Genomic DNA, 72089 nt, shown 5'->3' with positions numbered 1-72089 from the left:
GTTTCCAAGGGTTGAGAGGTCTGAGGTGTGAATGGTCATGAACATATCTTTTGTTTCCAAGGGTGGGAGAGGTCTGAGGATTGAATGGTCATTAACATATCTTTTGTTTCCAAGAGTGAGAGAGGTCTGAGGATTGAATGGTCATTAACATATCTTTTGTTTCCAAGGGTCGAGAGGTCTGAGGTGTAAATGGTCATTAACATATCTTTTGTTTCCAAGGGTGGGAGAGGTCTGAGGTGTGAATGGTCATGAACATATCTTTTGTTTCCAAGGGTGGCAGAGGTCTGAGGTGTGAATGGTCATGAACATATCTTTTGTTTCCAAGGTCGGAGAGGTCTGAGGTGTGAATGGTCATTTACATATCTTTTGTTTCCAAGGGTGAGAGAGGTATGAGGTGTGAATTGGTCATTAACATATCTTTTGTTTCCAAGGGTGGGAGAGGTCTGAGGTGTGAATGGTCATTTACATATCTTTTGTTTCCAAGGGTGGGAGAGGTCTGAGGTGTGAATGGTCATTTACATATCTTTTGTTTCCAAGGGTGAGAGAGGTCTGAGGTGTGAATGGTCATTAACATATATTTTGTTTCCAAGGGTCGGAGAGGTCTGAGGTGTGAATGGTCATGAACATATCTTTTGTTTCCAAGGGTGGAATCCTTAGAACAGAAACCAGCAACCTCTGGAGGAACCCTAGTTGAGAATTCCTGATCTAGTCAGAGATCAGCTTATAAACCCTCACAGATTTGTTTTTTGAGTCAATACAAAACTGTTGACCGGTCATTTATGTGTATGCCTAATATATATCTGAAATTCATCATTCATCATCTTGTTGAGCAACCAGAAGTGAAACTCTAAGGCTCCATGCACACTGGCTTAACCACTTGCCGACAGCAGAAAGTCGAATGACGGCTTTGCTGCGGCCAGCCAGTTCTGGGACGGCGTCCCCAGCGGCGCGCACCCGGCGATCTCCGCTAGGGGTCCATTATAATTTATTTATTATTACATATTTATTGTGTATATTTATGATTATTTTTATTTATTTGTGTATTTTTTTACATTTATTTTTTCATTCAGTATCATTATTTATGTATTTTTTTAAACTTTTTTTTTTTTTTGAGCAGAACAACACGCAAAAACGCACAACAGAACGTGCAAATCACGCCTTTCCATTCATTTCTATGGAATTAAAAATGTTCTAAACTGTGCAAATTTGCTCGGGTTGAACGTAAAAAAAAAAGCTCCAGAACGTAAAGATGCATCCAAGCACATAAAAACTCCCAACCCCCCAAAAAAAATTTTCAGGCCCCCCATCCCCCACATATAGGTACGTACGAACGTAATCTCATGCGTCGGGAGCACCTATATTTTTTATTTTAATTTGTTATGTCTATTTTTATTTATGGTTTCATGCATGGCAACATGTGACATGTGTATCGCAATCGACGGATTGCGATACACATGTCACATATCGCCGCGCACGCGTGAGTGAGAGCAATAATTCTAACACAAGGCCTCCTCCGTAACACCAAACTGATGACCTAGAGGGCTTTTGAAGCATCGCTGATAGAAAATATAGGGCGCTAAATTTGCCGCCATTTTACGGGCGCACACAAATTTAAATTTTACCATGTTGGGTATCTATTTGCTAGTGCAACCTCGTCTTTTATATTTTACCAACAATTTGAGTAATTTATTGCATTTGATCGCCCTAAAATTCACTTTAGTCTGTTTTTTAACTGATTTTTTTTGCATTTCCTAGACCTTTGCGGTGATATTGTGCGACCTAAAAAAAAAATTGAAGCTACCGCAGGGTGTCTGCTTTTCAGGCCTAAAGTGATTTTTTTTTTTTTTTAAATGCAAAAATGGCTCTGGCAGTGAATGGGTTAAAGGATTTATTTCTTTATTTTTAATTTGGCTCCTGAAGTTACAACGTAATGAAACTTCGCTGTATGTTTTTTGTTTTTTTTTGCTTTGTGAAATATCCCCCAAGGCTGTGCCCAGTTTCTCATATTTTTTTTATTTTTTTTTTATTCAATAGAAAAAAAAAAAAAGAGTATGAGAAACTGGGCACAGCCTTGGGGGATATTTCACAAAGCAAAAAACTAAAAACAAACGGCAAAGTTTTGTTACGTTGTAACATTAGGAGCCAAATTAAAAATAAAGAAATAAATCATTATTATGAAATAATATTATGTATTATTATTATACAATAGACTCTATTGTATAATAATAATAATAATAATACATAATAATATTTCATAATAATAATAATAATAATAATAATACATAATAATATTTCATAATAATAATAATAATAATAATAATACATAATAATATTTCATAATAATAATAATAATAAAAATAATAATAATACATAATAATATTTCATAATAATAATAATAATAATAATAATAATAAATAATAATATTTCATATAATAATAATAATAATATTGTAAATGGACATCGAAGTCACAATTGACGAGGTCCGTACTGTAAACCCCTATAAACTGAACCAAAGCAGATTTACTCATTCCTACTCATGGAATCAGGCAATTATTTAAAACTAGAAAAAAAAATTACATTTTATTGCAATTTAATTTATTAAAATATTTACTACTAATTTACTAATTAAAATATAAGTTACTATAATATTTTTTTTTTTTTTGTGACAGTACAAGTTTATGCTGTAGTGTCTGCGAATGGTCCAGCAGTATAATTGTGATTTTTAAAAACATACATGTATTTGTAACTTTCCTACAGAAACTATTTCTCTTCAACGACTTCTAAATTTGTCACATTTTTGTCTATGACTATCCTGTTACCTAGTTAGAGTGAAAGCAAGTTCAACCCGAAAAAAGGAACCTCTGGATGAGATGAAAAAAAAAACCTTTAAAATAGTCAAGTGAGCCTGCTATAACCGGTTTCTGTGAGGAAGTATTCAATCAATTGACAAAACGCGACTTATATAATAATTACGCATTATATATTAAATATTTACACACCGTGCAAAAGTTTTAGGCAGTTGTGAAAAAATGCTTTCAGAAATAGAAGTGTTAATAATTTATTTTTATTTATTAATAAAATGGAAAGTAAATGAACAGAAGAGAAATCCAAATCCAATCAATATTTGGGTTGACCCCCTCCCCCCTTTTCTTCTAGGTAGACTTGCACACAGTTTTTGAAGGAACTTGGCAGGTAGGTTCTTCCAAACATCTTGGAGAACCAAGCATGGATCTTCTGTGGATGTCGGCTGCCTCCAATCCTTTTGTCTCTTCATGTCATCCTGGGCAGACTCCATTGTGCTGAGATCAGGGATCTGTGGGGGCCAAACCATCACTTCTAGGACTCCTTGTTCTTCTTTACACCGGAGATGACAATGGATGTATGTTTTGGGGTTGTTGTCCTGCTGCAGAATATATCTGGGGCCGATATCACGCCTCCCTGATGGTATGGCATGATGGATAAGTGCCTGTATTTCTCAGCATTGAGGACACTATTGGTACTGACAAAATCTAAAAATCCATTTGCAGAAATGCAGCCTCAAACTTGCAAGGAACCTCCACCATGCTTCACAGTTGCCTGCAGACACTCATTATTGTACCGCTCTCGCCAGCCATTCATACATAGTTGAGTCCCTTAGCCTTGTTTCCACGTAGGAGGTTTGGCTTTTTGGCTGCAGTTCTTCCATGAAGACCACTTCTGGTCAGACTTCATCAGACAATAGATGGACGTACCTGGGTCTTACTGGTTTCCACCAGTTCTGTGCCAACAAACTGCCTCCTGCTACAACCAAATATTTTTGATTTCTCAGTCTGGAGCACCTGCTGCCATTTTTCTGCTCCCCAGTTCCTACGTTTTCATACATAGTTGAGTCCCTTAGCCTTGTTTCTACGTAGGAGGTTTAGATTTTTGGCTGCAGTTCTTCCATGAAGACCACTTCTGGCCAGACTTCTCTGGGCAATAGATGGATGTACCTGGGTCCTACTAGTTTCTACCAGTTCTGTGCCAACAAACTGCCTCCTGCTACAACCAAATATTTTTGATTTCTCAGTCTGGAGCACCTGCTGCCATTTTTTCTGCTCCCCAGTTCCTACGTTTTCATACATAGTTGAGTCCCTTAGCCTTGTTTCTACATAGGAGGTTTGGCTTTTTGGCTGCAGTTCTTCCATGAAGACCACTTCTGGCCAGACTTCTCTGGGCAATAGATGGATGTACCTGGGTCCTACTAGTTTCTACCAGTCCTGTGCAAACAAACTGCTTCCTGCTACAACCAAATATTTTTGATTTCTCAGTCTGGAGAACCTGCTGCCATTTTTTCTGCTCCCCAGTTCCTACGTTTTCATACATAGTTGAGTCCCTTAGCCTTGTTTCTACATAGGAGGTTTGGCTTTTTGGCTGCAGTTCTTCCATGAAGACCACTTCTGGCCAGACTTCTCTGAGCAATAGATGGATGTACCTGGGTCCTACTAGTTTCTACCAGTTCTGTGCAAACAAACTGCTTCCTGCTACAACCAAATATTTTTGACTCATCAGTCCGGAGCACCTGCTGTCATTTTTTCATTTTTCTGCTCCCCAGGTCCTACGTTTTCATACATAGTTGAGTCCCTTAGCCTTGTTTCTACATAGGAGGTTTGGCTTTTTGGCTGCAGTTCTTCCATGAAGACCACTTCTGGTCAGACTTCTCTGGACAATAGATGGACTTACCTGGGTCCTACTGGTTTCCACCAGTTCTGTGCTGCTGGCACTGCTGGACATCTTCCAATGTAGAAGGAAAGTAAGCATGATGTGTTTCCTTGGCCGACTACTGCGTCTACGCTCCCCAACGTTGCTTTCTTTGTGCTTCTTTAAAAAAAGCTTGATGAATTGAGTTGATGCTGGTTTGAAGCCAAAGGATGGTCATAACCAAACATTGATTTGATTTCGATTTTTCTTCTACTCGCTCACTTTGCTTTTTATAAACTGATAATGAAAAAAACCCCATACAAATATATATTCGTGAAAGCATTTTTTGCTTTACTGCCATTTCTGCACACCTGCCTATAACTTTTGCACAGTGCTGTATATATTTATAAATTGGCAAAACGTACCTTTCTGAGGGAAGAAAAAGAGCGGCACAATGAGTAAAAATGTCCCCTTCATTCTGTTCTTTGCTTGGCATGAAGTTATTTCATCTTGCATACCTTTAGACTGAATTCTTGCTTCTAAAATTGAAAAATTTTACTGCCCATTTCCTGAGAAAAAAAAAAAACAGACCACAAGCACCTACTAGCATTTAGCGTTCGAAAAGTATAACACCCTTGTGGTCTTCAGCGAATAACTCCATCCCCCATCTTGCTGCTGCAATTACAAGGTGGGCAACGCTCTGTTGTCAGATCTTCTCAGAATACACAGATGCCCTCTGAAGAAAAGAAATTTGAGCCCATGATGCATTTCCGTACCTACTACCTGTTTCAGTTGTGTTGGTTGCACTTTTTTAACATACGGTTAGAAATAACAGTACAGAAAGGACAACTAAAATAAAATAATTCCATAGGGCAAGATTTAACTCTAAATGGTTATAAAACACAACCCCAGTGTAATAGAAAAAAAAAATAATAATTGAAACATCCACTTTAGGAGGCTTTATGCAATTTTATTTATAATGTATTCCTAAGGGTTTACAACCACTTTAATGGGCCCACCTAGACCTTCTAGAGGTAAACTGTCCTACAGTTGCACCAAAGCATTCACCTGCGGCAACCATATGACTGCTCTGTCAATCTTTGCTTGAATGATTTTATTTGCACAAACTCCAGGGGAGAGAGGGTTGGGGCAAAAGATACACAAAAAAACCCTAACAAAATGTCTTTAGACCTCTAGTGTCAGTCAGTACGAAGGTAATGGGTAGAGATGACCTTGGATTCAGTCCAAACCCTGAAGGAGGCTGCCAGTGCTGCGCCAATCAGCTGCTGGTGGGGGATATCAATATACACTGTATAAAAGTATTGGGAAGCCGGCCTTTCCACACACATGAACTGTAATGGCTTCCCAGTCTTAGTCCGTAGGGTTCAATATTGAGTTGGCCCCGCCCTTTGCAGCTATGACAGCTTCAACTCTTGGATTCAGTCCAAACCCTGAAGGAGGCTGCCCATGCCGAGCCAATCAGCTGCTGGTGGGGGATATCAATATACACTGTATAAAAGTATTGGGACGCCGGCCTTTCCACACACATGAACTGTAATGGCTTCCCAGTCTTAGTCCGTAGGGTTCAATATTGAGTTGGCCCCGCTCTTTGCAGCTATGACAGCTTCAACTCTTGGATTCAGTCCAAACCCTGAAGGAGGCTGCCATGCCGAGCCAATCAGCTGCTGGTGGGGGATATCATTATACAATGTATAAAAGTATTGGGCCGCCGGCCTTTCCACGCACATGAACTGTAATGGCCTCCCAGTCTTAGTCTGTAGGGTTCAATATTGAGTTGGCCCCGCCCTTTGCAGCTATAACAGCTTCACGGGAAGGCCGTCTACAAGGTTTAGGAGGGTGTCTATGGGAAGGTTTGACCATTCTTCCTGAAGCACATTTGTCAGGTCAGGCACTGATGTCTGGGGAGGAGGCCTGGCTCGCAGTCTCCGCTCTAATTCATCCCAAAGGTGTTCTATGGGGTTGAGGTCAGGACTCTGTGCAGGACAGTCAAGTTCCTCCACCCCAAACTTGCTCCTCTGTGTCTTTATGGACCTTGCTTTGTGCACTGGTGGGTAGTCATGTTGGAACAGGAAGGGGCCATCCCCAAACTCTTCACACAAAGTTGGAGCATGAAATTGTCCAAAATGTTGCCTTAAGAGTTCCCTTCACTGGAACTAGGGGGCCAAGCCCAACCCCTGAAAAACAACCCCAAACCACAATCCCCCCTTCACCAAACCTTACACTTGGCCTAATGCAGGTAGGTAAGTATCGTTCTCCTGGCAACCACCAAACCCAGACACGTCCATCGGATTGCCAGACAGAGAAGCGTGATTGGTCACTCCAGAGAACACGTCTCCACTGCTCCACTGAAACTAGTGAAACTGTGAGTTGCAGCTTGCGCTGACCCCACTCTGTCATTTTACGTGGCCTACCATTTCGTGGCACCGAGCTCCGGAGAGCGACCCATTCATTCACAAATGTTTGTAGAAGCCGTCTGCATCTCCCTGCTGCCATTTACCTCTAAACTCCTAGAACGCTTAGTCTAAAATCGTCTGAGCTCCCAACTCACTGACAACAACCTTCTCGATCCCTTACAGTCTGGCTTTCGCCCCCCTACACTCCACCGAAACTGCCCTACTAAAAGTCTCTAACGACCTACTAACTGCAAAAACCAACGGCCACTATTCAATACTCCTACTACTCGACCTCTCCGTGGCTTTTGACACGGTTGACCATTCCCTTCTCAAAAAACTACACTATTTTGGCCTCAACGACTCCACTCTCTCCTGGTTCTCCTCCTATCTATTGCAGCGCTCCTTCAGTGTTACCTATAATGCCACCACCTCCTCCTCACTCCCTCTCTCTGTAGGGGTCCGTCAAGGTTCTGTCCTCGGGCCCCTTCTCTCCTCCATCTACACCTCCTCCCTTGGTCACTTGATGAACTCGCACGGCTTCAATTACCATCTCTATGCTGATGACACACAAATCTATCTGTCTACCCCTCACCTCACCCCTTCAGTCTCCACTCGCATCGCTAGCCTACTAAGCAACATATCGGCTTGGATGTCATCCCACTTCCTCAAACTCAACCTTTCCAAAACTGAGCTCCTAGTATTCCCTCCAGCCCGCGACACCCCCACTGACTTCACCATAACATCCTCAGTCCCACCCCTCACGCCAGGGTACTAGGTGCAATCCTGACTCCCATCTGTCCTTCCAGCCCCAGATCCAATCGCTGACAAAATCATGCAGACTTCACCTCCGCAACATCTCCAAGCTACGACCGTTCCTAACCCCGGAAACCACTAAGCAACTTATTCACTCCCTTATTATATCTCACCTCGACTACTGTAACTCCCTCCTCATTGGCAACCTCATCGCAGGCTATCCCCCCTCCAGTCTATCATAAACACTGCTACCAGACTCATCCACCTCTCTAACCGTTCCATATCTGCCACCCCTCTCTGCCAATCCCTCCACTGGCTCCCAGTTGCCCAACGGATAAAATTGAAAACACTAACAATGACATATAAAGCCATCCACAACACTGCCCCAATTTACATATCCGATCTTATCTCTAAATGTCACTCAAACCGCACACTCCGCTCCTCGCAAGACCTCTTACTCTCTAGCTCCCTTATCTCCTCCTCCCATGCTCATCTCCAAGACTTCTCCAGGGCGTCACCCATCCTCTGGAACTCCCTACCCCAATCTATCAGATTATCACCTACTCTACTTGCCTTTCTGCGATCACTGAAAACCTTTCTCTTCAGGGAAGCCTATCCCTCCCTCTGCTAATTCTGGAATCCTCTACTCTACCAACCACTCCATCCCCCACAGTGACTACCTACTGTACCATTCACCCCTCCCTCCTAGATTGTAAGCTCCAAGGAGCAGGACCCTCAAATCCCTCATGTATCGAACTGTATTGTTGCTGTATTGTCTCCCACTATAATGTAAAGGGCTGAGCAAACCGTTGGTGCTATATAAATCCTGTATAATAATAATAATATTGACATGGTCAGTTAAGTAGCAAAGGGGGTTGGTAATCAGTTTCAGCTGCTTTGGTGTTAATGAAATGGTTTTACAGGTGGAGACCACTGACATTTTTTCCCTACTCATCTTTTCGGACTGTTTTTCACTTGTTTTGCATTTGGCCAGGGTCAGTGTCACTACTGGTAGCATGAGGCCATACCTGGACCCTACAGAGGTTGCACAGGCAGTCCGACTCCTCCAGGATAGCCCATCAATACGTACCATTGCCAGAAGGTTTGCTGTGTCTCCCAGCACAGTCTCAAGAGCATGGAGGAGATTCCAGGAGACAGGCAGTTCCTCTAGGAGGGCTGGACAGGGCCGTAGAAGATCCTTAACCCATCAGCAGGACCAGTATCTGCTCCTTTGTGCAAGGAGGAACAGGATGAGCCCTGCCAGAGCCCTACAAAATGACCTCCAGCAGGCCACTGGTGTGAATGTCTCTGACCAAACAATCAGAAGCAGACTTCATGAGGGTGGCCTGAGGGCCCGACGTCCTCTGATGGGCCCTGTGTTCACTGCCCGGCAACATAGAGCTGGATTGGCATTTGCCATTGAACACCAGAATTGGCAGGTCCACCACCGTCGTCCTGTGCTTTTCACAAATGAGAGCAGGTTCCCCCTGAGCACATGTGACAGACGTGAAAGGGTCTGGAGAAGCCGTGGAGAACGTTCTGCTGCCTGTAACATGGTTCAGCACGACCATTTTGGTGGTGGGTCAGTGATGGTCTGGGGGGGCATATCCATGGAGGGACATACAGACCTCTACAGGCTAGACAATGGCACCCTGACTGCCATTAGGTATGAAATCCTTGGACCCATTGCCAAAGCCTACGCTGGTGCAGTGGGTCCTGGGTTCCTCCTGGTGCAGTGGGTCCTGGGTTTCTCCTGGTGCAGTGGGTCCTGGGTTTCTCCTGGTGCAGTGGGTCCTGGGTTCTTCCTGGTGCATGACAAGTATATGACAGAGTATGCAGGCAGTTCCTGGAGGATGAAGGAATTGATACCATTGAATGGCCCCCACACTTGCCTGACCTAAATCCAATAGAACACCTCTGGGATGTCATGTTTCAGTCCATCCAATGCCACCAGGTTGCACCTCAGACTGCCCAGGAGCTCAGTGATGCCCTGGTCCAGATCTGGGAGGAAATCCCCCAGGACACCATCCGTGGTCTCATTAGGAGCCTCCCCCGACGTTGTCAGGCATGCGTACAAGCATGTGGGGGCCACACAAACTACTGAGGACCATTCTGAGTTGCTGCAATGACATTTCACCAAAATGGACTCGCCTGCTGTATCATTTCTTCACTTAGATTTTCGGGGTGTCTTTGAATTCAGTCCTCTGTAGGTCGATCATTTTCATCAAACGATGGGGCATCCTTACGTTCTCAACACATTACCCCGTCCATGTCAGTATAGAGATCCAGCAGGAAATTACTCCCCATTGAGATCTGATGTGTTTTCAAAGTGTCCCTTTAATTTTTTTGAGCAGTATATATATATATTTATTTATTTATTTATTTTTGCTAATTTTTATTATTAATTTATTTCATTTCTTTTTTTTTTTTACATTTTTATTTTTTTACACTTAGCTTTCTTGCAATCACAAGATGGGATAGCAATGGACAGGTGACAGGTCCTTTTTATGAATGTAATGAATGGCATGTTCTTCTCCCTGTGATTGCAATAAAGTTAAATGTTAAGAAAAATTGATAAAAATTTATTTTATAAATAATTGATAAAAATAGCAAAAAAATAAATAAATACATATACATATATATATACAGTGGGGCAAAAAAGTATTTAGTCACCACCAATTGTACAAGTTCTCCCACTTTAAAAGATGAGAGAGGCCTGTAATTGGCATCATAGGTAGACCTCAACTATGAGAGACAAAATAAGAAAACAAATCCAGACAATCACATTGGCTGATCTGGAAGTAATTTATTTGCAAATTATGGTGGAAAATAAATATTTGGTCAATATCAAAAGTTCATCTCAATACTTTGTTATATATCCTTTGTTGGCAATGACAGAGGTCAAATGTTTCCTGGAAGTCTTCACAAGGTTGGCACACACTGTTGCTGGTATGTTGGCCCATTCCTCCATGCAGATCTCCTCTAGAGCAGTGATGTTTTGGGGCTTTCGCTGGGCAACACGGACTTTCAACTCCCTCCAAAGGTTTTCTATGGGGTTGAGATCTGGAGACTGGCTAGGCCACTCCAGGACCTTGAAATGCTTCTTACGAAGCCACTCCTTCGTTGCCCGGGCGGTATGTTTGGGATCATTGTCATGTTGGAAGACCCAGCCACATTTCATCTTCAATGCCCTCGCTGATGGAAGGAGGTTTGCACTCAAAATCTCACGATACATGGCCCCATTCATTCTGTCCTGTACATGGATTGGTCGTCCTGGTCCCTTTGTGGAGAAACAGCCCCAAAGCATGATGTTGCCACCCCCATGCTTCACAGTAGGTATGGTGTTCTTTGGATGCAACTCAGCATTCTCTCTCCTCCAAACATGACGAGTTGTGTTTCTACCAAACAGTTCTATTTTGGTTTCATCTGACCATATGACATTCTCCCAATCCTCTTCTGGATCATCCAAATGCTCTCTAGCAAACTTCAGCAAACGGGCCCGGACATGTACTGGCTTAAGCAGGGGGCCACGTCTGGCACTGCAGGATCTGAGTCCCTGGCGGCGTAGTGTGTTACTGATGGTAGCCTTTGTTACGTTGGTCCCAGCTCTCTGCAGGTCATTCACTAGGTCCCCCCATGTGGTCCTGGGATTTTTGCTCACTGTTCTTGTGATCATTTTGACCCCACGGGGTGAGATCTTGCGTGGAGCCCCAGATCGAGGGAGATTATCAGTGGTCTTGTATGTCTTTCATTTTCTAATTATTGCTCCCACAGTTGATTTGTTCACACCAAGCTGCTTGCCTATTGCAGATTCAGTCTTCCCAGCCTGGTGCACGTCTACAATTTTGTTTCTGGTGTCCTTCGACAGCTCTTTGGTCTTCACCATAGTGGAGTTTGGAGTGTGACTGTTTGAGGTTGTGGACAGGTGTCTTTTATACTGATAACAAGTTCAAACAGGTGCCATTGATACAGGTAATGAGTGCAGGACAGAGGAGCCTCTTAAAGAAGAAGGTCCAGGTCTGTGAGAGCCAGAAATCTTGCTTGTTTGTAGGCGACCAAATACTTATTTTCCACCATAATTTGCAAATAAATTCTTTCCAAATCAGCCAATGTGATTGTCTGGATTTGTTTTCTCATTTTGTCTCTCATAGTTGAGGTCTCCCTATGATGCCAATTACAGGCCTCTCTCATCTTTTTAAGTGGGAGAACTTGCACAATTGGTGGCTGACTAAATACTTTTTTGCCCCACTGTATATATATATATATATATATATATATATAGCTAGCAACACCGTTACCCGGTGAATAGTTTGCACACATGTATTTACACAGCTATATATCCAGTTATATTTCCATGCTAATGTTGGAGTGAGATCAATAATTCTAGTTCCTGTATTTACCGTTTAGTCCAAAATGATGAGCTATAAAGGCATTTAAAGCACTACCTATTTAGTAACTTTGGTTACTGTATTTTTTTTTTTTGCCATTTTGCAGGCACACACAGCTTTGAGGCTTTGCTAATTTGGTTTTTAAATACTGCTACCTTATCTTTTTTTTTGTACAAAAAAAATCTGGGGATTAAATTTTGTTTGTGTGCAATAAAATTCATTTGAGTTGTTTTTTTTATTTTTTTTTTAATTTTTACTGACAATATCGGTCTGATTTTTCATTAAAATGTTGATACTATTAACACCTTCCTGCGCTCTGCGTTTGCTCTTATCTTTCTGTCAGCTTTCTATTGCAATAAAATTTGTGTTATTGTTTTGTTTTTTTTTTTAATTGAAAATATTGCTCTGATAATTGACAAATTTCGAGGGCAACATAAAAAAATTGAACTGCCATCTGGTTTTGTTTCTTTGGGCGCCTCTGGCTTCAGAAAATATGTAATGTTCTAGAGGTTTAAAGTAATTTTAAAGTAAAAAATGCATGTGCAAAAATTTTTTTAAAAAGTGCTCTGGAGGGGAACCGTCACCCAAAAATTCTATGGACTGGAAAACCATATGAGTTTACAGTGCACAGTTTAAAATGAAGCAATATATGGTGCCCGTTTAACCCCTTGCCTATCGGGCACTTCTACCCCCTTCCTGCCTATCGGGCACTTCTACCCCCTTCCTGCCTATCGGGCACTTCTACCCCCTTCCTGCCTACAGGACACTTCTACCCCCTTCCTGCCTACCGGGCACTTCTACCCCCTTCCTGCCTACAGGGCACTTCTACCCCCTTCCTGCCTACAGGGCACTTCTACCCCCTTCCTGCCTACCGGGCACTTCTACCCCCTTCCTGCCCACCGGGAACTTCTACCCCCTTCCTGCCTACAGGGCACTTCTACCCCCTTCCTGCCTACCAGGCACTTCTACCCCCTTCCTGCCTACAGGGCACTTCTACCCCCTTCCTGCCTACCGGGCACTTCTACCCCCTTCCTGCCTACCGGACACTTCTACCCCCTTCCTGCCTACCGGGCACTTCTACCCCCTTCCTGCCTACAGGACACTTCTACCCCCTTCCTGCCTACCGGGCACTTCTACCCCCTTCCTGCCCACCGGGAACTTCTACCCCCTTCCTGCCTACAGGGCACTTCTACCCCCTTCCTGCCTACCGGGCACTTCTACCCCCTTCCTGCCTACAGGGCACTTCTACCCCCTTCCTGCCCACCGGGAACTTCTACCCCCTTCCTGCCTACAGGGCACTTCTACCCCCTTCCTGCCTACAGGACACTTCTACCCCCTTCCTGCCTACAGGGCACTTCTACCCCCTTCCTGCCTACCGGGCACTTCTACCCCCTTCCTGCCTACAGGGCACTTCTACCCCCTTCCTGCCCACCGGGAACTTCTACCCCCTTCCTGCCTACAGGGCACTTCTACCCCCTTCCTGCCTACAGGACACTTCTACCCCCTTCCTGCCTACAGGGCACTTCTACCCCCTTACTGCCTACAGGGCACTTCTACCCCCTTCCTGCCTACAGGGCACTTCTACCCCCTTCCTGCCTACCGGACACTTCTACCCCCTTCCTGCCTACAGGGCACTTCTACCCCCTTCCTGCCCACCGGGCACATCTACCCCCTTCCTGCCCACCGGGCACTTCTACCCCCTTCCTGTCTATCAGGCACTTCTACCCCCTTCCTGTTCAGGTTAATTTTCAGCTTTCAGCACTGTTGCACTTTGAATGACAATTGCGCGGTCATGCAACACTGTACTCAATTGAAATTTTTATAATTTTTTTGAGACAGATAGAGCTTTCTTATGGTGGTATTTAATCACCTCTGGGTTTTTTATTTTTTTGCTAAACAAACCAAAAACAACTGAAATTTGTGAAAAAAAAAATTTTTTTCTTAGTTTTTGTTATAAAATTTTGTAAATAAGTGATTTTTCTCCTTCACTGATGTGCGCTAATGAGGCTGCAGTGATGGGCACTGATAGGTGGCACTGATGGACACTGATAGGTGGCAGTGATGGGCACTGATGAGGAGGCACTGATAGGTGGTACTGATGGGCACTGATAGGTGGCACTGATGCCCATCAGTGCCAGCTACCAGTGCCTCCTCATCAGTGCCCATCAGTGCCACCTATCAGTGTCCATCAGTGCCACCTATCAGTGCCCATCAGTGCCACCTATCAGTGCCCATCACTGCAGCCTCATTAGCGCACATCAGTGAAGGAGAAAAATCACTTATTTACAAAATTTTATAACAAAAACTAAGAAAATACGTTTTTTTTAAAAAAATTCAGTGGTTTTTGGTTTGTTTAAGAAAAACTAAAAAACCCCGAGGTGATTAAATACCACCAAAATAAAGCTCTATCACAAAAAAATGATAAAAATTTCATATGGGTACAGTGTTGCATGACCGCGCAATTGTCATTGAAAGTGTGACAGCGCTGGAAGCTGAAAATTAGCCTGAGCAGGAAGGGGGTAGAAGTGCCTGATAGACAGGAAGGGGGTAGAAGTGCCCGGTGGGCAGGAAGGGGGTAGAAGTGCCCGGTGGGCAGGAAGGGGGTAGAAGTGCCCGGTAGGCGAGGGGTTAAACTCACAATGATCTCAGGAGATCACAGGCAGCCCCTCCCCACAGATCTCAGCTGTTCTCAGAGGAAAAAACTTCTTTCTTCTCCTTCTGAGAACAAATGTTCTCCGTTTATAAACGGGGACAGAGGAGAAGATTCTTCCCTGAGAACTGCAGAGAACTGAAATGAGATAAATTATCTCTGCTTAATAAATGTACGCCAGTGTGGTAATGGACAGGAGGAGAGAGGGGTTTGACTCAAAATTGAAAGTAAAAAATTGAGCAAAGACAGAGAACGCGAAGGGAAGGAGAGAAACAGAAAAAAAAACCGCATGAAGTTTGAAGTTTTTCTTTAAAATAGTAAGTGGATGGTTTTATGTTTAGTTTACATGTGAGTGTTCATGTTATCTCTCATGCTAGTGACATATAATTTATTTAATCTTCCATAGGAAGGTCCTCCTGTGAATAGTGTCGCAGCTAACACCCTGCTATAACACATACATCCTGTAGAGGGCGCAGAGCAACTAAAATATGCAACTCATGAAGTTGGTTATTTCTTTAGAGGTTCATTCATACTATCATGTTAAAAAAAACAATGCACGTGTTTTTCTCAAATTACACACATTATTTACGGAGTCTATTGAGAAAAGAAACAGGACTTTAAATACATCACTGGAGAGACTGAGAACAACAAAGATAAAATGTGAGGTAATCTTATTCTGTGTATACCAGGATCTAAAATCTCACTCTCTTCTCTCTCCCCCTCCTCCTCTTCTCTCTCTCCCCCTCCTCCTCTTCTCTCTCTCCCCCTCCTCCTCTTCTCTCTCTCTTTCCTCTCTGCCCCCTCTCTCCCTCTCCTCTTCTCTCCCTCCCTCTCCTCTCTGTGCCCCCCTCTCTGTCTCTCTCTCTCCCCCCTCCCTCTCTCTCCTCTCTCTCTTTCCCTCCTCTTCTCGCTCTCTTCTCTCTCTCTCTCCCCCTCCTCCTCTTCTCTCTCTCTTTCCTCTCTGCCCCCTCTCTCCCTCTCCTCTTCTCTCCCTCCCTCCCTCTCCTCTCTGTGCCCCCCTCTCTGTCTCTCTCTCTCCCCCTCCCTCTCTCTCCTCTCTCTCTTTCCCTCCTCTTCTCGCTCTCTTCTCTCTCTCCCCCCCTCCTCCTCTTCTTTCTCTCTCTTTCCTCTCTGTCCCCTCTCTCTCTCTCCTCTTCTCTCTCTCCCTCCCTCTCCTCTCTGTGCCCCCCTCTCTGTCTCTCTCTCCCCCTCCTCTTCTCGCCCTCTTCTCTCTCTCCCTCCTCTTCTCGCTCTCTTCTCTCTCTCTCTCCCTCCTCTTCTCGCTCTCTTCTCTCTCTCCCTCTCTCCCCCTCTCTCCCCCCTCTTCTCTCTCTCTTCTCCCTCTCCCCCTCCTCTCTCCCTCCCTCCTCCTCTTCTCTCTCTCCCTCTCTCTCTCCGGCCTCTTCTCACTCTCTTCTCCCCCCTCCTCTCTATCTCTCTCTCTCCTCTCTTTCCTCTCTCTACCCCCTATCTCTCCTCTCTCAGTCCTCTTCTCTCTCTCTCCCTCCTCTCTCTCTCCTTCCTCCTATCTCTCCTCTCTCTCTCCCATCGTCTCTCTCTCTCTTCTCCCTCTCTCCCTCCCTCCTCCTCTTCTCTCTCTCCCTCTCTCTCTCCGTCCTCTTCTCACTCTCTTCTCCCCCCCTTCATCTCTCTCTTCTCTTTCCTTTCCTCTCTCTCCCCTCATCTCTCCTCTCTCTCTCCCTCCTCGCCCCCACCATCTCTCTCTCTCTCTCCCACTCTCTCCCCCCTCTCGCTCTCTCTCTCATATCTCTCTCTCCTCTCTCCCTCCCCTCTCTCTGCCCCCCCTCTGCCCCCTCTCCCCTCTCTCTCTTTCCTTCTCCCCCCCCCTCTCTCTCTTTCTCCCTCTTTCTTCCCACCCTCTCTCTCCCTCCCTCCCTCTCTACCCTCTCTCTCCCTCTGTCTTCTCTCCCTTTCCTCTCTCTCTCTCTCTTCCTTTCTCAGATAGTATTGGGACACACACACACACACACACACACACACCTCCTCCTCCTCCTTGGGCTGCTGATCTCCAGCCAGCAGGAAGGAGGTTGGGAGGTGTGTGCATTCCCATACGATCTGTCAGTGTAGGGAGGGAGGCAGGGAGATCCCACAGAACACAACACAGCTCACCTCCTCTGGACTCTTTCATCTCCGCCACTTCTCTCCCTGCTCCAGGCTGTCCCCTGGTCCTGGCTCGTCAGCTGTTGGAGGGAGAGGTACACGAGCATCGCTCTGCAACTGCCGTCCCCCACATCGATCATCGATCCTCCTCCTGTCCAGGCCACTGCAAGAGTACCGAAGGTACCCCTCTGATGGCGGCCCTGCTTGGCTCTGTCCGCCGCCCCCCTAAAAATTGCCGCCCTAAGTAAACCCCTTGTTTGCCCCACGGTAGATATGCCCCTGGTCTCCACCAAACCACACACTCTGATGCATTTCACCCCACCCACTGGGGGCTTAGTCATAAGTAAAGAAGGTAAAGTGAATATTTATTTATTACAGGTACTTATATAGCGCCATTAATTTACGCAGCTCTTTACATGTACACTCATCTACTACTTTATTATGTACACCTGTTCAATTGCTTGGTAACACAAATTGCTAATCAGCCAATCACATGACAGCAACTCAATACATTTAGGCATCTAGATGTGCTGAAGACAAATTGCTGAAATTCAAACTGAGCATCAGAATGGGGAAGAAAGGGGATTTAAGTGACTATGAATGTGACATATGCGAGCCCTATGCAATACAAACTCCTAAGCCCTGCAAAATACAGACTCCTGAGCCCTGCACAATACAGACTCCTGAGCCCTGCACAATACAGACTCCTGAACTCTGCACAATACATACTCCTGAGCCCTGCACGATACAGACTCCTGAGCCCTGCACAATACAGACTCCTGAGCCCTGCACAATACAGACTCCTGAGCCCTGCACGATACAGACTCCTGAGCTCTGCGCAATACAGACTCCTGAGCCCTGCACAATACAGACCCCTGAGCCCTGCGCAATACAGACTCCTGAGCCCTGCACAATACAGACCCCTGAGCTCTGCGCAATACAGACTCCTGAGCCCAGCACGATACAGACCCCTGAGCCCTGCACGATACAGACTCCTGAGCTCTGCACAATACAGACCCCTGAGCTCCTCACAAAACAGATTCCTGAGCCCTGCACAATGCAGACTCCTTAGCCCTGTACAATACATACTCCTGAGCCCTGTACAATAAAGACTCCTGAGCTCTTCAGGATGCAGACTCCAGAGCCCTGTGCGATACAGACTCTTCAGCTCTGCATGATACAGACTCCTGAGTCTTGCTCAATACAGACTCCTGAGCCCTGCACAATACAGACTCCTGAGCCCTGCACAATACACACTCCTGAGCCCTGCACAATACAGACTCCTGAGCCCTGCACAATACAGACCCCTGAGCTCCTCACAAAACAGACTCCTGAGTCCTGCACAATACAGACCCCTGAGCCCTGCACAATACAGACTCCTGAACTCTGCACAATACAGACTCCTGAGCCCTGCACAATACAGACTCCTGAGTCCTGCACAATACAGACCCCTGAACTCTGCACAATACAGACTCCTGAGCCCTGCACAATACAGACTCCTGAGCCCTGCACAATACAGACCCCTGAGCCCTGCACAATACAGACCCCTGAGCTCCTCACAATACAGACTCCTGAGTCCTGCACAATACAGACTCCTGAACTCTGCACAATACAGACTCCTGAGCCCTGCACAATACAGACTCCTGAACTCTGCACAATACAGACTCCTGAGCCCTGCACAATACAGACTCCTGAACTCTGCACAATACAGACTCCTGAGTCCTGCACAATACAGACTCCTGAGTCCTGCACAATACAGACTCCTGAACTCTGCACAATACAGACTCCTGAGCCCTGTACAATACAGACTCCTGAGCCCTGCACAATACAGACTCCTGAGCCCTGGGGGAGATGTGGGTACCTGCACCTATTCTCTCAGAATGAATGCCCTAGATATGCCATCACATAGCAGTCATAGGTTTGTCCATTGGAGCCAATAATATTAGGCAAATCCCATGTGTAAGTGAATACCCATTCATACATACAGTAGGCACGTTTGTGTGCATCACCATGAGCATAATCTGCACACATCCTATATTGTAACAATAAGCTTCAGTTGTTTGCTCATTGAAATTACTGCAAAAGCCAATCAGGCCCTGTATCTCAGCAATAGATGATCAGCAACTCAGCGGCACAAGCTGTGAAGGAGGGCAAGGTCTGAACTGTTATTTATGGATGTATAGCTAATAAATGAATAGCAGAGCTGAAAACAGCATAAATATGTATTCATTTTTACTTTTTATGTCTCAGCGTTCACCAAGTTTAAAAATGAAGTGACCACAGACCGAGATTAAAAATGAAGACACACATTTTCATTTGTATGTTGTTGGCGAACCTTATGACTGGTAAGTGTATACGTTATAATTCCTATCTACTTATCTCTGCCAGAATTTGGTCACTTGAAGTAGGTCAGGTCACAGGTTAATCAAGAACTAGCAGAAGACCACTCAGCAATCTGCCCAAGTCACACTACAGCTTGAACAGGCCATTTGGTGCCAGGACCTGTGCGAAACGCGCGCTTGCTGCTTCTTGTGCAAGTATAGTGCTACCCTCTTGAGGGCCACTGAGTTTTGGGTCCCCCCCAAGCATTGTATGGCCAGGCAACATGCTGGACAGAAGGTTGCAAGACTCAACTAGTTCTCATTCAGGACTACTTAATTGTCAGATCTTGAGATTCTCTTGCCTAGGGATACCCTGAGTACAGCCGCGTGAAGGAGGAAGGATTCATCTGGGGTTTGAGGAGGTACACTGAGGGGACTTCAGTGCTCCTTAAAGAGACAGAGCTAATTTTGGAATTTACATTTTTGTACAGGTTGCCAAGAAGTTTGTCCTCAAGTTTAACTGTTCCTTGGGCATCCTATATACCCCAAGATCCCCAAACAACTAAAATAAAATATCAGCTCAAGGACTGTCTTACTGTGCGTGGGAAGATGTGGTTGTTTGGGGGTCTTGGGGTATATGGGATGCCCAAGGAACAGTTAAGTTTGAGGACAAACGTCTTGGCAACCTGTACAAAACTGTAAATTCCAAAATTAGCTCTATTTTTGTACAGGTTGCCAAGAAGTTTGTCCGCAAACTTAACTGTTCCTTGGGCATCCCATATACCCCAAGACCCCCAAACAACTACATCTTCACAAGCACAGTAAGACAGTCCTTGAGCTGATATTTTATTTTAGTTGTTTGGTGATCTTGGGGTATATAGAAAGGGCAATCAGGTGCAAGTCTCAACTAGTTTTCATCCAGGACTACTTAATTGTCAGATCTTGAGATTCCCTTGCCTAGGGATACCCTCAGTACAGCCGCGTGAAGGAGGAAGGATTCATCTGGGGTTTGAGGAGGTACACTGAGGGGACTTCAGTGCTCCTTAAAGAGACAGAACTAATTTTGGAATTTACATTTTTGTACAGGTTGCCAAGAAGTTTGTCCTCAAGTTTAACTGTTCCTTGGGCATCCTATATACCCCAAGATCCCCAAACAACTAAAATAAAATATCAGCTCAAGGACTGTCTTACTGTGCGTGGGAAGATGTGGTTGTTTGGGGGTCTTGGGGTATATGGGATGCCCAAGGAACAGTTAAACTTGAGGACAAACTTCTTGGCAACCTGTACAAAAATAGAGCAAATTTTGGAATTTACAGTTTTGTACAGGTTGCCAAGACGTTTGTCCTCAAACATAACTGTTCCTTGGGCATCCCATATGTGTTTAGAACCTGTATATGACCATCTGCAATGTTTGTGCTAGTAAATACATTGTCGTATGAAAGTTATATGCTTTAATGTCGAGGTAGCATACTCTTTTCATTAACCAATTCTTATATTTCATACAAGGTGGGCACTGTAAAACATCTTGCAATAAAAATGGAGAAGAAGGGCAAATTCTAATGGAGAATGGAGGGAGGGTGACTTTGCAAGTCACAGTAAAGGAAGAGATAGAAGAAGTCTACTGGATTAGGAAGCAAACGCAAAATGTGTTCTTCAGGATTTCGGAATGTTGCACATTTAGGAAACATTGTTGCCAGTCTGAAGACCCTAAAAATTGCTGCAGAATTGAGAACCAAAATTATACATCCAAACTCTGCTCCTGCAATGTCTCTTCTCTAAGCTCCTCAATCACCATCTGCAACGTAACCAGTGAAGATGAAGGAGCGTTCCTTGCAGAAATCCTGGGCAAAAGTAATCAGCCCAGCACGTGTGAATTTTATCTTCAAATTCATGGTAAGCAATACAGTTCAGAGTACAAAAAGAACAAAATATCTGCAGCTAGAGACAATTTATATGCTTTGGTTTCATTTACATTTAGTCCTCATGCACGCTGACCATTATGAAAACGCCAGTAGCGTTGCAGTGTTTTGCTGCTCTTTTTCAATAGAATTTGTTTTGCGTTTTGCCACGTTAGAGTTTTTTAGTAAGAAAACACCTCTCTGCTATTTTGAACTCCTACTTTCCCACAATGCATCTCTGAATAGTCATCGCGTAGTTGTTTAGTCGCCATTTTCAGAGCACAGAGTGCACTGTGTTGTGCAGGAGCTGTCTTTCTTTTTCTTGCTGCCGTCATTGTGAATCTTGTAATGCAGGAAATTAATGAGGCTATCCTACTGATTCTGTTAAGGATGGTGAGAAGACAGAGACAGCTGAAGGAGAGGAGCAGCCATCGACCATGATTCTGGACTCATCCAAAATGAGGCAGCAAAGGACATCAGGAAATTTCCATAAAAGGAATTTCCTGTTTGCACACAGTTCAGTCAGTTGAGACAATGAGGCAGCAAAGGACGTCGGGAAATGTCCATAAAAGGAATTTCCTGTTTGCACACAGTTCAGTCATCTGAGACAATGAGGCAGCAAGTGGATGGGGCAGTGGTGTTGGTCACTGTCAGGCTCTCTCTACAGGTGGGAGATACTGGTTGGTGTCAGGCTCTCTCCATCAAGGAGGGGGGCTTCCAATTTTTGTGTTGCCTAGGGCAGCACAAAACCTAAATACACCATGGAGCATAGTGGAGAAGAGGCTGCGGGCACCGGTCTTACAGGCTGGAAAGGAGCCTGCGGGAGTGCAGGATAAGGAAAGTAAATCTACTTTTCTATGCCCCCCTTAGACCTAAATGAGCAATTAACCCTTGCAGTGCAGGTGTAGCCCCACTGCAAGAGATTGATTTTTCCCGGAGTCAGGCTTCAAAGCTAATTTTGCTACATAGTGGGATTAGAGACCACACTGGATACAAGTTTTATTGAGGGTGAAATTCCTGTTTTTTTTTGCTTTGAAAGCAATTTTGACTTTCTCCCCTGCTGTTGATTTTCACCTCAAGAGTTTAGTTTGAAGATATAAAAACATTTCAAATATATATATATATTTTTTTCTTTTAGGAAAGGACCAACAAATCCAATCTCAAAACCTTAGTCCACGTATGAGAATTATACCTATAATAGAGATCCCTTCCATTATAACAATTTTAGCAGTATTGTGCTATTTCATGGTAAGATTTTAATGTCTCGTACGTTAAATGTTTTCCTGAATCATATACCAGAGAACCATTATTAAAGTGTTTCTAAACCCACAGCAGTACAATCAGTCTGTAGATGCAGTAAAGCATGCTTGTTATACTCACTGTGGAACCTAAGGGGTTAATCCTACACATTGCGTAAAAAGGCAGTTTGATCCTGTCCTCTCTGATCCTCCCCTTCTTCTACTGTCCCCAGTCCATCTGCTGATAGTACAGAGCTCTAGGAGTCACTCTGAACATGCTCAGTTTGGTGTGTTTTGCTAGAAAGTTATTTTTCCTTTGGGAGGGTGCATGTGATCAGCACAGGGCCAATCAGCATTGTCCAGACAGAGGGTCAGGGGTCATGCAGCCTCATAGGGCAGTCAGAGCAGAATGAAAACTCCTCCTACAAGATTAACCAGTGCTCAGCTGGACGCTGATAGAAGTCACAAGACTGCTCTATACTGCTGATGAGATAAGGAATTTAGCAGTTTATATTTTCTAAAATAATTGCATTTCCATGTTCTGTGTATTGAGGGAGACCAGATATAGTAAATGGATGGAACTCCGCTTTAAAGTAGAACTAAAGGCAAAACTTTTTTTTTAGTTTTGGATATAGCGGAGAGGGATTAGAACCCCTGTCAGTTTTTATTACTGTCTGTGTCCTAATTAGGGAGATTCACCCTCTATTTCTCTTGTTTACCATTATTATTACCATTATTACCATTATCATTGATAGTGAAAGTAAAAGAAAATCACAAATTTATGGGTTGCCTGGGGGTCCCCAAGGAATTCCCTTAATTTGCAGGGATTTCCTTTCACTTCCTGTTTTGGCTACGAGACAGGAAATGAAGGAAAATCTCCTCGAAGGAACAAAGATGTCGAGAAAAATCAGACGGGTTATAACCCCCTCCCTTTGCTCTATCCACAATGAAAAAGGTGGTTCTAAAGGCAAAGGGGGTGCAGCTCCCTCCCAGCACCCCCCTCTTATACCTACCTGAGCCCAATCTTGGTTCTTCAATGTACATGAGAGCAGCAGCTCTCATAGATCTCTCTCTCTCCTCATAGACTCACACAGCAGTGGGAGCCATTGGCTCCTGCTGCAGTCAATCCCAGTAAGTACGCCAATGAGGAGAGAGGGTGGCAGGGACAAGCTGCGCTCTGTGCGTGAATAGACAATGCCCATTCACAGCAGTGGGGCTCTGGAGTGAACCTGCTCGAGTGCACTTGATAGGGGGGAGGAGATAGGACTGCAGATGGGGACCCAAAAAGAAGAGGATCAGGGCTGCTCTGTGCAAAACCATTACACAGAGAAGGTAAGTATGACGTTTGTTATTTTTTTTTTTAATTACAACCTATACAATCACTTTAAGTATGTGATATTTCAGATTTCTTTTTTTTATAAATTCACAGACATTTCTCAAATTCTGTTTTCAGTTTGAGTGTAGATTAATAAGAAAGGAAATTATTATAAATATACACTATTTATAAAATTTGACAAGTAAGTGTAGCACCCTCCTAGGTACCTAGGGGGAGCTAAGTTCATTCTTTTTTAGTAGGAGGCTGAATAGCAGCATGGAGAAATAGTCAGAAAGGTCAAAATTTGGTCATGGCTGAGATGCTCTGCAGATCAGCTCTATGGAACTTGCCCCTGATCTAGAGACTTGGAGAAGTCTCTAGAATTCAGTGGGCGGGGGTGAGGAGGATCCTGGCCAATCCCCAAGCAGGAAGCTTGGCATGGGGTCAGGATAGCCCTTAAGAGTGACCAGTCCTGCTCAGCAGCAGGAGAGTTCGGGTGGAAGATGGAGTGAGCAGGATGAAGTGTGAAGCTTGGGAAGGGGTCCAGGAGAGGGGCCTACCTGTAGGCAGAGAAGCTGGAAGGGAGGATCTCTCAGCCTCATCATCCCCTGAGATAGGACAGCCTGGGAAGCAGGGAAGGAGCAAGCCCAGATTACGGCCTGAAGGCAGCCTCCAATCCACGAGCTTGCAGGAGAGATAGAGTGAGTAAACCCACACCCCTTGGGCTGGATAAGAGGAAGGGGCATTCGGGTGGGAAACCTAACTAGCTCTCATATGGGACTGCTTTTATTTAATGTGGCGGCTTCTGGGTCCCCTTGCCCAGGGATTTCCTCAGGCAGCTGGGTGAAGAGGAGATTTCATCTGGAGTCTGAGGTGGTACACAATGAGAGGCTGGATAGCGCTCCAAGAAGAAAAAACCCTTCTGAGTACTGTTACATAGTTTCAGGAAGTTTTCCTCAGTTTTACGGTTCCTTGGGCATCCCATGTATCCCTCATCCATATCCAAGTTCAAATTCCCTAATAATTAAAAAAAAAAAAAAGTTCAAGGACTGTTTACGGTCTCTGGTTTGTGAAGCTTGAAGGAAATGTGTGTTGCCTAGCTGTGCAGGACTATAGGGGGACCCAAATCTCTAGCGACTCCTAAGGGGGTAGTGCTACATAAGTAAGTGAGAGCGAAGTGTCCATCTTCTTGTCACCATGCACCTCTTCAGTTTCAACCACTTATAGACCCGTTACAGTCAAATGCAACATATTCTATATTTTTCAGCACACACCAACGCAGGCCATAGATGGAAACTGACTCCACTGAAAACATGTGCCTTGTCCTTGCATTAAGAGTCATTTCAGCAATGCAACCCAACACTGGTAGTATGAATGACCCCTTTGGTTTAATACCATATTATGAGCCCTTAAATATCAACACACAAACCTTGGTGCCCTGGTCTTCTTCCTAAACTTGCTTCCTCCTCTATGAAGGAGGCCATCTGATATGCACCTTGTACTGGGAGAACTCAAAGCCTGCATTGGTGTCCTGATAAGTACTTCCTAAATTACAGGGAAGACAATAAAATGGCCAGATACAATGATAGGGACATAACAGACAGCTGGTCACTATATTGTATTGATATTTTCATTCTTATTTGTCTCCTTTTTTTTCTTTTAATATTGAAAAAAAAGAGGAAAAGAACATGCGAAAGGGGTAAGTGAAACTTCATATATATTAATTTAGCCTTAAACCTGATGGATGAATGCAAAAACTGCTCATCATTAATAAATTGTGTTGTGCATTTCTAAACCCAACTGAAGATTTTATTTTATGAATAGTACTGTTTTCTGTGGCAAGGGATAAAATGCAGCACAACAGACTGCTGCTCAACACAAAGCACAGCAGTCCAGCTCTCTCTGTGCATGGTGCTCTGTCCCAGAGGCTCACAATCATAGTGAGGCCAGAGCCTGGTAAATTTTTCCAAATTTTCCATGCCTCAACACCACCAGGGAAGGATAGCCCCCCAGTTATTAGTGTCACTGGAAGAGTGGACACCAGGGAAGAAGGGTGTCACAAATCATTAGTGTCAGTAAGATAGTGGTGTGGCCACCAGGGAGGAATAGTCCCCCAGCCATTAGTGTCGGTAAGCTAGTGGCCACCAGGCAAGAATAGTCCCCCATCATTAATGTCAGTAGGAGAGTGGCCAACAGGGAAGAGTAGTCCCCCATCATTAATGTCAGTAGGAGAGTGGCCACCAGGCAAGAATAGTCCCCCATCATTAGTGTCAGTAGGAGAGTGGCCACCAGGGAAGAGTAGTCCCCCATCATTAGTGTCAGTAGGAGAGTGGCCACCAAGCAAGAATAGTCCCCCATCATTAGTGTCAGTAGGAGAGTGGCCACCAAGCAAGAATAGTCCCCCATCATTAATGTCAGTAGGAGAGTGGCCACCAAGGAAGAATAGTCCCCCATCATTAGTGTCAGTAGGAGAGTGGCCACCAGGGAAGAATAGTCCCCCATCATTAGTGTCAGTAGGAGAGTGGCCACCAGGGAAGAATAGTCCCCCACCATTAATGTCAATAGGAGAGTGGCCACCAAGCAAGAATAGTCCCCCATCATTAATGTGAGTAGGAGAGTGGCCACCAGGCAAGAATAGTCCCCCATCATTAGTGTCAGTAGGAGAGTGGCAACCAGGCAAGAATAGTCCCCCATCATTAGTGTCAGTAGGAGAGTGGCCACCAGGGAAGAATAGTCCCCCATCATTAGTGTCAGTAGGAGAGTGGCCAACAGGGAAGAGTAGTCCCCCATCATTAATGTCAGTAGGAGAGTGGCCACCAGGCAAGAATAGTCCCCCATCATTAGTGTCAGTAGGAGAGTGGCCACCAGAGAAGAATAGTCCCCCATCATTAATGTCAGTAGGAGAGTGGCCACCAAGCAAGAATAGTCCCCCATCATTAGTGTCAGTGAGATAGTGGCCTCCTGGGAAGAAGAATCTCCCAAAGTATTGGTGTCAGTGGGATGGTGGACTACGAGTCAGTGATTCTCAACCACTGACCAAGACTACTCCATGTAATGCTGACCTGCATCTTAAATGCACATTAAATACATAGCAAATGAGCTCTTACACAGAGTAAGCTCTGATCAGATAAACGGAGAGCTTGCAGGGGCTTTTTCTCCAGGCGCCAACATTGGAATAGCACATGCCAACACCAAACAGGCCAACAACAAAATATAATGACAAGCGATGCAAAGAGTTCTAAAAAAGGGGGTCATGCATACATTTTTGAGAAATATTGGTCAGGTGATGACAAATATAGGATATCCAGTTCCTGGCATGCCTAGTTGAAGAGGTTCAGTGGGTCACTAGGGATATGGGTTTGGTTTCGAAGGAGGGTTCGACCTGAGCTCTAGCTGTTTGAAGTCTATTGAAGAGGTGAACTAGATAGACAGATTTGTCTTGTTTGCCTATGAGAACCATTGGCTGCTGCTACAGCTGGGAGTGAGTCAGTTAACGATGGTATTACTACCTTCAATAAATGAATGACTTCCTGGCCAGTGGGTATCCTAGTATGTAACAAGCCAGTGGGTATCCCAAGTGAAACCACTGACCAAATCTGTCCTTTACCATATTGGGTCAATGATGTCAGCCATCATCACCAGCCAGCTTGTTGACATTCAGCTACCAGCCAGGAAGCTGTTTTGTACGATCAGAGTTTGGACATACGGGATGGTTTTGGTGTGTGTGCCAGCAGGTCATCATTCATTGTGATTGCTGGTGGATCTGCTTAATTGGAGGATGTGATTGACACTGTGGGACTTTTTTTTAGATAAAGAACTGTCATGGTGTGGGTGTATTTATTTGCATTTTCCTCTTTTTTTGGGGAATTTAAAAGACACTTACTCATTCACATGGGGGAAGGATATCTGGGGGCTCCTGTATTCTACAGGGGGTTTCCAGATCCTTTGAAGCACCCTCTTCAAACTCTGAAACCACGGGGCCAGGGATGTGGAGATGAAGCCCACAAATACGTCTCCTCAGCTGGCTGTTCAATGTCAAAAAAACATATGGTGATTTTGGCTGATGTCATTGGGCATGGTCATTGATCACATATGGTCATGACCATACAGTACATGGTCAACGATGTCACTCAGGACAAGCTGTCGGGGACAGATCTGTTATTTAACAGTAATAGCTTTTTTTTCAGGTAGGTCACTTCACAAACAGGATTAAGGCATCCTCAAGCATGTTATTTATAGGAATATTGCATTATTAATCTTGCCCTTTAACCTCCTTAGCGGTTTTCCCGAGTGTAGCTCGGGGTAAAATTTGAGTACCGAGAGCGGTAACCCCGAGCTGCACTCGGGCTTACCATGCGGCGTTGCTCATGGAGTCCCTGCAGCACTTACCTTGTTCTTCGCTCCCGCGATGTGTCCCCTGAAGCGTCCCCAGCCATCTCCTCCAGCCGATGCCGGAATCCGGCTTCCGTGTTCCAGTCCCTGTGACGTCGGGATGTACGGGCGCCGGAACCGGCAGGAAATTTGAAATTTTAAAAAAATTAAATTTTTGCTGTCATTGCTGTTTCAATGCATTTCACATACATTTTGTCCCTACTGCTTTGTCCGGTGCCCTGCCTGCATTTTTACTGTTCTTTCTGCCTGGAAACTTAGAAAAGTCCATGGCGTCCAAAAAGCGTTCCTTTATGTCAAAAGCGGTTTTAGAACAGCGATAGTAAATCAGAACCACTTGCAGAATTGAGTGATAATTGATTCGTGGGGGAAATTTGTCATCAGACGCTGAAAACTATTTTGCGACTTTGCTCAGCGATGTGCGAATTTGCCTCTGTATTTCAAATTTCAGTGTTTTTGGTTTGATTATATTATTGAATTAAATTTATTATTATTATATTATTATTTTTTATGATTATTTATTAAATTATAATTTATGATTTCGTGTTTCAAGTTTTATCATACATGGAATGTTTAATAGACTCTTGTTCGGACAGATTTTAGTGAGTTATTCCTAAAAATTACAACCTACAATAAAAAAACTACATATTTCCATCCAAAAAAATGTACCGCTTTCAGCACAAAAAATCGGAAAGAATCAGACCGAGGTTAAGGATTATTAAACGCTTCAAGTTGATCTGTATTTTTTTAAACTTGTTTGCATTGGCACATGTCATCCACAGCAGCGTCAAGCCTCCATGCCATTTTTTGACAATCTCTTGCCTATCATCCTTGAAAATGGCCAGAACTGATTTTCAAGATTGTCCCCCAATTTAAAGCAATATCCAACCCAAAAGCAAACAATTATTATATTGCAGCTTACCAATTAGACGTGATGGCTGCATTGTTTTTCTCTTTTAGGCTTTCTTTTTCTATTTTCACCTGGTGATGCAGCCAGTAGGTCTGTTATTTTTAAAAAGAACAAGCTCTCCAGCAAATTGTATCAGTTACAGAGATGAGACAAACCACCTAGTCTGCGCCATCCTTCACCCATTCTGACAAATTGGTATATGCTCTGGGGGACAGGATAAAGGAAACAAAATTGGGTTTGGAAAAGGTCTGCAGAGTAGGAATTCTATCTTCCTTGGCTGCACAATTGCTCCGGTGCTGTAGCTTTTTACATTTCTTTTAGACTCCAATGATGTTATTTCTCTAAAGCACTTTGTGTTTGTCTCTTTCACCAGAGCAAAATGAAGCTGCCGCCGTCTATCAGAGCCCCAGAGCAAGCTGGAGATATAGTGAACCATCAGGTACATTGCTGCTAAAAAAAAAAATCCATACCAGACCCTTAATCCAATATGCAGCCTGGCTGGGCAGGAAAAGGGAAGTCCCCCCCCCCTCCCAAACTATACAAGGCCACATGCCATCAACATTGGGGGGGCAGGAGGTGCTTTGACAAAGGGTCTTGTCCCCGTGTTGATGAAGACAAGGCCCTCATCCGCACAACCCAGGCACAGTGGCAATCTGAGAGCAGGGGGCTTATTTGAATATGAAAGCCCCCTTTAATAATAAGGGGGCCCCCAGATATTACCCTCCCCCATATGAATTAGCATGGGGTACATAGTACCCCTACTCATTGACAATTAAAATTGTAACCTAGAAATAAAGACACGTTTGAGCCCCCCCTCCCAAACTATACAAGGCCACATGCCATCAACATTGGGGGGGCAGGGGGTGCTTTGGCAAAGGGTCTTGTCCCCGTGTTGATAAAGACAAGGCCCTCATCCGCACAACCCTGGCCCAGTGGCAATCTGAGAGCAGGGGGCTTATTTGAATATGAGAGCCCCCTTTAATAATAAGGGGGGCCCCCAGATATTACCCTCCCCCCATATGAATTAGCATGGGGTACATAGTACCCCTACTCATTGACAATTAAAATTGTAACCTAGAAATAAAGACACGTTTGAGCCCCCCTCCCAAACTATACAAGGCCACATGCCATCAACATTGGGGGGGCAGGGGGTGCTTTGGCAAAGGGTCTTGTCCCCGTGTTGATAAAGACAAGGCCCTCATCCGCACAACCCTGGCCCAGTGGCAATCTGAGAGCAGGGGGCTTATTTGAATATGAAAGCCCCCTTTAATAATAAGGGGGCCCCCAGATATTACCCTCCCCCATATGAATTAGCATGGGGTACATAGTACCCCTACTCATTGACAATTAAAATTGTAACCTAGAAATAAAGACACGTTTGAGCCCCCCCTCCCAAACTATACAAGGCCACATGCCATCAACATTGGGGGGGCAGGGGGTGCTTTGGCAAAGGGTCTTGTCCCCGTGTTGATAAAGACAAGGCCCTCATCCGCACAACCCTGGCCCAGTGGCAATCTGAGAGCAGGGGGCTTATTTGAATATGAAAGCCCCCTTTAATAATAAGGGGGGGCCCAGATATTACCCTCCCCCATATGAATTAGCATGGGGTACATAGTACCCCTACTCATTGACAATTAAAATTGTAACCTAGAAATAAAGACACGTTTGAGCCCCCCCTCCCAAACTATACAAGGCCACATGCCATCAACATTGGGGGGGCAGGGGGTGCTTTGGCAAAGGGTCTTGTCCCCATGTTGATAAAGACAAGGCCCTCATCCGCACAACCCTGGCCCAGTGGCAATCTGAGAGCAGGGGGCTTATTAGAATATGAAAGCCTCCCTCCCTTTAATAATAAGGGGGCCCCCAGATATTACCCTCCCCCCATATGAATTAGCATGGGGTAAATAGTACCCCTACTCATTGACAATTAAACTTGTAACCTAAAAATAAAGAGTCCTTAATGAGAGGAAATAAAAATCACCAAAAATAGTCCATTAACAATTGCGATGCCCGCCTCCCATTGGCTCTCTGGAAAAGAAGACCCATTGACCTAGTGCACGCAATGGATTCCAACAGTACTCATAGGTGAAAGATAGTTCCCCGAGCTGTCATCAGCTAAGAGAAGGGGTGGGGATAGTGGTGACGTCATATGGCCATGGTCATTTTTGGTCTATGTCATTGACCAGTGGCCATATTTAGCAGTGATGTCACTATGACTGCAGTCTTTTCCCCAGGCTGACATGGCCCCTCCCTCTGCTTGCATTGCGCCTTGTGCCCGAGATCCAGCTCTGTCAGTCACTACTCATTCAGTAGTCCTCTCCAACAGAGCGGCGTGATCAGACATGGGGGGCATGATGTCAACCATGTTAGCTTTGAGTCTACTGCACCAAACCAAATATGACCAATGTATACATAGTCTGGTGCAGCTCTGCATAGAAACCAATCAGCTTCCAGGTTTTATTGTCAAAACTTCACTGAACAAGTTGAAGTCAAAAGCTGATTGGCTACCATGCACTGCTCCACCAGATTCCAGAGTGGTGCGGTTTTAGTAGATGTCCCCCACGGTCTTCTATTGGTTGGCCTCTTCTGAAAATTCTAGTTGCCTGGCTGTCATGTTGATCCTCTGGCTTAATGTTTTCTGAGTCACTGACACAGAATGAGTTTGCAGAGTGGAAATTCATTCTTCCCTAGCTGCACACTTGTTCCAGTGCCAGTGGTGGAACTACCAGAGTCGCAAAAGCTGCACTTGTGACTGGGCCCTGGCACTCTGCCACCATGGGCAGTGGTGAATTTAGGTTCTGTGCTGCCCTAGGCAACACAAAAAATGGCCGGCATCCCCTCCCACGGAGAGAGCCTGACACCGTCCAACACCCCCCCCCCCAATGGAGAGAGCCTGACACCGTCCAACCCCCCCCCCCATGGAGAGAGCCTGACACCGTCCAACACCCCCCCCCCCCATGGAGAGAGTCTGACATTGACCAACAACACCCCTGTCTCCACCCCAGTCAAGAGAGCCTTCCACTACCACCGCCCCTCATAAACCACCCACCCCCCCGAGAGAAACACTTACCTTCACAGCTCCAGACATCCCCGGGAAGAAGAGTCAGGCTCTGCATACAATGTCAAGCAGCCCACAGCCTCTCTGGGATCCCACCTGGACCCCATGCCATGTGTGTCCCTTTTTCCGGGGGGTGGTGCTGCCCCCCTGAAAAATGCCGCCCTAGGCAAATGCCGTGTTTGCCTTGTGGTATATACTCCCCTGACCAGGGGCGGACTGACCATTTGGAAACTCGGGCACTGCCCGAGGGCCCGGGGTCAGTAGGGGGCCCATGAGATTCCCCTGGTACCTTTTTCATAGGCTTTTTTGAGTTTGGGCAAGGACACAGGGGCCCCATGATCCCCTATTGCCCGGGGGCCCCATGAGTTGTCAGTCCGCCCCTGCCCCTGACCATGGGGGGCTCTGTGGTATCATAAAACTCCTTTCACACTGCTGTGACCCCAAAGTCATGCAACTTGCTTACTATTTCCTTTGCGACTTGCCTGAGACTTTCTTGTGACTTTTGTGATTAAACATTGCAGTCTATGGCACTCAAATCGCACCAAAGTCACAGAATAGTAGTGCAGGAACCTTCTTTTTATTGTGGCTGTGACCATTGAAATTAATATGTTTTGACTTGTCATGGGACTTTATGGGGTTTATTTACTAAAGCTGGAGAGTCCAAAATCAGACTCCTTTCTGCATAGAAACCAATCAGCTTCTAACCTCAGCTTGTTCAATGAAGCTTTGGCAATGAAACCTGGAAGCTGATTGGTTTCTATGCAGAAGGGAGTCTGATTTTGGACTCTCCAGCTTTAGTAAATAAACCCCCTTGTGTCGCAGTGTGAGCCAGGGATTATAAAGGGCCCTGGGATCAGTGGGAAGGGCCCTGGCCATGTTGGGAAGGGCCCCAAGACCAGAGGAAAGGGCCCTGGCAGTCAGGAGGGCCCTTCATGGTTTCTTGCATCTGGACCCTGAAGTTTATAGTTATGTCTCTGTCCAGTGCTGTCATTTTTACCATTTCTTGGGGACTCCAATGATGTAATTTGTCTAAATTAGTTTGCGTCTGTCTCTCTCACCAGGGCAAGATGATGATGATGGTGTTGTTGTTGTTGAATACCGTCCCCACCCCTCACCACCTGAAACTTCATCTTAAAATAATTTGTACATATTTTACATAAGCTTGTTGAATAAATATCATACTTTCTTAAATCAATTTGCTGTAAAGGCCCATTTAGACTTGCAATGCGTGGAAGGGGGTGGGGGGCGTTAAAACCTCATGGAAGAGCTGTGTTTTCAGCAACCTCCAACTGCTCTTCTTTACCCACCTGATCTCTGGAAGGCTTTATCCCCTTCATGACCAGAACATTTTTTGATATTCGGCAATTGTTTTGCTTTTTTGCCTATTAAGGCTACTTTGCGTTATAAGCAAGAGCGCTTACACCTCTGTGGTATATTAATGTGCTTTTACTGAACAAAAACTTTGTACATACAAACAATTACAATGAAAGGAATACAATACAAGTCTGCCAGATATACCTATAACAAGCAAAATGCCACCTACAGTCAGGTCCATAAATACTGGGACATGGACACAATTCTAACATTTTTGGCTCTATACACCACCACAATGGATTTGAAATGAAACGAACAAGATGTGCTTTAGCTGCAGACTGTCAGCTTTAATTTGAGGGTATTTACATCCAAATCAGGTGAACGGTGTAGGAATTACAACAGTTTGCCTATGTGCCTCCCACTTGTTAAGGGACCAAAAGTAATGGGACAGAATAATAATCATAAATCAAACTTTCACTTTTTAATACTTGGTTGCAAATCCTTTGCAGTCAATTACAGCCTGAAGTCTGGAACGCATAGACATCACCAGACGCTGGGTTTCATCCCTGGTGATGCTCTGCCAGGCCTCTACTGCAACTGTCTTCAGTTCCTGCTTGTTCTTGGGGCATTTTCCCTTCAGTTTTGTCTTCAGCAAGTGAAATGCTCAATCGGATTCAGGTCAGGTGATTGACTTGGCCGTTGCAGAACATTCCACTTCTTTCCCTTAAAAAACTCTTTGGTTGCTTTTGCAGTCTGCTTTGGGTCATTGTCCATCTGCACTGTGAAGCGTCCAATGAGTTGTGAAGCATTTGGCTGAATATGAGCAGATAATATTCCCGAAACACTTCACAATTCATTCGGCTGCTTTTGTCAGCAGTCACATCATCAATAAATACAAGAGAAGCAGTTCCATTGGCAGCCATACATGCCCACGCCATGACACTACCACCACCATGCTTCACTGATGAGGTGGTATGCTTAGGATCAGGAGCAGTTCCTTTCCTTCTCCATACTCTTCTCTTCCCATCACTCTGGTACAAGTTGATGTTGGTCTCATCTGTCCATAGGATGTTGTTCCAGAACTGTGAAGGCTTTTTTAGATGTCGTTTGGCAAACTCTAATCTGGCCTTCCTGTTTTTGAGGCTCACCAATGGTTTCCATCTTGTGGTGAACCCTCTGTATTCACTCTGGTGAAGTCTTCTCTTGATTGGTGACTTTGACACACATACACCTACCTCCTGGAGAATGTTCTTGATCTGGCCAACTGTTGTGAAGGGTGTTTTCTTCACCAGGGAAAGAATTCTTCGGTCATCCACCACAGTTGTTTTCCGTGGTCTTCCGGGTCTTTTGGTGTTGCTAAGCTCACCGGTGCGTTCCTTCATTTTAAGAATGTTCCAAACAGTTGTTTTGGCCACGCCTAATGTTTTTGCTATCTCTCTGATGGGTTTGTTTTGTTTTTTCAGCCTAATGATGGCTTCACTGATAGTGACAGCTCTTTGGATCTCATCTTGAGAGTTGACAGCAACAGATTTCAAAAGCAAATAGCACACTTGAAATGAACTCTGGACCTTTTATCTGCTCATTGTAATTGGGATAATAAAGGAATAACACACACCTGGCCATGGAACAGCTGAAAAGCCAATTGTCCCATTACTTTTGGTCCCTTAACAAGTGGGAGGCACATATGCAAACATTGTAATTCCTACACCGTTCACCTGATTTGGATGTAAATACCCTCAAATTAAAGCTGACAGTCTGCAGTTAAAGCACATCTTGTTTGTTTCATTTCAAATCCATTGTGGTGGTGCATAGAGCCAAACATGTTAGAATTGTGTCCATGTCCCAATATTTATGGACCTGACTATATTCTTCTTATGCAAGTCTGAGAAAAAAAATCATAAAACAGATATGTATTTATATCAAACACAACACATTCCGCCCTTGATCTTCTCTTAGACTCCCCATAGAAAATCACTTAATTACTAACAAAACTCACACTAAGCATTAATTTGCCTTGGATGCAATTCCCTCCCATATTTCTGCCACTGAAAAGTTGTTTCAGTCTTTAGCAAAAAATTAATTAGAAAGTCCATTCAAAGGTTCTTTAGAAACAAGTCCAGGCTTGTAGCACATTGAAGGCCTTGCTCTCCACAGCTCTTGCATGAACTCTTCCATCATAAAGCCACTGTTCCCTGGTCTTCCTATGGATCAAATCGAAGACAGCCTGTTGAGAGGGAAACAAAGTGGATTATCTGTGCCTTCCAATAATACTTGAATAGTAGACCCCTGGCTCTTCAGCTACAATCTCTCCTTTAACTGGCTTGCCTCGATCTCTGACCAACACTTTGCTACTTGCCTGCATTAATTTCTGACCTTCCCAAAGAACATTGATAGGAAGCAGAGGAAATATAATGATACTTCCCAGGGGATCATTTCTGTTTATTTTGGAAGGTTTGATTTTATAGGGCCTGACTATCCACTAACCAGTCAGAGTCCCAGCCACTGTCCTGAAGCTGTCAATGCAAATATAACTTGATTCCCTCTCATTCCTAGATAGACTTCACCTTCAGATAAATCAAGTTGGTTTCTAAGTCATAGGAAGCAGTAATCTGGTACCTATTAAGCCCTGTTCTTTCAGATACCTTATCTAAATACTGAATTCTGCACTCCAGCTGTGGAATCTGTGCCCCAGCCCCCACCATCCTCTCATATGGTGTGCTTTTGGCTATTGGCCTAGAATTTAACATCTTGACTGCCTGTGTGAGGACCCCACCCTCTTAGTGTACAGGTGAAACTCAAAAAATGTAGAATATGGTGCAAACGTTCATTGATTTCAGTGCAGCAACTTAAAAGGTGAAACTAATATATGAGATAGACTCATTACATGCAAAGCAAGATAGTTCAAGCCGTGATTTGTCATCATTGTGATGATTATGGCTTACAACTCATGAAAACCCCAAATCCACAATCTCAGAAAATGAGAATATTGTGAAAAGGTGGAATATTCTCGGCTCAAAGTGTCCCACTCTAATCAGCTCATTCAGCCATAACACCTGCAAAGGGTTCCTGAGCCTATAAATGGTCTCTCAGTCTGGTTCAGTAGGAATCACAATCATGGGAAAGACTGCTGACCTGACACCATCATTGACACCCTCCACAAGGAGCCTCAAAAGGTAATTGCAAAAGACGTTGGATGTTCCCAAAGTGCTGTATCAAAGCACATTAATAGAAAGTTGTGTGGAAGGGAAAAGTGTGGAAGAAAAAGGTGCACAAGCAGCAGGGATGACCGCAGCCTGGAGAGGATTGTCAGGAAAAGGCCATTCAAAAGCGTGGGGGACTTTCACAAGGAGTGGACTGAGGCTGGAGTCAGTGCATCAAGAGCCACCACACACAGACGGATCCTGGACTGGAATGATAACTTTCACTCACCTATATTATAAATTTAGAGAAAGCCTCCAAAAGTATTTTATTCTCAACTTATTCTACCCAGACTGAGCATCAGTGTGCAAATCCTCAGACGCCCAATAAGTTATGCTATGCAAAACCATTGTGTAGCATCTCACCTCAGGAGTTACATACATACAGATTATACAGAATATACAGGTTTTAAAATGATTATCAAGTATAAATATCTCTCTCTGCTTTTAAGACAAAAATCAATTGATAAATGATCATGAAAATGAGAAAGAGAAAAAAAAATGAAAGAAAATAGAAAAAAAGCATGGTCATAATGTAAAGTCCATTGCTTGATGACAATTGAAAGAGTCCATTATTCTTAAAGTCTTCGTAATTCATTTTATAGAGGCGTCCATCCAAAATAACATATTTGCTTGTCAGTCAATATAGGGCGGCCTTCTGTCATTCACTTGCAAACTAATATTTCTGGTCACACAGATTCACGTCTTCAAGGTCTGAAAGACAGGAAATTCTCAAAGGTTTGTTAGCCACAAGGGTGGACTGACTATTGGGGAACTCGGGCACTGCCTGAGGGCCCGGGGTCAGTAGGGGGCCCCATGATATGTCCCTGGTACCTTTCATTGGACTTTTTTTGGGTGTGGTTTGAGTGTGGGCGAGGACACAGGAGCCCCATCATACCCTATTGCCCGGGGGCCCCATGAGTTTTCAGAAAGGTTGCCATTGACATGATAATGTCAAGGGAGGGAGACTGCTAGCACCTCCACCCATATGTGCGTGTGTGTGGTTCATACAGTGTTTGGGTTGGTGTTGTTTTTTTCATTTTTGTAATTTTTATTATCATATGAAAGTGGCGAAATACTGTAGGTTTAATACACTACAAAAACAATTTGGAATTTATTTCCCACCTGACTTTTAAAAAAAACTAAATCATGAAGGCTTATCCTTGGAAACACAAAAATATCCTCCGTAATGTCCCAAATACTGAGGCCAAATCTCTGAGAGTAGTAGTTGAATATTAATGCATGCCAAAGAACTTTAATTGGAAAAACTCATACCACACGTCCAACTGTCTATGGACTATCCAAAAAATGGTTGTTCATCCCAGTGTAGTATCTTTACGTAAATGAAGACACCTCCATTTTCAGCTCTTTCAGTTGTTCCATAAACTGAAGTCTTTCTTGCTTTAGCTGACTATTCTCAGATTGTAATTTTGTTATTTTGGTTTTAAAAGAGACTTGGCTTTGGCTACTGTGGCCTCCATGCCTGGGAGAATTGCCCCACCTCGCAGAGTAAACTTTGCATCTTGGTGCAGTTTTGGGGTATCGAGAGTTTCTTTGCTTACTACTATTACCATCAAAACAATGTGCCCCAACTTTTTTCAAGCAAAACATCTCAGAACTGGCTTCCCTGAATAAGCCCTTCTCTGAGCACATGACGACTGAGACACATTACAATGGCTGTACATTGAAAGTGTGGACATATCACACTCTCATTGTCTGAGGAACATTCACCCACAACAGACTCATTGGATGTGCTCACTGCTACTACATTACTATTACGGTCAGACCCATTCTCTATTTCCAAGCCCGTGTCAGCTGCTACAAAACCATTGTCTAAACATCCATCATAGACCTTACTTGCAGCAACAACAATACTCTGCTTCTTTAGAGACGTTATCTCTGCTAAACATTGAGAATGGTCAACCTTTGCACACTCGGAGCATATTTCCCTTATAGCACACTGGGCATTCCCCAAACATTGACAAATTTCATCTCATTGCACAATTTTGTATTTTCATTCGCAATATGCTTACTGTCTGTGTTAAATACAGCAGCCTGCTGGGCAAGAAATGTCACATTTTCAACTTCAGCTTTTAAAAACTCCATCTCATCTTCCAATTTTTGCTTCTGCTGAAAAACAGATTGCTATGCTATCCAGCCAGCGGCAGAAATGAGTACACACGTTGCCTTGTGCTTATTTAGCTTTTTGCCAGAAATCTTTCCATCCACCCATTTATGTGCCTGCCACCACGGATCAGCAGATCCTTGTGTAGGTTAAAGAATAGCCACAGTGTCCTTTACTTGTGCAATCTTTTTCAAAATTCCCTCCATTATTGAGGAAAACAGAAGAATACTCACTCAGCACAAGGTCACCAAAGCAGGAGTAATGCCACCAAACACTGCTGCTTGTTGCAGAATACACTTTAATACCCAGATACAAAAAGAGAAAAAATACTCCTATACTCTCAACAAAAGAAACAATTATCCATAGAACAATTCAAAAACAAAACACCCATCTGTTAATAGGGAACAAGGTATACTCACCAACTGCTTGGGCTCCGAGGCTTATGATCTTCTCCAGGTCCTGGTCCTGGGATTCAGAATGTCCTTCTTGGGCCCTCACGGTCTTCTGTCACCTCACAGGATCATTGGATACTCACAGGATTCTTTTGGTCCACAGCACAGTCCTTTGTTCAGTTTTTCCAGTCTCCAGATAATAATTCTGGGGTTCAGTTTGTGAATCGGACCCCTTCAGTCACCACCAGACTATTGAGTCACAGCACAGCTTCTGGATCCACCTCACAGGACTGTTGTCACCACCAACGTTTGTTACTGAACCTGAAAATGCTCTTCTGGTCATTTGGACGGCACCAATCTGTTGTCTTATCAATTATGTGGAAGTCCACACAGAAACAGTTCATAAATTTGCATTTAATCAGTTTTTGCAAATCTACCAGCATTGGAAATGCAAGTCTGTCTGATCAGATTGGGAAAGATCTTAACCATTTCAATACCGGGCAATTTTACACCTTCCTGCCCAGGCCAGTTTTCAGGTTTCAGCGCTCTCACACTTTGAATGACAATTGCGCGGTCATACAACATTGTACCCAAACTAAAATTTTATCATTTTCTTCACACAACTAGAGCTTTCTTTTGGTGGTATTTAATCACCGCTGGGGTTTTTATTTTTTGCTAAATTAACAAAAAAAGACCAAAAATTTTGAAAAAAAACCACGTTTTTCTTTGTTTCTGTTATAAAAGTTTACAAATAAATAATTGTTCTTCATAAATTTAGGCCGAGATGTATTCTGCTACATGTCTTTGGTGAAATAACCCAAATTAGGATGTATTATTTAGTTTGTAGGAAATTTATAGAGTTCACAAACTATGGTATAGATCTGAATATTGATCAATCCTGAAGTACTGACAGCCAATCTAATTTCTTGAGGTCCAAGAATGTCAGAACAGTACAGATATCCCCCCAAATGTCAGAACAGTACAGATATCCCCCAAATGTCAGAACAGTACAGATATCCCCCAAATGTCAGGACAGGACAGATATCCCCCAAATGTCAGGACAGTACAGATATCCCCCAAATGTCAGAACAGTACAGATATCCCCCAAATGTCACAACAGTACAGATATCCCCCCAAATGTCAGGACGGTACAGATATCCCCCCAAATGTCAGGACGGTACAGATATCCCCCAAATGTCAGGACGGTACAGATATCCCCCCAAATGTCAGGACAGGACAGATATCCCCCAAATGTCAGGACAGGACAGATATCCCCCAAATGTCAGGACGGTACAGATATCCCCCAAATGTCAGAACAGTACAGATATCCCCCAAATGTCACAACAGTACAGATATCCCCCCAAATGTCAGGACGGTACAGATATCCCCCCAAATGTCAGGACGGTACAGATATCACCCAAATGTCAGGACGGTACAGATATCCCCCAAATGTCAGGACAGTACAGATATCCCCCAAATGTCAGGACGGTACAGATATCCCCCAAATGACCCCTTTTTGCAGAGTAGACAGTCCGATGTACTTCATAAGAGGAATGGCGAGTTTTTTTAAGTTGTATTTTTTTTGTCATAATTTTTCGGAAAATGAAAAAATTAAAAAAATTATTTTCACAATTTTTTTTTAACATACTGTCACCAGTGCAGTACAGTGTCATCATATAACTGGCATGGCGGTGATCGGGGACACTGACTGGTGACAGTATGAAAAAAAAATATATATATATATTTTTTAATTTTTTTATTATTTTTAATTTTTTATTACATTTTTTTATTTTTTTAAGATTTTTTTTTCATATTTTACTATGACCAAAGTAGTACAATGTTACCATAGTAACATTGTACTACTTTGGGGAAGTGATCAGTATTTTTTTTTTTTTTTTTACACAATTTGCTTATAGCAAAGAATTACTTTGCTATAAGCAAGCATTGACCTGAATGAAATCAAATCATTCAGGTTTTTTTGGGGTTTTTTTTGTGCTTAGCTGTGATTTGGCCACAGCTATTCACATGACATGTGCATGTGACCTGCTGTGACCATTCACAGCTAGGCACTAGTATACAATGGATGGCATGAATGAAGCCATCCATTGTATACAACTGTCATGTGACCTGCTGTGATTGGTCACAGCAGGTCACATAGTACCGGCAACAGGGGCCTGTACTCAGATCTGTCATCGGCCGTGTCCGAGGTACACGGCTGGTGACAGATCGCGCCGCTGCGTGGTTCTGCAAGCGTGAAAACTGCGAATGTGCGGGAGGACACCTGGAAATCCGAAGCATTTTTGCGGCCGCCAAACGGCTATAGGCCGGGCGGCTAATGGTTAAATATTCATGGTATACTTATTTATGGTGAAGAGAGCAGTTTTGCCATAAACGAGACAAGGAATATCTATTTACCTTTTTAATTAAAATCTATGCATACAGCTGTTTTAGGTCTAGACACATAAGACTCATAGGATCAAACATGCTCATAAAACCAACCAATAAGATTGCTCGACACTTTGGTCAATGGGAAAAGGTGTATATTAGGGAAGGGTTTTTTTACTTGAGGGCGGTCTGGAGAAGGACACAGGAAAAAGTGAGTCCTCTGAGGGTTTCTGATGGTTGCATGTATATTCTAAATACCCTGTCATCTGTCTTGTCTGTACCTCTGTTTTATGAACTGTCACTGAACTGATTAAACGCATCTCTCTGGAAAAGAACTGTTGGACTAGTTGCTGCGGGAAAAGTACATGTATAAATATACACTCATCCATCCTCCATATTAATAAAAGACAACAGCAAGGTTTAAATCTGAGATAGGAAAGAGCTATTTAATTAGGGTAATTAACGTTCCTTTAAATACACTGAGGAATCTTCTGCATGCTCACTGGGGCCCAGTTTGTGCTACAATGATCCAGACCTTTTAAGTTGGAAGAGATGAAGGTGGCAGTCCCTCAAAGGATTAATGCAAGGGAAAAAAAAGGAAGAACAAGTACTATCCCTCTAAGGGGCACTTGACTAGGGTGATGTCCCTGAGCAGCTTGCAAATTTTAGGCAGAAAGGTGTCAGAAGTTGGCAGAAGCACTTGCTGGCAAAGGGCAACTCCTCTCTGGGCTGCAGTAACTACGGCAATGGTGGTAGATGTTCCTTTAAGAGGGTAGGGCAATGGAAAAATGATGTGGCTTGGCCTGCAGAAGGCATGCATTTTGGTCAGCTCTGATGATTAGACTGTGCTGCAAATGTGTTCAATAGTAGCGGCCAGGGTGTCAAGGTCCTACCTTTTCCCAGAGGTTATGTTTCTCCATGTGCTGGCATCCATGTTGGATTTCTGCAGAGCATGGTGGGAATATTTTATGCCTTCTGGTCTCTGAGGTCCATCCCCCAGAGGGGTGTGGCTGATTACATATAAGCCTGTGGTCTGCACATTCCCTTTGCACTTGTGTCTTGTGTCTTTGTGTTGCTATAACTCTGTTCTGACTCTCGTGTCTCTCCTGGAATCTGACTCGGCTTGTGACTTGACCATTCTTTGTGTTCTCCTTTGATCTGACCCTCCGTTGCTGAACTCAGCCCGTGACCCGTGATTCTCGTCTGCGGTCCTGTACCGTTTTGTCCCGTTGTTGTCGACCCGGCCTGCCCGACTACTCTATTGTCTTTTCCACCAGCTACATGCCATTGGCGGCGGCCATTACCGCAACTGAGGTGTCTCGGGGGCCGCGACCTGGTTCCTGGCTGCAGCAAGTCCATCCCCACCATCAGGGGCCCTGGTGAAGGGCAGCCTGGGACTTAGACTCCGCGCCCTGGGGACTTCGGTCTGTGGGTGGTGGTTGTCACCAGCCAGTGCGTTACATTGTTATTAGGCCGGCCTGTCCGTTCCTCAGCTCCTGCCCTGACACAGGGGAACTAGGCCACAACACGTGTTAACTACATGCAAGGTCCGCAACTGTGTGGGAAGTAACTTCTGGTAAAAAGTAGTCCTCTGGTACACTGCTCCCCAACAAAGTCCTGCAATTCAGCATACAGGGTCCATGGGGCTGCCCTGCAGAGCGTGAGTCTAGGAAAGTGGCCGATTTCACAGGAATTTCAGTTTTCACGTTTGGCTGGTGTATGGGACTCTCTCACCTGATCGTTGGCATCACTCAGGTCCCAACGATTTCTCCCTCTATGTAGATGGGGGCACCCACAGGTTTTCTGGTCCCAACTGCAGCAGTCCATCCGGACAGAGTACCCCGGGTTACTTGCTGGCAGACTGTCTCGCTGGACAGGGTGGCAAGGCTGGTGGTCAGTGATTCCTCCTTGGCTCTCTAGCTCTGTGGACTGGTCCAGTTCTCTGGCAGTTGGCACAGACTCTCCTTACTCCTGCTCTCCAGCTCTTCCTCCACTCACTTTCTGTCCAGTATCCATATAAATGGACATATAAATGCCCCCGCCCACACGCCGGCACTTCTGGTAAAAAGTAGTCCTTTGGTACACTGCTCCCCAACAAAGTCCTGCAATTCAGCATACAGGGTCCATGGGGCTGCCCAGCAGAGTGTGAATGCCACTGAATTGCAGGACACCGCCATCTTGTTCCTCTCTTAACATCCTGTAACTTGCATTATAGCAGGGTATTACACTTATGTTCCAACCATTGCCAAACAGCGCAATGTCTCTGTCTTTGCTTCCATCACCACATACAATACTTATGTTCTATCCACTGCCAAGAAGTCCAATGACCCTGACACGGTTCCTTGTCACCACTTTCTATGTGTATGTTCCATCCAGTTGCCAGCAGCACAATGCCCCTGTCCCTGCTCCCTGTCGCCACTTACAATACTTGTGTTCTGGCCACTGCCTAGCAGCCAGATGTCTCTGTCAATACTCCCCATCACCATTTTTTTACATGTGTACCATCTACTGCCCAGCAGCCCATTGTCCTCCACTACTACCTGTCACCACGTCCTTTAGATACCTACCGTCTACTGCACAAGCCACCTGACGGCTTCTAGAAGACCCTCCCCCCCCCTACATTGAGGTTTCTGCCTCCACTCCTCTGACCAGGCTATAACAAGGGTGCCTCATAGCCAGATTATCCAAATGATTATTTATTCAACATAACATAAGATCCAGAAGGAGTGGATGATACCATTACTTGGGTTGTTCTGGTTGCCGCAGATTGATGGAGTTGGCAGGTCTGGTAAAGACATTCGCCTAATGGTGTTGAGGAAAAACATAAAAAATTGTCATGGGATTCAACTTTCTAAAAATTAGCAGGAAACCAAAATATTGGTTTTGGGTGGAGAGACCCTATTAAAGATGTATACCATAACAGGAATGATCATTAATAGTTTTGCTGTTTCTGCTTACAGGTCACCTCCAGGACATTTAGGTATTCACTCATTATGAACACGGGTAAATATAATATAATTATTTTACATGAACTTATTGAAAGGACAGTATACGGGTACATCTTCCCTGGCTTCTTCTACATATTATATTCTACTGTTGTGCATACACTAAAAGAAAGCATTATCCGTACAAGTCAGCAGCGACAATAGCTATCCATAGCGTGTCTTATGGTTTTCTATAGGGTCTGGCGTATATGGTGGGCATCAGGGCCATATATTGTATATAGTGTTCACCACCCCGTCTGCCCTAATTGGGGGAAAAAGTTATCTACTTGATATGCAGAGATTGTAGAGTTATAGATTGCTGTGAACTACAGTGAGTCTGGTGACTTACCTCAGTAGCCCATTTATGCTTCATTTCTGCTTTTGGTATTACCAAGAAGTATACAGAGCCGATCTGGCAAATTAGAAATTCAATAAATCCAATGAATGGGCATCCTTTGGTGCACAGGACAAATGGGAATGGAGTTGTACAGTGCACTGCAGACTGGTCACTGAGGTGGTTATAATTACAATGGTGATTGGACATTGAGACAATAATCATACATTGGTGATTGGACATTGAGGCGGTAATACATACATTGGTGATTGTACATTGAGGCGGTAATACATACAATGGTGATTGGACATTGAGGCGGTAATACATACATTGGTGATTGACATTGAGACAATAATCATACATTGGTGATTGGACATTGAGGCGGTAATACATACATTGGTGATTGGACATTGAGGCGGTAATACATACAATGGTGATTGTACATTGAGGCGGTAATACATACAATGGTGATTGTACATTGAGGCGGTAATACATACAATGGTGATTGTACATTGAGGCGGTAATACATACAATGGTGATTGACATTGAGGCGGTAATACATACATTGGTGATTGTACGTTGAGGTGGCAATACATACATTGGTCATTGGACATTGAGGTGGTAATACATACATTGGTGATTGTACATTGAGATGATAATACATACATTGGTGATTGGACATGGAGGCAGTAATACATACATTGGTGATTGGACATTGAGGTGGTATTACATACATTGGTGATTGTACACTGAGGCGGTAATTCATACATTGGTGATTGGCCATTGAGATGATAATACATACATTGGTGATTGGACATTGAGGTGGTAATATATACAATGGTGATTGGACATTGAGGTGGTAATACATACCTTGGTGATTGTACACTGAGGCGGTAATTCATACATTGGTGATTGGCCATTGAGATGATAATACATACATTGGTGGTTGGACAATGAGAAGATAATACATACAATGATGATTGGACATTGAGGTGGTAATACATACATTGGTGATTGGACATTGAGATGATAATATATACATTGGTGATTGGACATTGGATACTGGTCTAGGGTTGACAGTCATCAGGAATTTCAAGGCAATCCAGCAAAATCTTTCCTATAACACTGTAAAAATAATATCAGTCCATTAAGGTCTGGCAATTTTCCCAGCCACCTGTCAAAAAGTTGCAACAGGAGCCATGAGCTTGTTTTCATTTTTCTTTGCCTGCTATTCACATTCATAAGAAGTGAGTCTGCTTATCATACAGCCCTCCACTCACAAATGTTCTAAAGTCCTCCTGCCCCCCCAAGTCACTGTCACTGCTGTTATTGGACAAGTACTTCATATTTACCCTGATTGCCTTACACCTTTTGAAAGAACACAGAAGATCTCAGCTGTGAGCTCCTCTGGGTTCATGCCTAATGAAGCACTAGATGCTGGAGGAGAAGGATATCAGGTCATATATACACTGTATTGCCAAAAGTATTGGCCCCCTCTCCAAATTATTGGATTCAGATGCTCCAATCATCTCCGAGGCTACAGGTATATAAAATCAAGCCCCTAGACATGCAGACTGCAGTCAAACGTGGGTTTTGAATTGTTTTTCTCACAATCCTGCGAGCTGTTCTGTCTGATATTTTTCTTGGTCTTCCAGATCTTGCTTTAACTTCCACTGTTCATGATGACTGCCATTTCTTAATTACATTCTGAACAGAGGATATTGACATCTGAAAACGCTTTGCTATCTTCTTATAGCCTTCTCCAGCTTTGTGAGCGTCAACTATTTTCAGTTTCAGTTTTCTAGACAACTGCTTAGAAGAACCCATGGTGCTGATTGTTGGGGCAAGGTCAGATGAGTCTGGGCATTTAAAACCTTTGAGATTGACATCACCTGGTCTTCCCAGACAATGATTGAGAACAATCCATGACACTGGCAGGTCTCAGCTTGGCAAAGGGGGCAGTGCATGCTATAAATTCTGCAGGGTGCCCAAACTTTTGCAGACGCCATTTTTTTGTTTTCTGTTATTTTGAAAGTGTAAATGATGGAAATAAAATCTAACTTTTGTTAAAATATTATAAGAATGTCTAATCTGTAACTTGATGCCTTTTGGAGATTTTTCCAACTTTCCTTGGCTTCTTTATGCACATTAATACAAATTTTTAGCTGGGGTGCCCAAACGTTCGATCCCCACTGTATAACAAAGTGGAAGCAACTGGGAACAACAGCAACTCAGCCACCAAGTGGTAGGCCACGTCACATGACAGGGTGGGGTCAGCGCATGCTGAAGTGCACAGTGCGCAGAAGTCACCAACTGTCTGCAGAGTCAATAGCTAAAGACCTCCAAACTTGGTGTGGCCTTCAGATGAGCCCAACAACAGTGTGTAGAGAGCTTCATGGAATGGGTTTCCATGGCCGAGCAGCTGCATCCAAGCCTTCCATCACTAAGTGCAATGCAAAGCGTCGGATGCCGTGGTGTAAAGCACGCCGCCACTGGACTCTAGAGTAGTAGAAATGTGTTCTCTGGAATGACCAATCACGCTTCTCTGTCTGGCAATCCGATGGACATGTCTGGGTTTGGTGGTTGCCAGGAAAACGGTCCTTGCCTGACTGCATTGTGTAAAGTTTGGTGGAGGAAGGATTATGGTGTGGGGTTGTTTTTCAGGGGTTGGGCTTGGCCCCTTAGTTACAGTGAAGGGAACTCTTAAGGCATCAGCATACCAAGACATTTTGGATGATTTCATGCTCCCAACTTTGTGGGAAGAGTTTGGGGATGGCCCCTTCCTGCTCCAACATGACTGCACACCAGTGCACAAAGCAAGGTCCATAAAGACATGGAGGAGCCAGTTTGGGGTGGAGGAACTTGACTGTCCTGCACAGAGTCCTGACCTCAACCCCATAGAACACCTTTGGGATGAATTAGAGCGGAGACTGCGAGCCAGGCCTCCTCCCCCGACATCAGTGCCTGACCTCCCAAATGTGATTCTGGAAGAATGGTCCAACCTTCCCATAGACACCCTCCTAAACCTTGTGGACGGCCTTCCCAGAAGAGTTGAAGCTGTTATAGCTGCAAAGGGCGGGGCCAACTCAATATTGAACCCTACGGACTAAGACTGGGGGGCCATTAAAGGTCATGTGTGTGGAAAGGGCGAGGCCAACTCAACATTGAACCCTACGGACTAAGACTGGGGGGCCATTAAAGGTCATGTGCGTGGAAAGGGCGGGGCCAACTCAATATTGAACCCTACGGACAAAGACTGGGAGGCCATTAAAGGTCATGTATGTGGAAAGGGCGAGGCCAACTCAACATTGAACCCTACCGACTGAGACTGGGAGGCCATTAAAGGTCATGTGCGTGGAAAGGGCGAGGCCAACTCAATATTGAACCCTACGGACAAAGACTGGGAGGCCATTAAAGGTCATGTGTGTGGAAAGGCAGGTGGCCCAATACATTTGGCAATATAATGTAGTATTCATCTGCCTCTTCTATCTAGAGGTAGAATGATGTCTGCTTCATAAGCAAAGAGTTTATTGGTGCCTGCCGAAACTAAAATGAAAATGACTATTTGACGTATGACAAATGTTTTTGCATGGAGTCTTGTGACTCCTCTCAGCAGCCTTTTCAATGCTTCAGCTTACCTTCCAACTTGTACGAGTCTAGCTAGGCAAGACAGAAACAAAATAAAACTGGCAAACATATTTTCAAAGTGGAGCAGGACAGATTGGGTTGGAGTTGTACAGGAAGATCATTATTCTGCAGGATTCTCCATAGAAAAAGTGGAGAGGAGATTATGCCATGTCTGTTCAGCTGAATTCCCATCTCCACCCTTGTGACCCATCCATAGAGGGTTTGACTCATTCTCTGTGTTTGATTTTCCATCAACTTCCCATTACAGAGAATGTAACCGGTGGGGGGAGACTACCTTGTATGGCTTGCAGTGGTTCAGGGGTGCAAGAGCCACAAACTCTGATAGGAATACCCACCCTTTTTTGAAATGTCAGTTGTATGTGTACTTAGCCTGTGAATGCGCTCACCACTCTTGATTGCATATACAGTTATAATAATCACTTGGTCTTGTTTTATCATATTTTCTCTTTCTTTTAGATCCCAGTGGAAGACAATGAACAAAGCTGCCCTCTCTGAAATAGCCATGGCGTAAAGGCTGTGGGAATGAATACTCGGGAGTGTACTTATGAAAAAACATTGCATAGCTATTCGTTCAATGTAACTGCATGTGCCTTCGTTCTGTGCACATCAGATATTGGGGCAAGTCGAAAGTTCTGAGCTATTTTCACTTCTAGTCGAATGTTCTTCAAATATTATGGACAGTAGTTAAGAAAGGTTCATTTATAACAGACATGGAGTGAATTGGGAAAATACTACACTAATGCCACTGGATGGAGTTGAGGATCAAAGGAAATAAATACATCTTAGAAGGAAGAAATAAAATGTAACAATTTTATCAATCAATTAGCAAATAAATGTAACCATTGATCAGGGGCGGACTGACCATTTGGAAACTCGGGCACTGCCCAAGGGCCCGGGGTCAGTAGGGGGCCTCATGAGATACCCCTGGTACCTTTTTCATAGGCTTTTTTCAGTTTGGGCAAGGACACAGGGGCCCCATGATCCCCTATTGCCCGGGGGCCCCATGAGTTGTCAGTCCGCCCCCTGCCATTGATGCTACTGAATTCTGATTTCTTTGCTAATTCCTTCCAGCATTCTCTAGAATTGTTACATTGTACCTCTTCTTACTGAGATGTATTTATTTCCTTTGATCCTCAACTCCATCTAGTTCCTGATCCATCTTATAAAATTTTATGTTCCTGATCTATCTAGTGGCCATAAAGCAGTATTTTCCCAATTTACAATGTTCATTATGAATGACTCTATCACTACTGATCATAATATTTAAAGAATATTTGATTACTGTCCATGCTATTGCCCCTATTACTAGCAGAACAATTTATTCCTATCTTTACCCATAAGATTTTAAAAATCATTCGATCGGAAGAGAAAATAGCCTAAGAACATTTGATTTTCCCCATTCTTGCAACAGCTGGTGTGTTGCTATGGCTGATGGTAATTTTTTTTTCATAGCCCAAATATACACTGCTCAAAAAATTAAAAGGAACACTTTGAAAAGCCATCAGTGGGGAAGAATCTCTTGCTGGATCTCTAAACTGACATGGACGGGGGATGGGTGAGGAACGTAAGGACGCCCCATCGTTTGATGGAAATGAAAATGACCGACCTACAGAGGACTGAATTCAAAGACATCCCGAAAATCAAAGTGACAAAATTAGGCAGCAGGCGAGTCCAATTTCATTGCAGCAACTCAGAATGGTCCTCAGTAGTCTGTGTGGCCCCCACGTGCTTGTATGCATGCCTGACAATGTCGGGGGAGGCTCCTAATAAGATGATGGATGGTGTCCTGGGGGATTTCCTTCCAGATCTGAACCAGGACATCACTAAGCTCCTGGACAACATGAGGTGCAACCTGCCGCTGTTGGATGGACCGAACCATGACATCCCAGAGGTGTTCTATTGGATTTAGGTCAGGGGAGTGTGGGGGGCATTCAATGGTATCAATTCCTTCATCCTCCAAGAACTGCCTGCATACTCTCCCCACATGAGGTCGGGCATTGTCGTGCACCAGGAGGAACCCAGGACCCACTGCACCAGGAGGAACCCAGGACCCCCTGCACCAGGAGGAACCCAGGACCCCCTGCACCAGGAGGAACCCAGGACCCACTGCACCAGCGTAGGGTCTGACAATGGGTCCAAGGATTTCATCCTGATACCTAATGGCAGTCAGAGTGCCATTGTCTAGCCTATAGAGGTCTGTGCGTCCCTCCATGGATATGCCTCCCCAGACCATCACCACCAAAACTATCATGCTGAACGATGTTACAGGCAGCATAATGTTCTCCACGGCTTCTCCAGACTGTTTCACGCTTGTTACATGCTCAGGGGGAACCTGCTGTCATCTGTGAAAAGCACAGGGTGCCAGTGGTGGACCTGCCAATTCTGGTGTACAATGGCAAATGCTAAGAGGACGTCAGGTCCTCAGGCCACCCTCATGAAGTCTGTTTCTGATTGTTTGGTCAGAGACATTCACACCAGTGGCCTGCTGGAGGTAATTTTGAGGGCTCTGGCAATGCTCATCCTGTCCCTCATTGTCACAAAGAAGCAGATACTAGTCCTGCTGATGGGTTTAGGACCTTCTACGGCCCTGTCCATCTCTCCTAGAGTAACTGCCTGTCTCCTGGAATCTCCTCCATGCTCTTGTCTCCTGGAATCTCCTCCATGCTCTTGTCTCCTGGAATCTCCTCCATGCTCTTGAGACTGTGCTGGGAGACACAGCAAACCTTCTGGCAATGGCACATATTGATGTGCCATCCTGGAGGAGTCGGACTGCCTGTGCAACCTCTGTAGGGTCCAGGTATGGCCTCATGCTACCAGTAGTGACACTGACCCTAGCCAAATGCAAAATGAGTGAAAAACAGTCAGAAAAGATGAGTAGGGAAAAAAATGTCAGTGGCCTCCACTGGTAAAACCAATCCTATCTTGGGGGTCTTCTCATTGTTGCCCATCTAATGCACCTGTTGTTAATTTCATTAACATCAAAGCCGCTGAAACTGATTAACAATCCCCTCTGCTACTTACCTGACCAGATCCACATCCCAGGAGTTTCACTGACTTGATGCTAGATTCTGATTACAAAGTGTTTCTTTAATTTTTTTGAGCGGTGTAGAATTAAGGCTATGTGTTGTTTTAGAAGCTAGGCCTCTTTTATTGCTATCCAAATGATCTCGATGGACTAGTTTGTGAATTTAGTACTGAAAGCTCCTTACAGGAAATTATGTACAAGAAGGTGGTTGGGGGGACCTTGAACAACCTTGAACACTGTGGTGAGAGACAAAGGAACAGTTCTCTGAAGACAAAGGAGGACAGAGTGGTCCTGGAGACTTGGCTGGTTAGTTCATACAGAACGGATGTACATGCAGTTTTGCTGGACAAATATTATTGTAAACCTCTCAGTGTTTTATGAAATGCAAGTCAGTGTTACAAAACCGTCTACTTTGCCTTGTAGGAGCAGTGTTCAAGCAATAGTCAATTTTTTTTCAGTATTTGGGATATTCTAATTCCCTCAGTTAAATGGGGGAAATTGATGACTGTGACAAGGGAACACTGGAAATGTTGGTACTCCCAGATCAAAAAAAATGTGAAATGTGTAATATAAACGTGGGAGTATTGCTCTGCATAGGAAATATTATAGCTGAAATTCAGGCAGATATAAAATACATACATTAAGCTTTCCATTCATTAACTGTATGTTTTTTGTTTTTTTTTGTTTACAAACGATTTTATTGTACATGAGTAGACAGTAAAACAACAGCACATTATGAAAATAATATTGTCAACAAAAATAAGGCATATTTGAAATGTACAATACATAAAAGTATATTAACATAAAAAAGAAGATAGAGGAAAAAAGGAAGGTACTGTATGAGTGCATGAGATACATAAGTGATAAAATAGATTGAGTGATACATCTATCAACAATACATGTCAGCCAACCTTTACCGGGGATGTTGTCAATCATGCAATAAATGTCTACAATCTTTCCATGACTCCCATTTTTTATCGTATAAGTGCATCTTATCCAGTAGGGTATAATGAATACGTTCCATAAGCATTACAGCGTCAATTCTGTGTAAAACGGAGTCCAAGGGTACAACATTGGACCTCCAATGCAGGGCAATGGACCATAAAGTGGCAATACATAATGTATGTATCAATCTCATAGTGGCATCAGAGACCCCTGGGATATGAGCCCCCAATAAACAGGTCTGTATGGACAATCGTATCGGGGTGCCCGATAGTGAGGTAGCCACCTCAGATATCTTACGCCAGATCAAAGATATGTTTGGGCAATCCCAAAATATATGGACCAAAGTACCTGTGCGGCCACAGCCCCGGAAACATAAAGGGGATGTTTGTGGAAACAGTACATGTAGTCTTGACGGGGTATAATACCATCTGGTTAAAACTTTAAGGGCCGTCTCACGAACTGAAAGAGATCTAGAGCTCTTGCATATATTATCCACCATGGAATCCCAATCCTCATCCGAAAAAGTGATACCATAATCCTCCTCCCATTTTTGTCTGTACAAAGGGGGAGCATGAAAAAGACAGATCAAAAATTGGTGATAAAGATCTGAAATAAGACCCCTACCTCTGGGAGAGTCACGGCTGATACGCTCAAAAAAAGAGATCAAAGAAGATGGGGTAAGGCCAAAGTGCGCATTAAAAAAGTGCCTAATCTGTCTATAACGAAGGTACTCACAAAGAGGAACATCAAATAACACGCGCAGCATATCGAAGGTAATGTAAGATCCTCCTCTTTGGAAATCAGATAATCTGATAAAGGATCGATCATACCACCAACGGAACATGTGAGGGGAAGAAAAGGCTGCAACAAAAGTAGGATCACCAAAAAATGAAACACCTGGGGGAATATGAGAGACTAAACTCAATTTAGATTTGTGTTTGGACCAAAGTGTCAGTGAGTGGGTCACTATAGAGTTATGAAAAATAAGCGATCGGGGGGAGATTTTAGACCATAAAATTCCCAGTAAATAAAAAGGACGTATCGACTGAGACTCAAACTTAATCCATGGGATTTGAGAGTTAACAGTAGCCCATTGTGATAATTGCGCAAAACGAGCCGAGAGGTAATATAGCCAAAAGTTGGGAAGACTGAGACCTCCCGTCCGTTGTGAGCGATACAAAGTATGGTTTGTTTTTTAAAAAACAAACAGTGTAAGTATCTGAATCTGACTTGGTATCAGCCTCTTGCAGTCCCTGTACAGCAGAGCTTAGACTGAGAGAGGAAGAAGCAGCACAAGGAGCCATTCAGATGTGCTACAGTAGAAGGTACATGCTGATAGGAGGAGAGAGCAGAGTGAAAGACAGATGGGCTCATCAGTCTGTGCTTCTCCTTTCACTATCCAATCACAGGCTGGGGGAGGAGCAAGACCTATAAATATTACTTAACTGGAGCAGAGAATAATAAGGTCTCCTGTCTCGCAGACAGGGTGCTTTGTTGCAGAGCTGTGTAAATCTCAGAACCAGGGACGGACTGACAACTCATGGGGTCCCCGGGCAATAGGGGATCATGGGGCCCCTGTGTCCTTGCCCAAACTCAAAAAAGCCTATGAAAAAGGTACCAGGGGCATCTCATGGGGCCCCCTACTGACCCTCGGGCAGTGCCCAAGTTTACAAATGGTCAGTCCACCCCTGCTCAGAACTGGATGCACAGAAAGACAAGTCATTCTGCAAGTAAAACTGCTCCCCTGTATATATATATATATATATATATATATATACAGTGGGGCAAAAAAGTATTTAGTCAGCCACCAATTGTACAAGTTCTCCCACTTACAAAGATGAGAGAGGCCTGTAATTGGCATCATAGGAAGACCTCAACTATGAGAGACAAAATGAGAAAACAAATCCAGACAATCACATTGGCTGATTTGGAAAGAATTTATTTGCAAATTTTGGTGGAAAATAAGTATTTGGTGAATATGAAAAGTTCATGTCAATACTTTGTTATATATCCTTTGTTGGCAATGACAGAGGTCAGACGTTTCCTGTAAGTCTTCACAAGGTTGGCACACACTGTTGCTGGTATGTTGGCCCATCCTCCATGCAGATCCTCTAGAGCAGTGATGTTGTGGTGCTAAGGTATTCATATGGAATCTGTTACTGATGACAAGAAAAGCAATAAAATAGATCCCTGGTTTATAACTCTCAGTGTTTTCGAGGCTGCTCCTTAGACGGTACAATGCTCCACATTTGGTGGACCTGTCCAGTGGCCTGTGGATTAGAGTTTATAATCGTATCTATTCCGTTACATCCATTAACCTTAAAAAGGATCCTATTGAGGCCTCATTGGTCAATTTTTTTTTTCATCATGGCTACTAAGCAGACTATCACTGGTTCTTGGAAATCCCCTATGTAACGGAACCGGATCCTGACTGCACTAGGGTATTTCCGTTAGCCTCCCGCTTCCCTGTCGGAACACAGATCCACGGACACTACCGCTGATCATACAAGAGGAGACAGCACCAGACTTGAAGGAAACCAGAAAAAAGACTGCTTTATTTTAACACAGATACAAGATATATACACAGGGCGGGGCAATACATTTAGTAACAAGAGACACACAGCAGACACCACCCCCACCAAGCCAATACACAAACACATACATCCCATAATAGTTTGCTCCCAAGCAAGACACACAATAGAACAATGGGACAACCACATGGCAATAAACAATGAACAACCCCCCACCCCTCTCCTAGACATGTCTACACAATAGCAGGACATTCCACACTGTACCCTAACAGGCACAGGGTGACTTACACATAGGAGGGATATGGGGAGCTGAGACAGGGGTCTCCCCACCTCTCTAAAGGGGGCTGTGTTCCATGGGCCCCCACCCAAAGTGACTCCCGTCACACCCTACTCTGCAATTTGAGGTCAGGTCCAGAAACCAAGGTTTCTTTATCAATGAAAAATTGACGGCGGTATTGGAGGACAAACACGATAAGTTTCTCTCTGGCAACTGTGGGTGGATTACCAACCGGTTTATCGTTTCACCACGAAACGTACCAATCTATGGTGTGTTGGATTTTGCCCCTCCATTCCCCTTGTGTGGGGATTGTGTCTCCCGACTCTACCCCCCCCTCCCCAGGTGAACGCCTCTTCTTTGCTGGTTTGTCTCCTTTTCTCGCTGCTTTTTCCCTTTCTTCCGTGTACTTTCAGATCAGAAGAATGGTGGTCTCCCTGTGCGCCCAAGACGTGGAATCAACTTAAGATGCAGAGTTGAGAGTGTAAATTAAAGTTTATATGGTTAAGTGAAGACGTGAAAGGGCTGGTGGAGTTTAGGACATGCTCAGCATTACTTGCTCAAAGGGCTATGGAGTCCATTGTCGGGGAAGGTAGGAACAGATCTGGCCATCAGCTGACAAGGACACATCATCCTTCTGTGTGTTGCACAGGGTCTACTGATTATGGCTGCTGGGGGATCTATAGTTGCTGGAGGGATCTATTGTTACTGGGGGTGTAAATCATTGCTGGGGGGATCTACAGTTGTGGGAGGGGTCTGTTGTTGCTGGCTGCTGGAGGGTCTATTAATGCTGGCTGCTGGAAGTCTATTGTTGCTGGGGTGAATCTATATTTGTGGTGGGGGGGGGGGGTTCAATGTTCCTGAAGGGGTCTACTGTTGCTGGCTGTTGGGAGTCTATTTTATTTTTTTTTATAATCAATCTTTATTAACATTTTCTAGTAATACAGAGTAGACAATAATGTCAGCAGATATATTTCAGCAGATATATGTCAATCAGACATAGGTAAACTGACACCTTGACCAAAATCGTACATAATTGGAATAGCAATGACAGTTAGTGACTCCAATATTCCGAACAAGAAGAAGAAAAGAAAACGTACAAAAAAAAAAACCCCACACAAAACATCCAGTAACCCAATTCCATATGGGTGGTATTACATAAGCAATAACACATAGTACCCAGGTGTACATAGCTACATGGTCGGGGAGCATGAAAAATCCAAGTTACCCAAAAAGACTCATGCAACCGACATCTCAGAGGAGTAGTACATCCACCCTTGACAGATATCTTTACATTTCTCCCTATGACCTCTAACCAGGTGAACCCAGCGCTCCGCGTCCATGATTTTATTCAGCTCCTGTTTCCATTCAGAAAGCGTGGGACACACACACTGTTTCCAAAACCTAGGGATCAAAGATCTAGCCGCATTCAAGAGGTGGGGAGTGACACTACGCTTATAAGCCTTCGTAGGAGTTGAAGTCACGTGAAAGAGGAGACAAAGGGGAAATTGCTCCACTGAGCTCAATGTCAATTTCTGAATCCATGGGATAATTACATCCCAAAAGGGTGCAATTTTGGGGCACGTCCACCAGAGATGAAGAAAGGTACCATCGTGACCACATCCTCTCCAGCAGTGAGCATTGGCAGTAGGGAAGATTTGAGCTAGATGGGATGGGGTTCTATACCATCGAGTAAAAAATTTATAAGAGGACTCCTAAATACAGGAGCTAATAGAGGAGGTATGCGTCATTTTAATAATCCTATGTATTTGCTGGGGGGTAAATTCTAGGTCCAGTTCCTTCTCCCACTCCCTTAAGTAACGTGGAACCGACATAGAATGCGCACTCAACACCAATTTATACATTTGAGATAATAGATGCTTATAATTAGGGAGTACGGTGCACATACGCTCGTATGGTGTAAGGGTCTGTCCAGGGCATGGCCTAGGGCGCAAGTTCATCAAAAAATTAGTCAGTTGATGATGCCGCCATGCAGCAAAAGGAAAAGTCCCATATCTAGAGAGCAACACAGGGAGGGGTAGGAGGGTGCCCATAGGAGCAAACTTGGCACAGGAAAAATCCCAATCTACACTCCAAGAACGAAAAAATCTAATATCCTCCCCTGGAGGGAACCAGGGGCAGCCCCCTAACGGGGCCAGTGGAGAAGTCCTAGGAGCATATGAACCAGACCCATTCAGTCTGTCCCAAACTGTGAGGGTGGTACGTGTCAGGGAAGAGGTCTAGTCGGAAAGGCCTCTGCAGGCTGTCGGAATCCAGATTCCAACCCGCCAGATTCCAACCCGCCATCTTTTTCTCTAAGGCAACCCATTGTTTCGTCAGGGCATCATGTTGCCAGTTAAGAATGCGTACTAAGGCCGTGGCTTTATACAGTGAGGAACAGAAGTATTTGAACACCCTGCGATTTTGCAAGTTCTCCCACTTAGAAATCATGGAGGGGTCTGAAATTCACATTGTAGGTGCATTCCCATTCTGAGAGACAGCATTGAAATAAAAATTCAGGAAATCACATTGTATGATTTGTAAAGAATTTATTTGTCTTGCACTGCTGAACATAAGTATTTGAACACCTAAGAAACAGCAAGAATTCTGGCTCTCAAAGACCTGTTACTGCGCCTTTAAAAAGTCCACCTCTACTCCACTCATTAATCTAACTTAGTAGCACCTGTCTGAGCTCTTTAAAGACACCTGTCCACCCCACAGTCAGCCAGACGCCAACTACTACCATGGGCAAGACCAAAGAGCTGTCAAAAGACACCAGAGACAAAATTGTGGACCTCCACAAGGCTGGAAAGGGCTACGGGGCAATTGCCAAGCAGCTTGGTGAAAATAGATCAACTGTTGGAGCAATTGTTAGAAAATGGAAGAGGCTAAAGACGACTGTCAGTCTCCCTCGGACTGGGGCTCCATGCAAGATCTCACCTCGTGGGGTATCACTGATGATAAGAAAGGTGAGGAATCAGCCCAGAACTACAAGGGAGGAGCTGGTCAATGACATGAAGAGAGCTGGGACCACAGTTTCAAAGGTCACTGTCGGTAGAACACCGCCGTCATGGTTTCAAATCATGCATTGCATGGAAGGTTCCCCTGCTCAAGTCATCACATGTCCAGGCCCGTCTGAAGGTTCCCCTGCTCAAGTCATCACATGTCCAGGCCCGTCTGAAGTTTGCCAATGACCATCTGGATGATCCAGAGGAGGCATGGGAGAAAGTCATGTGGTCAGATGAGACCAAAGTAGAACGTTTTGGTCTAAACTTCACTCGTCGTGTTTGGAGGAAAAAGAAGGATGAGTTGCATCCCAAGAACACCATCCCTACTGTAAAGCATGGGGGTGGTAACATCATGCTTTGGGGGTGCTTTTCTGCGAAGGGGACAGGATGACTGCTCTGTATTAAGGAGAGGATGAATGGGGCCATTTATTGTGAGATGTTGAGCAACAACCTCCTTCCCTCAGTCAGAGCATTGAAGATGGGTCTTGGCTGGGTCTTCCAACATGACAACGACCCAAAGCACACAGCCAGGAGAACCAAGGAGTGGCTTCGTAAGAAGCATATCAAGGTTCTGGACTGGCCTAGCCAGTCTCCAGACCTAAATCCAATAGAACATCTTTGGAGGGAGCTGAAACTCTGTGTTGCTCAGCGACAGCCCCGAAACCTGACAGATCTAGCGGAGATCTGTGTGGACGAGTCGGCCAAAATCCCTGTTGCAGTGCAAACCTGGTCAAGGACTACAGGAAACGTCTGACCTCTGTAATTGCAAACAAAGGCTTCTGTACCAAATATTAACACGGATCTTCTCAGGGGTTCAAATACTTCTGTTCAGCAGTGCAAGACAAATACATTCTTTACAAATCATACAATGGGATTTCCTGAATTTTTTTTTTAAATTCTGTCTCTCAGAGTGGGAATGCACCTACAATGTGAATGTCAGACCCCACATGATTTCTAAGTGGGAGAACTTGCAAAATTGCAGGGTGTTCAAATACCTCTGTTCCTCACTGTAATATAAAGCCACATCTGGAAATCCCACCCCGCCGTCCAGTTTATGTCTACGCAAAATGTCATACGCCAATCTAGGGTGTGTACAAGATAAAAGTCAGGAAGTCACTGCAAAGCCGCTTGAAGAAGGACTGAGGCAATGTAATAGGTATGGTATATGTTGGGAGTCTACTATTGCCGGCACGGATCTATTGTTGCTGGTGGGGTCTCTTATTGTTAGCTACCAGGGATCTATTTTTTATTAATTTTTTAACTCACAAATGGATATTCTTTATTACAAAAATATACTTCTATTTGTTTAATTATTTCTTTTACCAAAGATTTTATTAAGCATGTTAAAAAAACATATAAACTGTAACAAATCGTATGTTACTAAGCAATTAAGGGCAGGGAAACATCACAAAAACCAACCGCAGGGATACACATTACAAGACCTACTCTGGGGTTCCAAAAACACTATGGAAGGCAAAGGTCCATAAGGCATTTAACCACCTACAAAAATAAAAAGGGTATATACAAGAAGATAAAACAAAACACATTAAGAGCCATGTCCTGATGAAAGAATGTAGTTCCTGAAAATCAAGGACCTGTAAAACAAGAATAACAACTGAGATGCACTCGGTCTATCGGCTGACTGCTACAGTGGGGATCGAAAGTTTGGGCACCCCAGCTAAAAATTAGTATTAATGTGCATAAAGAAGCCAAGGAAAGATGGAAAAATCTCCAAAAGGCATCAAATTACAGATTAGACATTCTTATAATATGTCAACAAAAGTTAGATTTTATTTCCATCATTTACACTTTCAAAATAACAGAAAACAAAAAAATGGCGTCTGCAAAAGTTTGGGCACCCTGCAGAGTTAATATCTTGTACTGCCCCCTTTGGCAAGTATCACAGCTTGTAAATGCTTTTTGTAGCCAGCTCTTTTAAGGTCTATCCATAGATTTTCAATTATGTTGAGGTCAGGAGATTGTGAAGGCCATGGCAAAACCTTCAGTTTACGCCTCTTGATGTAATCCCCCGTGGATTTCGAGGTGTGTTTAGGATCATTATCCATTTGTAGAAGCCATCCTCTCTTTAACTTCAGCTTTTTCACAGATGGCATCAAGTTACCATCCAAAATTTGCTGAAATTTTATTGAATCCATTGTTCCTTCTACTCGTGAGATGTTCCCCGTGCCACTGGCTGCAACACAACCCCAAAGCATGATTGATCCAACCCCATGCTTAACAGTTGGACAGAGGTTCTTTTCATTAAATTCTGTGCCCCTTCTTCTCCAAACGTACCTTTGCTCACTCCGGCCAAAAAGTTCAATTTTAACCTCATCGGTCCACAGACTTTTGTTGACATATTATAAGAATGTCTAATCTGTAATTTGATGCCTTTTGGAGATTTTTCCATCTTTCCTTGGCTTCTTTATGCACATTAATACAAATTTTTAGCTGGGGTGCCCAAACTTTCGATCCCCACTGTACTCCTTCTTTACACCTTTGCTCCAAAACCATAAAGGCTGAATGTGGTGTTCACTTACATACATAATGGTTAACTCGCTCACACTAGTAATGGTCTCTTCTTAACCTGGAGGGTTAAGCATGGCTTCACTTATAGTCCATAGCGAGCGGTTACCCCAAAAACAGGTCCATTGGAGGAGGTTGCTGCCTGCAGAAGAGCTGACAACATAAGTTATGCTTAACACACCCGACTCTCCGGCAGGAGGTCGGTTCCTCGGTATAAATGTTCTTCACAAGGGAAAATGACACACATGCAGAGGAAACTAAATGACATAATGACCCGATCCCCTGCATGCACCAGCCAAAATTAAAAGTGATAGAATGCACTAGCAAAGTTTAAAGCCCAAATCCAGGCAAGGATGTTTTCCTTCCCATGCAGTGGAGCTGCACCCGCACTGCATAGGTTAACTGCTCATTTTGTCTAGGGGTGAACACAGAGCTTATACTCACCTGATCCTTTGATCCTTCAGAAAACTGCTCTCCCCCATGTCTAGCAGTGGATGTTCCTGATGTCTTTACATCCAAAGCGTGATGACGTCAGGAACAGGCCACTGCACAAGACTGCCTGAAATCAGGGGGGAAGAGCCAAAGGGACCAATTTTGCACTGGGAAGATGAGAGGATTAGGTGAGTATATCTCAGCAATCCAAACTCATAGACCAAAACAAGCTGGATAAAAGAGAATACGATGAGGCTTTTAAGAAATTACATGATCAATTAAATAAAAAAGATATGGAGACTAAAAAGAAGAAACATAGGAAATACATGAGGGATATGGGGGACTATCAGACCAACAATGTATACAAATGGTAGAACATTACGGGTAGTAATGGTTCTTCTACGAACACCACACCAGATAGTTCACCTAGAGAAGGCAGGATACAAACAAGGAGTGAGACTTCCGAGACTAAAGTAACAAATAATAAGAAAGAGAATGTCCGGCATATACATCAAGTACAACCAAAATCCCCATGGAGACCTAAAGAAGGGAACTATGGAAGTCCTTATACAGTTGCAAGAAAAAGTATGTGAACCCCTTGAAATTACGTGGAGTTTTGCATGAATTGGGCATAAAATGTGCTCTGAACGTCATCTAAGTCACAACAATAGAAGAACACAGTCTGCTGAACATAATACTACACAAACATTAGATGTTGCCATGGTTTAATTGCACATAATATGTAAACATTCACAGTGCAGGGAGGAAAAAGTATGTGAACCTTTGGACTTAATAAGTGGTTGACCCTCCTTTGGCAGCAATAACCTTAACCAAACGTTTCCTGTAGTTGCAGATCAGACCTGCACAACGATCTGGAGTCATTTTGGACCACTCCTCTTCACAAAACTGTTTCATTGTAGCAATATTCTTGGGATGTCTGGTGTGAATCGCTCTCTTAAGGTCATGCCACAGCATTTCAATGGGGTTGAGGTCAGGACTCTGACTGGGCCACTTCAGAAGGCGTATTCTGTGCTGTTGCAGCCATTGTTTTGTTGAATTACTTGTATGCTTTGGGTCATTGTCCTGTTGCATCACCCATCCTCTGCGGAGCTTCAGTTGGCGGACAGATGGTCGTACGTTTTCCTGCAAAATGTCTTGATAAACTCTGGAATTCATTTTCCCATCAATGAGAACAATCCGTCCAGGCCCTGAGGCAGCAAAGCAGCCCCAAACCATGATGCTCCCTCCGCCATGTTTCACAGTGGGGATGAGGTTTTGATGTTGGTGTGCTGTGCCTTTTTTTCTCCACACATAGTGTTGTGTGTTCTTCCCAAACAACTCAATCTTGGTTTCATCTGTCCACAGTATATTTTGCCAGTAGCGCTGTGGAACATCCAGGTGCTCTTTTGCAAACTTCAAGCGTGCTGCAATATTCTTTTTGGACAGCAATGGCTTCCTCCGTGGTGTCCTCCCATGTACTCTATTCTTGTTTAATGTTTTCCTTATTGTAGATGTGTCAACAAAAATGTTAGCATGTGCCAGAGATTTCTGTAGGTCTTTAGCTGACACTCTGGGATTCTTCTTTACCTCATGCAGCATTCTGCACTGTGCTCTTGCAGTCATTTTTACAGGATGACCACGCCTAGGGAGAGTAGCAACAGTGCTAAACCTTCTCCATTTGTAGACAGTCTGTCTTACCATGGACACATGAACATCAAGGCTTTTGGAGATACTTTTGTAACCCTTTCCAGCTTCATGCAAGTCAACAATTCTTGATCGTAGGTCTTGTGAGAGCTCTTTTCTGCGAGGCATGGTTCACATCAGACAGTGCTTCTTGAAACCAGTAAACCCAAAACAGGTGTGTGTTTTTTAAGGGCAGGACAGCTGTCAGCAACACATCCAATATCATCACCCTGATTGGAGTCAAGGTTGGCTCACTCCTGGCTCCAATTAGCTCTGGGAGAAGTCATTAAGCTAGGGCCTCACATACTTTTTCCTCCCTGCACTGTGAATGTTTACATGTTATGTGCAATTAAACCATGGCAACATCTAATGTTTGTGTAGTATTATGTTCAGCAGACTATGTTCTTCTATTGTTGTGACTTAGATGACGTTCAGAGCACATTTTATGCCCAATTCATGCAAAACTCCACGTAATCCCAAGGGGTTCACATACTTTTTCTTGCAACTGTAGGAACAATTACAACATACCCGTTTACAATAGATTTCAACCCTTGGAGGAATGGAGGAACCCACGTGGATATGGGGTTAATCCAAGAGGGAGTGGGGGTTTTTTTCAAAGGAATTTCAGGGGGAGACCCCCAAGGCCCTCAAACAGAAGATCATATTATCAACAAGGATGGGGGAGAGGAATACCAAGGGATCAGTTTTACCCCTACCAAAACTACCAAAGAGTAGAGAGAGAGGACTTTCCCCAAGGAAGGGGGGAGGAACAAAGAGAGGGGATGGTAGAAAAACCAATAGTACAAGAAATGGAACCGAAAGTGGACAACAAAAGGAAAAGGAAAGATGTATAGGGAAGGGAATATATAATCTGAGCTCTATTCCCCTGACACAAAAAGAAGTGGAGGTGTTGGATAAGGGACTCAAATTTGCCCCTAAATCAAATATGAGCAAGTTTGGTGTATATATTGATGTCAATAAATACATAAGAAAATTGAACATTAAAAAATATTTCTCCTCCTTGCCAGGACCCAATTTGAAAGAAAATAAAGTGGGACCTTCTATTTTAGACCCTTTTGTACATAGTGGATTAAGGAATAATTCTACTTTTAACCCAGGGAATAATAATAATAATTTTATAGAAGTTTTTAAACATATGATAATAGAGGATATTAGAAATATGGAAAATAAAAAATTCAGAGAAGAAGCAAGTTTTCAAGAAGGCCTGTATATATAAAAAAAACGTAACAATGTGGTAATTAGGCCGGCAGATAAAGGTGGAGGGGTGGTAGTGTTAGATAGATCAGTTTATGAGGAAACGATGGAGGATATCTTAAAAGATACAGACACTTATATAAAAATTAAAAGTAATCCCCTAACCTCTTATAAAAAAATACTCCAAGAATTAATTAATGGAGCAAAAAAAGATGGGATTTTGAATGAAAGAGAAGCTAAATATTTGGTCCCACAACATTGTAAAATGCCCATTATTTATTATCTGCCAAAAATACATAAAAACCTAACAAATCCCCCGGGTAGACCAATTATAAATGGCATTGGATCAATACACTCCAGGACTGGAGAGTATATTGATTTTTTTCTTCAGCCGATAGTTAAACTAATGCCATCTTATTTAAAAGACGCACAAGAAGTGATTGATTTGGTGGAATTGAGGAAAACTTCTAGTGATACTATATTGGTGACTATTGATATAAACTCTTTATATACGAATATTAAACATGAAGAAGGTTTAAGAGCTATTAAATGGGGTTTGAAGAATTTTACAAGTTTGCATAGAAAACAGAGGAGATTTATTTTAAAATTGTTGGATTTTTGTATGCATAAAAATTATTTTTGGTATGGAGATAGCTACTATGAACAAAAGAAGGGAGTGCAATGGGCGCGAAATTCGCGCCCAGTTTGGCAAACATTTTTTTAAGCAAATGGGAAGAGAAAGTAATTTTTAAAAGAAAATGGGAAGAACTGGTTTTGTGGAAAAGATATATTGATGATATCTTGGTAATATGGGATGGCACGAGGGCCTCTTTGGAGGCCTTCATTGAAGTAATTAATAAAAATGAACATGAGTTGGGTTTTACTGTTAATATGGATAAGTACTCGGTCAACTTTTTAGATTTAGATATTTTTGTTGAGGATAATGTTATATATACTAAAACGTATTTTAAAGAGACCGATAGGAATGGTTACATTCCTACCCAAAGTTGCCATCACCCTACTTGGATAAATGGAATCCCTAAAGGCCAGTTCCTTAGAATTTTCCGTAACTGTAGTAGATTAAAGGAATATATTGAACAGACGGAAATAATTAAAGGTAGATTTATTGAGAAAGGATATGATCCTGAATCATTGGAAAAAATAAGATTTGAAATAAGTAAAAGTTATATAGGAGAGAAGAAATATAAACCTTTACTCAATAAGCAGAAAAAGATTGACAATAAGGTGGAATATGCATTTATCTCGGGCTATAATAGCCAATATAGAGATATGGAAGCCATTTTTCATAAACATTGGTCCATCCTAAGAAAAGATCCAATTTTGGGACAAAAGGTTCCAAATAAACCCCCATTTATCTATAGAAAATCGAAAAATTTGAGAGACATTTTGGTAAAAAATATTATATCTCCTCCTATAAAAAAGAAGAAATTTATGTTTGATTATGTTGGATTTTTTCCGTGTAAAAAGTGTAGTATCTGTAAAGTCACTAACACAAAAACTAGAAGGATATTGAACTTTGCGTCATGTAACACGGGATATGATTTTAAAATCCAGGAATTTATTACCTGCACTACGGCCTTTGTGACTTATTTATTAGAATGCCCATGTCGGCTGCAATACGTGGGAAGGACCTCAAGGCCTTTGTACAAAAGGCTGAGGGAACATGTCATTAATATTAAAAATGGTAAAAGAGATCATTGTCTTTCAAGACATTTTAAAGAGTACCACAATTGTGACCCTAGTGGTTTACGGTTCTGTGGGATTGATAAAGTGGAGACACATTGGAGAGGGGGTGACAAGATAAAGGCCATCTCAAAAAATGAAATGTTTTGGATTTTCGAGTTACAGACAATGAAACCCAAGGGCCTTAATGTAGATTTAGATCTGAATTGTTTTATTTCTAATTTTTGACTAAACTTTTTACAAAAAATATTTTAATTCGATGGGATGAGTTTTATGACATTTATTTATGTACGTGGATGAGAGAGTAATAAATAGAGTGTAATTTGAATAATTATATTAATAATAATAATAATAATTTGATAATTAATTAGGAAGTATTCGTTGGGTAGAATGTAGATTATACTGATAGCTTGTAATACTTTATTTATGAATTATGGTCTATTTATGATGGTACGTTTGGGAGAGTAATTTTAATTATTTTATACAATTTTAATGGTTTGGTTTTTATATATATGTAGAGTTCTTCCTTAAACAATTAGGTTGGAGTAAAGTAATTTTAGATGGGTAGATGTTTAGATAAAAAGGACCCAAATCCACTATAATAATGTATTCAGATTGAGGTTATGTTATAAAAGGAAATATAATTATATATAACATTATTGAGAATGTGATGTATGTATTTAAGAGACTAGATGATTGAGGTTTTAGGGGTTAATGATGTATTTTTATGTATTAAATAATTATGTGGTTATTTATTATATATTTATAGAATGCTAATGAAAATCATGAGGTAGAGTTTTGCAGTATGGTATGTTGGTGGACGATTTTTACATTAGATAATATATGCCGGATCAGTTGTAAGCAGTTACCGGATAATACTGGCACTGCTCCCATCTCCAATATGGCGGCGAGTGTCCCGGCGCCATGATGAGGAGGGGTTTATATAGAACTGTGTTGCTTGACGCTCACACCCCTTATGACTAAGTCGATGACGAAACGCGTCAAGGTGGAGTGACGTCGAGACGTTTTCCCGGAAACCGGAAGTTACCTGGTGGCCATTTTAGATAAGGGAGAGATCGAGCAGGAGTGACGGGACGTGTCTCCCTGGATGACCGTGATATTCCTACACCTTCTGTACTCCCTCTAATGCGTTTTAAAAGCTTTGGCAATGTGAGCAGTTTCAAATAAAGTGTATGTTATTAATTTTATTGGCGGTATCACACTATGTCCTGTATGTTTTTTTGGTGACACTGTGAGCAGAGTGTCTGAGGAATCCAGAGAGTGGGGTGGCTGCGGGACACAGCAGAGGTTCCTGAGTGGATCAGCCTGTGGAGTTCCTGGATTACTATAAAGCCTATTATATTGGGAAAGTTGGTAAGGGTACCCTTACTGCATTTAGAAGTGTACACACTTTTAGTATTGGAGTTTTTGTGATGTGGCACTGAAATAGTGTTATGTACACTGAAGTGGTTTTTCACTGATCACGTGTGGTTCACACTTTTTTCACTATTTTTCACTTATTTTCACTGTAGGAAGTACAGATAAAGTTTTTTTATATATAATTTTAAAAAGGATAATGCACTATATGAGTTTTTTTCTTTTTTTTGAGGTGGACTGTTTTTTGGAATATCGTTGGAAGAATTGATGGGACATTTTAGCGTATTTGCAGTGGACTATATATTGGTAGTGGATTTACTTTATGAAAAAATTGGGTATTAATGTGATTGTAATTGGTTTTAGGAGTATTTGTTAACCACTTGCCTACCAGGCACTTATACCCCCTTCCTTACCAGGCCAATTTTCAGCTTTCAGCGCTGCCGCACTTTGATTGACAATTGCGCGGTCATGCAACATTGTACCCATATGAAATTTTGATCATTTTTTTCTCACAAATAGAGCTTTCTTTTGGTGGTATTTAATCGCCACTGGGCGCTTTACTTTTTGCGCTATAAATTAAAAAAAGTGCAAAAAATTTGAAAAAAAAAAAAAAGTTTATTTGTTTCTTTTATAAAATTTTTCAAACAGGTATTTTTTCTCCTTCACTGATTTGCGTTGATGAGGCGGCACTGATGGGCACTGATAGGCGGCACTGATGGGCACTGATAGGCAGCACTAAAGGGCACTGATAGGCAGTACTAATGAGGTGGCATGGATAGGCGGCACTGATAGACAGCACTAATTAGGGGTCACGGATAGGCGGCACTGATATGCAGCACTGATAGGCGGCACTGATAGGTGACACTGATGATGGGTACTGATAGACGGCACTGACTGGCATCACTTCTGGGCACTGACTGGCGGCACTGACTGGCACAACCCCTGGGCACTGACTGGTGGCACTGACTGGCAGCACTGGTGGGCGGCACTGGTGGGTGGCACTGGTGGACAGCACTGGTGGGTGGGCACAGGTGGGTGGCACTGGTGAGCACAGGTGGGTGGCGCTGGTGGGCACAGGTGGGTGGCACTGCTGGGCACATGTAGGTGGCACTGCTGGGCACAGGTAGGTGGCACTGCAGAGTGGCACAGGTGGGGGCACTGCTGGGCACAGGTGGGGGCACTGCTGGGCACAGGTGGGGGCACCGCTGGGAATGGGTGGGCGGGGCTAGTGGGCGCACAGCTGATCGGAACTTGCGGGGGTCACTGCTGGGCACCGATCATCAGGGCACTGATCATCAGTGCCCTGATGATCGGTGCCGATCCCCGCTCTGACAACTGCCGGTTCTCGGCAGTACTTTCCTCACGATCTGACAGCGTGAGGAAAGTGCAGCCGAGAACCGGCACTTGCATTTTCCTGTGATCAGCGTGTCATTGGACACCGCTGATCACGTGGTAAAAGGCCGGTGGGATCGGCCTTTCACCACATCTCGTGATCAGCTGTGTCCGTAGGACACAGCGATCACGAAGATCGCCGGGTGCGCGCCCCCTGGGGCGCGCAGGAGAGCGCGTTCTGGGAGGACGTCATATGACGTCCACTCAGAACTGGCCGGCCGCGGTGAAGCCGTCATTCGGCTATGCGCGGTCGGCAAGTGGTTAAATAACACTGTCACCTATATAGTTTGGTACACTTTCAGGGGAAGGTGTTGATTGTGTTATAGGGTTATTATATTAGTAAGGAGGTGGTTGATTTTTAACAAAACAAGCTGTTAACAAGTGCAGTGCGGGCACAGCCCCACTGTATGATAAAAGAAAAAAGATTTCCTGGAGTTCAACTTTAACACATGTACCCATAGCCTAAAGCAGGCCTACAAGCTGAACTGGAACCCCAAACAACATTATCTTCTATCTATAAACTACTAATCCTCCCACCCCCTATGAAGTGGAGATGAGCAAGTCAACATGTTTGTAGTCCAGGCTGTGCAGCAACCAACAATTCAGCAAAGGAGTGAATGTTGTCACCCAGGTACAGGAAGTGTGTTACTGGCAGGATCGCCAGGTGAAACTAAGGGGAAAAAAGCCTGAAACAAAGAATACAGCCACCACATCTAAGGACTGGTTATCGGTCCTTAGATGTGGTGGCTGCATTCTTTTATATGACATTTTCATTTGTTTGAGTTTAGTTACAATGTCCTACAATGTTACAAGCAGGGGCGGACTGACAACTCATGGGGCCCCCGGCCAATAGGGGATCATGGGGCCCCTGTGTCCTTGCCCAAACTCAAAAAAGCCTATGAAAAAAGGTACCAGGGGCATCTCATGGGGCCCCCTACTGACCCTGGGCCCTCGGGCAGTGCCCGAGTTTCCAAATGGTCAGTCTGCCCCTGTGCAGGACTCATCCGACCGGCGGAGCTGCCCCTTCTTCCTCCCGTGATCAAGAGCTCGTTGTGCCGATCTACACTTCGGCAGATCTGTGAGAGCTGAGTCAGATCCGAATGCCATTCTGAAGCAAGATGCCGCGGCACCCCCAACGACCTCTGATGGCACCCCAGGGTTGAGAAATGCTGGTCTAAACCATTATGAGATGGGCAAAGGATGTCCTAACTAGGTTTGTCCCCCACATAGAAAGGATTGGAATTCTATTCTCATGGGGCCCCTTACTGACCCTGGGCCCTCGGGCAGTGCCCAAGTTTCCAAATGGTCAGTCCACCCCTGGTTACAAGTTTGTCATAAATTCCCCAAAACTCCCAAATGCTAATTAAAGAGTAACTCAAGCCATAACCTTTTTTTTAAAAATAGATTGGGGATGGATTAGAGACTTTTGGATGTACTATAAAATGAGTTCACCATATGCAAGTGGTGCAATCATCCAGATTTCTACCTCATCAGTGTTTACACATGTTAAAGTGTATTAAAAGTTGAAATATTTCTTTTAGTTTAGGATGGAGTAGGGAAAGGTTAGGTTGGCCTTTCTCAACCAGGGTTCTGTGGGTTCTTCCTAGGGTTCCTCCAGAGAAGCCTTTCTCAACCAGAGTTCTGTGGGTTCCTCCAGAGCATCCTTCCTAACCCAGGGTTCCATGGGTTCCTCTTAGGGTTCCTGTAGAGTAGCCTTTTTCAACCTTTTCAACACAGAAGAACCCTTGAATTAACTTTCTGGTTTCAGGGAACCCCTGCTAAAAGTTACCGTATCTACAACTCTTACATTACATGTTACATTAGTGTGGTGGTCAGTAGGAAGAATGCTCCTTACACTTGTGGTCATTGGGAAGAATTCCGCCTTACAGATAGCTAGAAAGATCAATGGTGTCAGTGGGAACTTATCCGAGAGGCAGAAATTGCTCATTGCTCAAGAAACCCCTAGCAACCGATGCCGCCAGGTTATACCTCAGACTATCCAGGAGCTCAGTGATACCCTGGTCCAGATCTGGGAGGAAATCCCCCAGGACGCCATCCGTGGTCTCATTAGGAGCCTCCCCCGACATTGTCAGGCATGCAGACAAGCACGTGGGGGCCACACAAACTACTGAAGAACATTCTGAGTTGCTGCAATGACATTTCAGCAAAATGGACTCGCCTGCTGCATCATTTTTTCACTTTGATTTTCGGGGTGTCTTTGAATTCAGTCCTCTGTAGGTCGATCATTTTCATTTTCATCAAACGATGGGGCATCCTTACGTTCCTCACCCATCACCCCGTCCATATCAGTAGAGATATCCAGCAGGAGATTTGTCCCCACTGAGATCTGATGGGTTTTCAAAGTCTTCTTTTCATTTTTTTGTGCAGCGTAGATTACATCTTACTTTGATTTTTGGGGTGTCTTTGAATTCAGTCTTCTGTAGGTCGATCATTTTCATCAAACGATGGGGCATCCTTACCTTTCTAACACACTACCCATCAATATCAGTATAGAGATCCAGCAGGAGATTTGTCTCCATTGAGATCTGATGGGTTTTCAAAGTCTTCCTTTCATTTTTTGAGCAGTGTATATAATATATATATATATATATATGTGTGTATTAAAGCAGAACTGAAGACAAAACGTTTTTCATTTTGGCTAGACTAAGGGAGGGATGTCACCCCTGTCAGTTTTTTTTTCATTGGCATGCCAATGGGAAGGTTTCCCTTCACTTCCTGTCCCATAGCCACAGCAGGAAATGAGAGGAAAAAGTAAGAGATTATTATTATTATACAGTATTTATAAAGCGCCAATAGTTCGCTCAGCGCTGAACATTACAAAGGGGGACAGAACATGTGACAGAACAATACCAATACAATGCAAAACATGAGGGGATTGAGGGTCCTGCTCCTTGGAGCTTACAATCTAGGAGATTCCCTCATTATCACTGGAACTATCATCCCCATTGGAAGATTTCCCCTTCTATTCCTGTTCTGCCCAAAATTTGGCATTTTCTTTTACTTTCAGTGATAACAATCAACAGGATCTAAATAGAGAGAAGGAATCTTTCTAACAGGGACACAGACATCAATAAAAAAATCTTTTCCACTCTATCCAAAACTCAAAAAAGTTTGCCTCTATAGATATACTTTAAAAAATACATTTACGCTTAAGTCTAGCAACCAAGAAGTAACATTTACTATAAATAAATGGTATTTAGAACTAAGCCCTAATACGCAATGTCTTTATAAAACCTTTAACACAGTAACTATCCATAGAGAACACAATGTATATGTAAAAGGCAATATAAACACGACACATACACGCACACACAAACAGAATGTGCTTAAGCAACATTGCTATCTAGCCAAAAATAAAGTTTTCGTAGTAACCTGTGTTTTCACATTCTTACATTCCCTTCATGAAGATTACAATTACAAAAACAAATGCAGAGGTAGTGGGTGTGATCAGGGGCGGACTGGC

General features: G+C 43.7%; 1 protein-coding gene across 4 annotated transcripts; it reads left to right on the top strand.

Annotated features, from left to right (window-relative positions):
• The first annotated feature begins 14916 nt into the window (after window positions 1-14916).
• Window positions 14917-52475, top strand: LOC149439170 (uncharacterized). 4 transcript variants are annotated; one of them, XM_089659357.1, is made up of 8 exons: window positions 14917-15181; window positions 19236-19330; window positions 20813-21199; window positions 22343-22452; window positions 25435-25456; window positions 29430-29495; window positions 44488-44530; window positions 48950-52475. In XM_089659357.1, the coding sequence occupies exons 2-7, from the start codon at window positions 19282-19284 to the stop codon at window positions 44505-44507; spliced, it is 654 nt and encodes a 217-aa protein (XP_089515483.1). In that variant the 5' UTR covers window positions 14917-15181; window positions 19236-19281; the 3' UTR covers window positions 44508-44530; window positions 48950-52475. The 4 variants fall into 4 exon arrangements, with proteins under 4 accessions (XP_089515483.1, XP_089515484.1, XP_089515481.1 ...); XM_089659358.1 differs by lacking the exon at window positions 44488-44530; XM_089659355.1 differs by lacking the exons at window positions 44488-44530; window positions 48950-52475 and adding an exon at window positions 33176-33309.
• Window positions 52476-72089: the final 19614 nt, after the last annotated feature.

The sequence above is a fragment of the Staurois parvus genome, unplaced genomic scaffold, assembly GCF_062004578.1.
Source record: "Staurois parvus isolate SC_StPar_1 unplaced genomic scaffold, SC_StPar_1.0 ptg001150l, whole genome shotgun sequence".
Lineage (NCBI taxonomy): Eukaryota > Metazoa > Chordata > Amphibia > Anura > Ranidae > Staurois > Staurois parvus.
This window is presented reverse-complemented; position numbering and strand designations above follow the sequence as displayed.

Bases quoted from the DNA above. Each gene is read 5' to 3' on its own strand.
- LOC149439170 (XM_089659355.1), top strand. From the start codon at position 19,282: ATGAAGACACACATTTTCATTTGTATGTTGTTGGCGAACCTTATGACT. The intron at 25,457-29,429 runs GTAAGTGAAACT...CTCTTTCACCAG, and splicing joins GAAAAGAACATGCGAAAGGG to AGCAAAATGAAGCTGCCGCC. The intron at 29,496-33,175 runs GTACATTGCTGC...CTCTCTCACCAG, and splicing joins GAGATATAGTGAACCATCAG to GGCAAGATGATGATGATGGT.